Source organism: Sciurus carolinensis, unplaced genomic scaffold (assembly GCF_902686445.1).
Source record: "Sciurus carolinensis unplaced genomic scaffold, mSciCar1.2, whole genome shotgun sequence".
NCBI lineage: Eukaryota > Metazoa > Chordata > Mammalia > Rodentia > Sciuridae > Sciurus > Sciurus carolinensis.
In genome coordinates, this window is record NW_025920406.1 from 25837 (window position 1) to 97925 (window position 72089).

Below are 72089 nucleotides of genomic sequence, written 5' to 3' on the forward strand. Positions count from 1 at the left end.
TTAAGATTGACTCATCTCACTTAGCATGATATTCTCCAACTTCATCCATTTGCCTACAAGTGCCATAATTTTATTATATTTTATGGCTGAGAAATAGTCCATTGTATATATATATATATATATATATATATATATATATATATATATATATCACAGTTTCTTTATCCATTCATCAATTGGGGGGCATCTAGGTTGGTTCCACAATCTGGCCATTGTGAATTGAGCAGCTATGAACATTGATGTGGCTGTATCTCTGTAGTATGCTGATTTTAAGTCCTTTGGGTGTAGGCCAAGGAGTGGGATAGTTGGGTCAAATGGTGGTTCCATTCCAAGTTTTCTAAGGAATCTCCACACTGCTTTCCAGAGTGGCTGCACTAATTCGCAGCCCCACCAGCAACGTATAAGTGTACCTTTTTCCCCACATCCTCGCCAACATCTATTTTTGTTTGTATTCTTGATAATCACCATTCTAATGGAATCTTAGAATCTTAGGTAGTTTTGATTTGCATTTCTCTTATTACTAGAGATGTTGAACATGTTTTCATATATCTGTTGATTGCTTGTAGATCTTCTGTGAAGTGTCTGTTCATTTCCTTTGCCCATTTATTGATTGGGTTATTTGTATTCTTGGTGTAGAGTTTTGTGTAGAATATGCATTTTAACAAGTGTATTTTAAAGTGTGAGAATCACTGCTTTGACAGCTGATAACAGCATAGATCCAGATTTGATCCCTTTTCATATTCTGCACACACTCTGTAGAGAGTAAGCTTTCAGTAAACATTTGCTGAGTGAAGAGTACAGGAATACTCCTCACTACAATTCTAACAAGATATGCCACATAGGCATAGTGATGGGAAAGGCAGCCAAAGCTGGAGAACTCCAAGTCATGCAGGCCATGGTTTCTGGTGAGTGGCACTGTTTTTTGTAAAGTGTGTTCATGTATTATGAAGTTGAAAAATCTACTTAATATACAATGAACCCCCCCATTATTTGCTCTGTTTCTTTGTGAACTCATCTTCTTGCTCTTGATCATAAACAGTTTAAGGGAAGAGGTGCAATTTTACCACAACTGCTTGCTCACCCCTCCACATTCTTGACTGCCTGAGTACCTCCTTTTGGTTATTCTTACTTTTTCCCCTCTCACCTCCAATTCCTTTTTCTTTCCCCAGGGACTGCCTGGGTATTGAACCCAGGGCTTATGTGCATGTGAGGCAAGCACTCTGCCAACTGAGCTATATCGTGAGCCTTGCTTCTGTTCTCTTAGATGAAGAAAATCAGAAGCAAGTTAATTAGCTCACTGAGGAGAGGAGACAAGTATTTGAAGTTTGAACAGGTAGGAGGTGTGAAATAATCAACTAGAATAGTAGGATAAATAATTGACTGGAAAACCTAAATGTTAATGGCAGATTGTACTGAAGGTCTAGGTATGTTTGGTGGTTATAAATTTAAGACAAGTCATTTCACCATAGTGGTATTTTTGTCTTTAGCTTTTTGGGTGCAGGAATATGCAAAGGTAAAGTTTATTCAAGCAGATATGGAGAAGGGCAACAAAGGATTTGAGAGTGCATAGCAGGGTGGGATTATAATGCTGGGTGATGGATTTTAAACCTGTTGGTCTGGGAAATGAAGAGCAGATTGATGGAGGACCCAGTGGTGTCAAAGAACTGGCTGATGGCAGCAAGTACCAGAGAGGATGAGCTTAGAAGGTAAGAGATGGTTTGGAGAATAGGATGTTTGACATTGAGATTTCAGTGATGTTACATTTATTAGCACTGTCTTTTATATGACAATAGGTGTAGGTAGGTAAGGTGAGATGGATCATAAAATCATTGGAATAAGGTTACAGAACTGAAAAATGAAATGACAGAGAGTGTTAAAGGTCCAATTTAATATTCATTCCCTCTTCCTTTTCAATAACCTTGGTATGTTTCCTTTCTGTATAAAGACACATTTCTTAGCTTCCCTGGTAGCTAGATATGTGATTACATTCTACCAGTGAGATCTAAGTGGAAATTCTATATGGAACTTCTGTTAAATCTCCTTAAAAGAAAGAATATGTCCTTACATTTCTCCTCCCTTCTCTGTGACTGTTCATTGAATGGCTGAAATCCAGCAGTCACCTTTAACTGTGAGGTAGCTGAGAATAATATGGCAGAAAAAAGAACTATGGAGCTGTTATATATCAGGCCTGTATACCTCTGGACTTTTTTATATGAGAGGGAAATAAGCTTCAGTTTTGTTTACATCATTTTATGGGAATTTTGTATTATATATAGCCAAACCTAATCCTAACTAATATGTTGGATTGATGAATGTTATAACCTAGGTACTAATGTCAACTGCAGGAGTAGTTATGTTTACAGAGAAAGGCACAAAGCTAAAATATTTACAGAATGAAGGGTAGTAAATGAGTCTGAAAATAACTACGATGAGGAGAGGTGGTGGCCAGTACTTCAAAGGAGTAAGATCAACATAAAAAGCAATGTGGGGTATATGTCTTCTTCATTCCTCATGCTGCCTAGAGTTCCTCATTGCTGTTCCTCTTTACTTTATCAAATTCTCCTGCTCAGCTAGAATATGTTTTATTAGATCAAGTTAATTTCAGAGTAATCAGGTAAACGCATAGTAATAGAAATAAGTGGTATAGTTACTGTTCTTCCTCTAAGAAAATTTCACTAGACTGTAGCTCTAGGTCAAATCATGAATCAAATAATTACATTTCTTTTTTTAAAGTAATTTTTAATTTTAAAATAGTGTTTGATTTAAGAAAAGTTGTAGGGGACTTTTAGAACATCAGGCATGGCCCCTATGATCGCCCACCGCCCGCGGGGACTATTACAACGCGTACACTCTTCTCGATCACAGGAACCAAAAGGAGTTTTTTCCACAAGACTCAGACTTATATCAAGAACATCAGTCTAATAGAGAGTATACTACCAGGAAAGTCAGCCCATCAAGGAACAGTCTCCAGGCAGATACCAGGATCACCTCTTGTACAATAGCCAACCAGAGTTACTTCCTAAAACTTGTTTATGAGTGCAGCTATGTCTGGCAAGCTGCCAGGTGCCATCTTAGAGATCAGGCCATGGTGCGGCTCTGGGGTGCTGAGTCCGCCCCTGGCATCTCCCCCTTATTCTTTAAATAAAGAAAAGATGACTTGGGACCATGCCTGTCTTAGGTTGTCCATGGCAAATTACATCCTTACCTGTCATTGGAATTCTGACCTCCAGGCCTCAGAACCCTGTATTAGGTTGGTATGCATTTCTATGGATCTTACCCATCTTTGACTACTGGTCCAGCATGCTTAGCCATACTTGGGGAGATGTGCCTGTCTCAATGGCTGTCAAAGTCTGTACTATAGCCCGTTGATGACATAGGGCATATTGGCGAGCTCTGATTTAGCTCCATATAACAAAGTCTATCCCTAAGCAGATAATAATCAGAACAGCTACTGTTCCATCCCACTGTTTTGTCAACTCCAGGGATTTAGATAACAAAGAGAACATCGTGGAAACCGATGTAACTTGAACCCTGGTGGCATTGACTCTGAGTATTTCAGCTCATAGCTGACTGGTTAAATTATCAAACGTAGATGACCAATTGCCAGTAAGGTAGACAGAGAGATTTTTAGATAACATAGTCACAGAGCTAAGGTTATTATAACCAATAGGGGTGACATACACTGCTCTTAAAGGATAAACACATCCCAGTCCTGAAAGTTATTGCAAGATATCCACTTGTTCTTGTAGTTAGTTCACTCTTTGATTTACAACGATTATGCCTGCCTTTAAATGGTTGTTTAGAGCTTCTTGAGTCTGTAAGGCTGTAGCTGCATTTTCGGCCAACTGATAAACTGCTGTTGCTATAGGTATGGCAGTTGCTAGTGCTGCTGTTGCAGAAACCACTAATGCAGTGACAACAGCCACTGTAATGCCAAAATCTCTCTTGTCTCTCGATAGTAGAACTGGCAGTTCTGTATCTGTAGCAGAGACTGGAACAGTTATGAAGGTAGGAATATGCATTAAGACCACCAGGTCAAATGCAGAAGCATTTCAGCATTGAGAGAGAGAGCAATTGCTTGAGGTGCAATTGAGAAGAGAAGAAGTTGAATTTGGTTTATTAGCTAAAAAAAACATAAAAAGGGAGAACACACAAACTGGGGTAGGTGGAATGGTAATATTTCTGGTACACATAGATTGTGAGGCAGCACCAGTGAACCTAGACCTGTTTGTCCATGTAGAGGAGTTCCAAGTACATAGCCAAAATTCCCCTCCTAAGAGACTAGAAAAAGATTGTAAGTTAGTATATTCTGAAGCTGCAGTGAAAAGCATCCAATTATTAAAGGGGTTCACATGTTTCATGCCTAATTGAACATCATTATTAGTGAAGTTACCATTAACAGTGAAAGAAGTGAAATTGGGAGTGAAAAAAATCCATTTTGCACAGGAGTCACTGGTCCTGCATGTTGACAACCTGTCCATATAGGAGGTGTACTGTGTTTAGGATTACAAGGAGGAAAGATTCCAGGGGTTTTGAAAGTAGTCCCTGTAGCATTATGTCTTCAAGGTACCCATCCTGAAAGTAAAAAAGCATCTCCTGTTAAGTTTTTTATGTATTCTTGAAATGTAGAACCACTTTCACCCGGGCGAAAGAAAGCGTGGCTAAGGGGTGAAAGATTGTTAACAGCATGATCGTCAGGAGTGTCTTTGGCGTCTTCATTTTGTTGATCCAAATTACTTGTTGGTAGCATTGTCACTGGCCGAGTCAGCCATTCAGGAACCCAGATAGGTGACATTTTATCCTGTGGAAACACACAAACCAAGCCACAGCTCCAGTAAAGCACCGGGTCCAGGCCATTCCATTGTCCAGTAAGAACATCCTTCCATTTTACTGTCACTCTATCATGTTGTTTATGATTGCCATGTCTCTCAGTGGCAGAGTGAACCTCAATATCCAGAGTTAAAAAATTTAAAATAAAGAGGCAAAGAGAAAGTTTATCTTTAGGGGAACTGAAGGTCTCCCCTATTCCCCCTTTTTGTTTATAAGAGTATTTTTGAGGGTGAGATGTGCACGTTCAACAATACCTTGTCCTTGTGGGTTATAAGGTATACCTGTGGTTAGAGTTATTTCAAATTTAGTGAGAAATTGGTTAAAGGATGTTGAAGTATAAGCAGGGCCATTGTCCATTTTAAGTTGTTTAGAAAGTCCCCAGGCTGTGAAAGCCTGGAGACAGTGGGAAATGACATCTTTTACTTTTTCTCCACTGTGTAGCAATGCAAACATGATACCTGAACATGTGTCTACAAATACATGTACATATTTAAGGTTACCAAATTCAGGAATGTGAGTAACATCCATTTGCCATAGATGATTAGGTAACAGTCCTTTAGGATTAACTCCTAGAGAAGGTGGATGATGGAGGACTGTACACTGGCCACAAGATTTAACAATAGCACATGCAGTTTCTTTAATAATGGGAAACTTCAGTTTTAATGTTGTAGAAGTAACATGGAATTGTTGATGATAATTTTTTGCTGCCTCAAATGAAGAAAAAATGTGGGGATCCTTAGTTGCTATGTCTGCTGCATTATTCCCTAGAGCTAAAGGTCCAGGTAAATTGGTATGTGCTCTGATATGTCCAATAAAGAAAGGATTATAATGTTCCCAAATCATTTGTTGTAAAGTTCGTAAAGGACGAAAAATAGTAGAGTTTGTGGCAATAAGCCCTGCACATTCTAAGTTACTGAGAGCTTGAACTACATATAAACTATCTGAGTAAACATTGAATGGAATATTAGGGAACATTTTAAAAACTTCAAGAACTGTTAAGAGTTCTGTTTGTTGAGCAGAAGAGTTAGGGAAAAGGAATGTTTGGACTTTATCTTGATAACAAATAGCTCCAGGCCCTGTTTTGGATCTATCAGTGAAAATCACAGGAGCCTTAGGAATAGGTTGTTTTCTGGTAACTCTTGGGAATATTACAGAATTATTATTACAAAATTGTATATAAGGACATTTAGGATAGTGAATATCAAAGTTAGCTTGAGTGGAGCATCTAACAACAGTCCAAGAATCCATGAAATTACATAACCAAGAAAGTTGATGCTTATCATAGGGAATAATGATATTAGCTGGGTAAATTCAAAACACTATGATAGATGATTTAAGTGCCTTTAGGATTACTTGAGATACTGCTTCAGGGTAGGGTAAGAGAGTTTTATTGGGTGAACAGACTAGATGGAACCAAAACAAGGGACCCTCTTGCCAAAAGAGTCCAGTGGGTAGTTTCTTGTTAGGAATAGCAATGAATTGTAATGGCTGAGTTCAATACAATCTACCTGGGCCTCATCTAATCTTTTTTGTGTAATATTCAAAACCAAACGTGCTTCAGGAGTGAGCTCTCTGGGAGATGTGGGATGGGGATCTCCTTGTAAGATATTAAAAAGAGGAAGTAGTTCTCCTGTGGAAAGCCTCAAATACGGATGAATCCAATTTATATCTGCTAGTAGCTTTTGAAAATCATTTAATGTTTTTAGATGATCTACCCTGATGACAGTTTTTAGTGGCTTTACTACAGCCCTGTTTAATTGGGCTCCTAAGAATTCTTGTGTAGTACCAACTTAAACCTTATCAGGGGCTATAATGAGTCCCCATAATTTGAGTTGTTCTATTAATTCAGAGTAAATATCCTTTAAAATATCTTCCTCAGAGTGGCCTAATAATATATCATCCATATAATGATAGATAATAAGTTTGGAGTATTCTTGTCAAATTGGCTTTAACGCCTGATCAACATAAATTTGACACATAGTGGGGCTATTGGCCATACCTTGTGGCAAAACAACCCATTCATATCGTTGATCAGGTTGTTGGTGATTTAGAGATGGGAGAGTGAAAGCGAATCTCTCACAATCCTGAGGATGTAATGGAATAGAGAAAAAACAGTCTTTTATGTCTATAATTATTGTAGGCCAATCTTTTGGTAAACTAGTAAGGACTGGAAGCCCTGAGTTGGCCCCATAGATTGAATAGTAGCATTAATAGCTCTTAAGTCATGAAGGAGCCTCCATTTTCCTGATTTCTTTTTTATGAGAAAAACAGGGGTATTCCAAGGAGAAGTTGAAGGTCTAATATGATTTGCTTCTAATTGTTGTTGTACCAGTTCTTGGGCTGCTTTAAGTTTTTCTAATGTCAGGGGACACTGAGAGACCCACATTGCTGCATTGGATTTCCAAGTTATTTTTACATACTTTTGTTCAGTGGCCCCAAGGAAAATCCCAAGCCTTGGGGACCTTGATTGCCCTTAACACTAATTGGCTGGGTGTTTCCCTGGCCATAGTGGTCAAGCCCCTTGTCCCATTTATGACCTTGTTTTATCATTAGATTTTGAGCCTTTTGGCTATAATGGCCTTCTGTAGTGAGTACTAAATCCATTTGCATGAGAATATCTCTGCCCCATAAATTAACAGGTAAATGGTCTAAGACATAAGGTTGAAATGTTTCCTGTTGACCCTCATCGTTTTTCCATGTCAATGCAGAACTACTCCTTTGTGGACTAGTAGCTACACCCAATCCCCTCAGGGTTTGTTCCACTACTTGTAGAGGCCATTTGTCAGGGGCGGGCTCTGAGGGCCCCAGAGCCGCACCATGGTCTGATCTCTAAGATGGCACCTGGCAGCTTGCCAGACATAGCTCCACTCATAAATAAATTTTAGGAAGTAACTCTGGTTGGCTGTTTTACATGAGGCAATCCTGGTATCTGCCTGGAGACTGTTCCTTGATAGGCTGACTTTCCTGGTAATCTACTCTCTGATAGGCTGATGTTCTCAATATAAGTCTGAGACTTGTGGAATAAAGCCTTTTTCTTTTTTTTTTTGGTTTCTGTGATCAAGAGCGTAGTCCTTGTGATCGTCCCCGCGGGTGGTGGGCGATCATAAGTGGTGCCGAAACCCAGGAACCTGAGTTACAAAGAAGGAACTGATCAGGTAAATACAGGGTAAGTAAAGTACAGTCTGGCCAGGTTAAAGTTCACGGTATAAGCGACGGAGTTAAAGTTCGCAGGATAATCAAGGGAGACTAAGTGTTTGTGTGTACTTTTGCTTTTGTTTTATTAGTTAAAGTGGTCTGCCTTTTGGTTTGTTTAGCGGTAGCTAATGTGCACTGAAATGTCACGAATGTGCATGGAAGGTCCCTTAAAGGATTTGCCCTACAGACCTAAAAGGTCCCTTACCTCCTGACACTGTTGGAATTTTATCAGGTAGGAGCTGTAGTGCACTCAGGGGATTTAGTTATCCCTGGAGTTATTGACTCTGATTTTACAGGAGAAATTAAGGTTCTTGCACATTCTCCTCAAGGAATTATCTCCATATCACCTGGGGACCGCATAGGTAAGCTTTTGATTATTCCCAGCCTTCATAATAATTTTCCATCAACCACAGCAACCAGGGGAACTGCAGGTTTGGGATCTTCTGGGGTTGATTTTGCCTGTCTTACCATGGACTTAAAAAATAGGCCAATGCTTAAAATAAAGATTAAAAATAGAGAATTTTCAGGACTCCTACATACAGGAGCTGATACTAGCATTATTACCCTAAAAGATTGGACAAAAGAATGGCCTCTACAAGTTGCAGAACAAACCCTGAGGGGATTGGGTGTAGCTACTAGTCCACAAAGGAGTAGTTCTGCATTGACATGGAAAAACGATGAGGGCCAACAGGGAACATTTCAACCTTATGTCTTAGACCATTTACCTGTTAATTTATGGGGCAGAGATATTCTCATGCAAATGGATTTGGTACTCACTACAGAAGGCCATTATAGCCAAAAGGCTCAAAATCTAATGGTAAAACAAGGTCATAAATGGGACAAGGGGCTTGACCACTATGGCCAGGGAAACACCCAGCCAATTAGTGTTAAGGGCAATCAAGGTCCCCAAGGCTTGGGATTTTCCTTGGGGCCACTGAACAAAAGTATGTAAAAATAACTTGGAACTCCAGTGCACCAGTGTGGGTCTCTCAGTGTCCCCTAACATTAGAAAAACTTAAAGCAGCCCAAGAACTGGTACAACAACAATTAGAAGCAAATCATATTAGACCTTCAACTTCTCCTTGAAATACCCCTATTTTTAATACTCCCAATATAGTATTATGCCACTCTGAGGAAGATATTTTAAAGGATATTTACTCTGAATTAATCCTAAATGACTGTTACCTAATCGTCTATGGCAAATGGATGTTACTAGTCTGCATGGTGGGGAAACTGAGGAACCTTGCAGAAATAGGGCAAGGAAAAATTCAAGATCCGCCTCCGGGAATAGGTATGGCAGGAAAAGTAGGAACCTCGCAGAAGTCTCTGGCCAGAGCAGTTTAAGGGCGAGGGATAGTAAAAAGAAATAGGGTCAATCAAAAACTAAAGGTTGCAAAGGACACTACAGTTGAAGTGTAAAAATGCGTGTATGTTGTTTTTGTGTGTTTGTCAAATTCAAGAGTCTTGCTCTAAGTAGCCAGGTAAGCTGAGGACCCTGTCTCTTTCTCTGAGGCAGTTAGGTACTCAGGTAAGCTGAGGACCCTGTCTCTAGGGCAGTTAACCCCTGTCCTAGGGCAGTTAGGTACTCAGGTTAGCTGGGGGCCCTGTCTTCTAAGGCAGTTAGGCACTCAGGATAGCTGGCCAGGTGATAAAATATAAAGAGGATCATAAAGGAGCTCCGGAGTATGTGTATTGTGTGTTGTTTTTGTGTTTGTACTGCTGTTAGTGTGGCCTTTGTACAGTGAAGGATGAATTCAGAAATATCACGAAATCAGTCTGAAAGGATAATTCAAAAAGGAGGCATAAAAAATTTATTACAAGGAGAAGAAGTGCTGGGAGAGATTAAAGAGGAAGTTAGCTGGGGTAACCAAAAACAGGAAAGTTCTGGGGAGGAAAGAAACACTGGGAAAGAATTAGAAAATAAGGAAACCACTGTATGATAATATGTTCAAACTCTAGTAGAAATAAGCCCAGGTTTATAGAAGAAAGACTGCTCAGTGTGCCACAGGGGGATCTTCATAAACAGGATCTAATAGCAACAGAAAAGAACTCTTAAAGAGAACAAAGTGAGGAAGGATTGAGTGGTAGTAATCTAGAAAACAATTACTCAGAAAATTTAAGAACAAGGGAAAAAGGAGAGCTAAATCTAATACAATGAACCCCCACAAGAAATAACCAAGTGGTAGTGAAAACTTAAGAACTAGGGGAAAAGGTAGTAGAAAGCTAAATCTAATATAAAGAGCTTCAAAGTTTATAGAACCTACCCGTATTTGAGGACCAAAATAGAGATACCATCAACCATTAGAAAAACTTTAAAGAGGCAGTTAAGACTTATTGGAAACTGGTATGCAGAGCAGTGTTATCTGGAGGACAATGTCTAATTGGAGAGCTCAGTGGCAAGAAATAGCTATTGAAACTGCTTGCAGAAACGTAGTAGCAAGGTTTCCTGGTAGAAATGTTGATATGCTAATAGAAGGCTAATATGATACTCAAAACCAATATGATCCTGGAGTGTATGCACAGATATACAGGAGCAAAGAGACAATGCCCTAACAAAAGATAAGAGATAACTATAGTAAAATTTGTTACACCTTATGCCCTAGGTCTTTGTCCAAAATGTAGAAAAGGAAAACATTGGGTTAACGAGTGCAAATTACTGATGTTGAGGGCAAGATGATACCAAATAATTTAAGAAACAAAGCACAGCGCTCTTCAACTCAAGGCTCACAAAATGGAAGCAGCTGTCATAGCCCTTGTGAGTTTAAGGAGTAACAGATCTTTTTGTTGATAGTGATTGCATCACTCAGGCAATTCCCAAATTGGAATTGGTTGTACCCATAGCCCCTCATAAGCTGATTTAGCCACATAGATTATTTTCATCTTTTTCTCAGTAAAGCAAGCTGCTTATTTTCATCCTGTGTAAATTTTTAATTCTTCATGTTGGTACCTCACCTTTAAGGAGGGTTTATAAGTAAAGGGAAGTGCACTGATTAGAAGGTTAATGGAGTTAATATTGAAAAATGTAGAGAGGGTGAAATAGTTTTTTAATAATTTAATAATTTGGCACCAAATTTTGGGGATTTTTAGGTTTTGCACTAATAGGCTTGGGTGTGCTTTTATTAATTCTATTCTGCATCTACAAATGCCTCAAATCCAGTCAACAGGCTTATATTGTGATCATAAGATAAGATTTCTGAAAGTGTAGTCTCTCTCTTAAGCAAAGTCTTTCTCTCTTATGCAAAGCCTCTCTTTCTCTCTTCTCTTAAAGCAAGCAAACCTCAGTTCCTCTATCCTCTATTCCCATGCAAAGTGTTGCTGCAGGCGGTGACAAATTGCCATGGGTGGCGACAGTTACTCACATTCCTGAATTTGGTAACCTTAAACAACTTAAAATGGACAATGGCCCTGCTTATACTTCAACCTTTTTTAACCAATTTCTCACTAAATTTGAAATAACTCTAACCACAGGTATACCTTATAACCCACAAGGAAAAGATATTGTTGAACGTGCACATCTCGCCCTCAAAAATACTCTTTATAAACAAAAAGGGGGAATAGGGGAGACCTTTAGGTCCCCTAAAGATAAACTTTCTCTTTGCCTCTTTATTTTAAATTTTTTAACTCTGGATAATGAGGGTCGCTCTGCCACTGAGAGACATGGGAATCATAAACAACATGATAGAGTGACAGTAAAATGGAAGGATGTTCTTACTGGACAATGGAATGGCCCGGACCCGGTGCTTTACTGGAGGCATGGCTCGGTTTGTGTGTTTCCACAGGATAAAACTTCACCTATCTGGGTTCCTGGCTGACTCGACCAGTGGCAATGCTACCAACAAGTAATTTGGGTCAACAAAATGAAAACGCCAAAGACACTCCTGAAGATCATGCTATTGACAGTTTTTCACCCCTTAGCCACGCTTTCTTTTCGCCCAGGTGAAAATGATTCTACATTTCAAGAATACATAAAAAAATTAACAGGAGATGCTGTTTTACTTTCAGGATGGGTACCTCGCAGACATAATGCTACAGGGACTACTTTCAAAACCCCTGGAATCTTCCCTCCTTGTAATCCTAAAAACAGTACACCTCCTATATGGACAGGTTGTCAAATTGCAGGACCAGTGACTCCTGTACAAAATGGATTTATTTTTTTTTTTACTCCCAATTTCACTTCTTTCACTGCTAATGATAACTTCACTAATAATGATGTTCAATTAGTCATAAAACGTGTCAACTCCTTTGACAATTGGATGCTTTTCACTGCAGCTTCAGGATATACTAACTTAAATCTTTTTTTAGTCTCTTAGGAGGGGCATTTCAGCTATGTACTTGGAACTCCTTTACATGGACAAACAGGTCTAGGTTCACTGGCACTGCCTCACAGTCTACATGTACCAGAAATATTACCTTTCCACCTACCCCAGTTTTTGTGTCCCCCCATTTTTTAAGTTTTTAACTTCTTCTCTTCTCAATTGCACCTCAAGCAAATGTGTATTCCTACCTTCCAACCTATTCCAGTCTCTGTTACAGGTACAGAACTGCCAGTACTACTATCTAGAGACAAGAGAGATTTTGGCATCACAGCAGCTGTGGACAGTGCAATAGTGGTTTCTGCAACAGCAGCACTAGCAACTGCCATACCTATAGCAACAGCAGTTTATCAGTTGGCCGAAAATGCAGCTACAGCCTTACAGACTCAAGAAGCTCTAAACAACCATTTAAAGGCAGGCATAATCGTAAATCAAAGAGTGGACTTACTACAAGAACAAGTGGATATCTTGCAAGAACTTTCATGACTGGGATGTGTTTATCCTTTAAGAGCAGTGTATGTCACCCTATTGCTTATAATAACCTTAGCTCTGTGGCTATGTTACCTAAAAATCTGTCTGTCTACCTTACTGGCAATTGGTCATCTACATTTGATAATTTAACCAGTCAGCTATGAGCTGAAATACTCAGAGTCAATGCCACCAGGGTTCAAGTTGCATTGGTATCTAAAGCCCTGGGATTGACAAAACAGTGGGCTGGAACAGTAGCTGTTCTGATTATTATCTGCTTAGGATTAGCCTATGTTATACGCAGCCAAATCAGAGCTCGTCAAGATGCCCGATGTCATCAACAGGCTATAGTACAGGCTTTGACAGCCGTTGAGACAGGCACATCCCCCCAAGTATGGCTAAGCATGCTGGACCAGTAGTCAAAGATGGATAAGATCCATGGAAATGCATACCAACCTAATACAGGGTTCTGAGGCCTGGAGGTCAGAATTCCAATGACAGGTAAGGATGTAATTTGCCATGGACAACCTAAGACAGGCATGGTCCCAAGTCATCTTTTCTTTATTTAAAAAATAAGGGGGAGATGTCAGGGGCGGGCTCTGAGGGCCCCAGAGTCGGACCCTGGTCTAATTTCTAAGATGGCCCCTGGCAGCTTGCCAGACATAGCTGCACTCATAAACAAGTTTTAGGAAGTAACTCTGGTTGGCTGTTGTACATGAGGCAATCCTGTTATCTGCCTGGGGACTGTTCCTTGATGGGCTGACTTTCCTGGTAGTCTACTCTCTGATAGGCTGATGTTCTCAATATAAGTCTGAGACTTGTGGAATAAAGCCTTTTTTTTTGGTTCCTGTGATCAAGAATAGTGTATGCGTTGTGATTGTTCCCGTGGGTGGTGGGCGATCATAGCCATTCTTCTGGCCAATCTTTTAGGGTAATAATGCTAGTATCAGCTCCTGTACCTAGGAGTCCTGAAAATTCTCTATTTTTAATCTTTATTTTAAGCATTGGCCTGTTTTTTAAGTCCATGGTAAGACAGGCAAACTCAACTCCAGAAGATCCCAAACCTGCAGTTGCCCTGGTTGCTGTGGTTGATGGAAAATTATTATGAAGGCTGGGAATAATCAAAAGCTGAACTGTGTTGTCCCCAGGTGATATGGAGATAATTCCTTGAGGAGAATGTGCAAGAACCTTAATTTCTCCTGTAAAATCAGAGTCAATAACTCCAGGGATATCTATAAGTCCCCTGAGTGTACTAGCGCTCCTACCTAATAAAATTCCAACAATATCAGGAGGTAAGGGACCTTTTAGGTCTGTAGGGATGTAAAAAGTTTTGGGCTGTTTTAGTTTCAAGAGGAATTCCATTAGCCTGGAGCAAATCCTTTAAGGGACCTTCCATGCACATTCGTGACATTTCAGTGCCCATATTTCTCTATTAAACAAACAGAATGCAAAGCACTTTAACTAGCAAAACAAAAGTGAAAGCACTTACAAACACTCAATCTCCGTCGCTACCTGCGAACTTTAACTCGTCCCTTATTCTGTGAACTTTAACCTGGCCAGACAGTACTTTACTTACCCTGTATTTACCTGATCAGTTCCTTCTTTGTAACTCAAGTTCCTGGGTTTCAGCACCACTTATGATCGCCCACCGCCCGCGGGGACAATCACAAGGACTATGCTCTTCTTGATCACAGGAACCAAGAGAAATTTATTCCACAAGTCTCAGACTTATATCAAGAACATCAGCCTATCAGAGAGTAGACTACCAGGAAAGTCAGCCTATCAAGGAACAGTCTCCAGGCAGATACCAGGATCGCCTCATGTACAATAGACAACCAGAGTTACTTCCTAAAACTTGTTTATGAGTGGAGCTATGTCTGGCAAGCTGCCAGGTGCCATCTTAGAGATCAGGCCAGGTTGTGGCTCTGGGGCCCTCAGAGCCCGCCCCTGACAGGCCCCCTTCTTCCTGCCGGGAGAAGTCTGTATTATTACCTTTAAATAAAACCTGCTTAATATTGTTGCCTTGGTGTGCTTCTCTAGTGTTCAATCTTCAACATTAGAAGGAGCAGAACTCATCCCCGGTAAACAGCGGTATCAAATTTGGAGGTTCCACGGAGATCTATGCCAAGGTAAGTAAGCTTCTCTCTCCATGCACTCCACATCTGTTTGAGGTGCATCTTTCTCTCTCTTTATTTTTGGAGGGCAAAATGGGCACCCATTGGCTACTTAAATGCAGTTAGTGCAGCCGCCATTCTTAAGACTTGGGTGAGAGGTTTCCTGGCCCAGGCAAGTTTCCAATCACCTGCTTTGTAGGCAAGTTGGACTGTGATGAAGCAATTTAGTACTTTTCTGTCCAGGCCCGGAGCGCAATTGCCACGAGTACACAGTGTCCCTAATCCTGATCTGCCCAGAATGTGTGGAGGTGGAGGAAGGGTTGGAACAACTGCGGGGTTCTTGGCCTGGGTTACTCTCAGGTGGACCCCAAAGGTTCCTTCTCCAGACTCCCTCTCCTGACAGCCCTGAGGGGTATCCAGAGTGATCAGTAGATGAATGGCACTGAGGGAAAGCACCAATTACCTTTGACTACATATGGGCCACACATCCACTCCCTCCTGGATGCTCCCCTTCCCTTTCTGGTCAGACATTAGGAATTCAAGCTGTAGGATTATGGCCTGGGATGATTAGTATGAAAATGCCCAGGTTCCCTTTGTTTGCATAGTTAGCCTTCACTAGTCTAGACACTAGAGTCTCCCCATTACTGTTCCTGTGCTTAAATGTGCTCACAGTGTTCTCTTAAAGTTGCAAGAGGGACACATTTAAAAACCCCTCCCATGAGACCCTCCAAGCAAAGGGTGTTATACACCTAACAACCAATAGATGTCCCCCCACACTCCGGAGATTCCTTTAGTCTACAGGGCAAAAAGATAGGCAAAAGGCACATGTTTTACTTTTGTCATCATTTTCATGATTAGGAGTTTATAGTGGCAGGAGGAAAGCAGTAATGGCCTTAAGTCTGAATCCTTCAAGGGTCTCTAGCACAGGGCAAACTAGGACCCTAGCACTTTGCCGACAAAGACCAGAAATAACTTTGGCAAAGCCAGGTAGTGAGAGACGGGTTTTTCTGGACCGTAAGGAAGCTCAAAGTTAGGGAGATGTCCCTAATAACTCAGAAGGGAGCTTCTCTCTCAACAGTATTGCCAAGTTCATCACTAGCCTGCATATTGCTACATTACAAATAATCAAGAAAAGTTTCTTTCATATGTTACCATGCTTGCCAGCAATAATCTCTACCATGGGAGGAGAAAGCCTCGAGGAATCACCCACTAAGGGAGGAAAATCTAGGGGACCCTCTCAACTTAAGACACACAAAAATAAATTTAGGGAGGTTTTTGAAGGATCCTAGTAAATATTGAGATGTTTTCAAACTTATGCCAGGTTTTTGAATTCACCTGGAAAATTATGCTATTAACCATCTAGAGCACAGGCAGTTCACAGAAACCATCCTAACTGGGATTCAAATAATGAGTAGGATGCTTGAAAAACACTATTATGCAGCCTTCAGGAAAGTCCTGCTATTTTCATGGAGAGACTTAGGAAAGCAATAAGAAAACACACCACTCTGAATCCTGAATCCATAAAGGGCCACCTACTTTTAAAGTATAAATTTATCATTTAGTCAGCCCCAAATATTTAGAGAAAATCACAAAAATTGGCACGTGACCCTGATCAATCCTCAGATGATCTTCTCCAGCTTGCATCTTCTTCTTCTTTTTTTTTAATAATAGACATCAAAAAGAAAGAAAAGGGAACATGTAGGCAAGAAAAAGAACTTTATTAAAGATCATTCAAACTGATAGAAACTTTTAATGCCTTGCAATAGTCCATGCAATTTGCCCATTTTAGGAGTTAAAAAGCAAACTGCCTAGTCCAGGACCTTAGAATAATGAAGCAGTAATTACCCCCACCCTGTAGTTCTTAATCCATAAACTTTTATCTTGGATTCCAACTTCTGCTTGATTTACTAAGTTAGATTTAAAAGATGGCTTTTCCTGTTTATGCTAAAATCTGAAGAGCAATTTCTGTTTGCCTTTGAAGAACCAGATACTGTATCTCAACTAACCTAGACAGTATTGCCTCAGGATTTAGATGACCCTCACCAGTTCCGGACAAACCTTAGCTAAGGAGTTAACAAAATTCAGAGATAAAACATTCTGTGATTGTTCTCCAATAAGTAAAGTACATCCTTTATGTGCCTCCACCCAGGAGGAATATCAAAAGGCCATTGCAGAACTCCTAAACTTCTTAGCTAATAGGAATTAAAAGATCTCAAAAAATAAAACTTAATTATGTCATCAACATGTTCAATACTACAGAAAATAGCCACTATAGGACAATATTCTACCCCAGGAATATCAAGAAGTGGACTTACTTCAAGCTCCTGTCCTCAGCTTACCTATGAAGCAAGATTTAACTTGTTTGTCACAAAGGGGAAAATAAATCCTGGATAGGCAGCCATAGGCAACTCAATAACAAATAGCATATCTCAGTGTGGAACTTAGCAAAGTAGCTTCATTCTCAAAAGTAATGGAAAATAAGGTCTCATAATTTTCTTTGACATTCAACCTGTCCTGATGAGATGGCTAAAATGCCCTAGGCACAAGGTTTCCATTAAAACCTGTTAGATCCTTACAGATCTCAGTCAAGGCTTATATTGAAATGTAAATAAAGGAAGCCTAACCAAGGAAAAAAAAGGTAAAAAAAGAGCCTTACCTAAACTCCAGCAAAAGTAAATTTTATGGTGCCTTACTAAAGTAAATAATGGCTGTATCATTTTTCCAGGACTCTTGTTTTTTTAATTCCATATTTTTTTGAGCTCATGATTTTTTTGAACAGTTCTATTTTTTATTCAACTAACGTTTTTGAACATCTGTTACATTGCAATGGAGATTCACCTATAAAGTGACAAGACCATTGATTTTGTGTTATTTGTATGTCATGCTGTCTGATGTCATGTTTTGTCTGTATCAAAACTGAGTGCTCCTAAAATTAAAATTTAAAAATGGATACAGATACTCTTAATTCACATGATTTAAAAAGGTTCAATTCAAATTGGGTAAACTAAGAAAGGTAAAATGTCTTTGAAAATAACTTGCAAGTCTCTAGGTGGTCAAGCTAATAAAATATTGATGTTAAAAATGTCTAATATCAATTGTTTCTAGGACTTTTCTTCAACAGGAAAGAGACAGCAAATACTGTTCAGGACACTTGTCTGATATCTTGGTTTTTACAGAATAAGTGAATTAGAGCTAACATGTATGGGATTACTCAAATGTGTAGTGGAGACATCTGATTAATTTACAAAGTTAAAATGCTAATTGTTAAATAACATCAAGTACTCTTAACTCCTTAAATTCCTTGGGATATCATGCTTAAACATTATTGGTGTTTTCATAGGTTGGTAAATAAAAGAGTTTAAACTTGCTTTGTGTCATCACTAATCTAAAAACAAGGTTACTAAGAGTTATGTCCTAACAAGTGCAATTCTATATACAAAGTGTCACAAAAGTTTCAAGTGTGTTTCAATTAGAGTACTATAAACAACAAAATATTTAATCTTATTAAAATAATTTATCTTAATTCAGAAATTTCATAAGAGTTGTTTCAGAATGTGAACAAAAAGGGGTCAACAAATAGGAAAGAAAAAATAAAAGGTTCTGGGTATGGAAATATATTTAGTAAAAGGGAAAAGGAAATGTTTCTGGGTAAGAAAGTGCTTGTGTGAATAAATACATGAGGGCCTAAGTAAGTGCTAAGAGAGTCTGTGTGTAAGTAAAGGGCAAGTTTAAACAAGTTTGCTTGTAACTAAGTTGGTTGTATGTATGTGAGAGAGCTAAAGCTATTTAAGGTTTTTCCTAAGGTGAAATACTAATGTTCTAATATAAACCAAAGCTTAATCTATATGGTAAAATGACAAGGATTTCTTAGAAACACTAATTTACTCTTAACTTTGTGTCTATTAAGTTTTATTCTTTAGAACAATTAGTCTTAAAAATTGGGGTTTATACAATTATGGTTAAACAACTGTTAGATTATTGTACTATGTTACAGAGTCTAAATTTTTCTTTAAAAACTAAATTTGGTAAGATAAAAGTGTCAAGGTAATTGTGAAATGGTCACTAGTTGTATATTAAATGTGTTCATATTTTTCAGGTACACAAGTTTTTAAAACAAGGAATTTATTAAGCTCTGCTATTCTCCAGATTAAACTTGTCTGTAATGGTAATCTTAAACTTATAAAGAGTAAATTTTAATTGGGGATTTATTTCTATCATTTAATGTTCTATTATAGGACCTGTTATCAATAGGGTATATGTAAAATTTGTTACTTTTTACACTGAGAAAAAGAATTTCAAATATAAAAGTATTTATAAAAGTTAGAGCCGGACTTGTTTAGAGGTTAATATTATGAAACATGAAAACATTTTGCCATTTTGACACACAAAACGAAAGTTAAAATCTCTCTCAGCCTTTCTTTGATTCATGTTTTAGATACAATGTTAAATTGTGTTAATTATAAAGTTTATATAGGCTCAGGAAACAATATATGTAAACTTCTTAAAATGACATTTAAGAAAGAAGCAAAGATCAACATCAAAATTAGAACACTTAAGATCTGTAAAGAGCCACACCTTACCTGAGATAAGGCTCTACCGCCCATCTTACTGCATGTTAGAGTGACTCCAAAATAAGTCAGACTTCAGCTTATTTAAAGTTATAGTCAAAAGATTGGTTCTTGTAAAAGTAGTGTGATCTCAAATAGGGGATATAATGTGGTTCTCAGTCAAAATTCAAGATAGCGATTATACAAGCTGAATATATTTTTACTCTTGCTAATTTCATTTTTAAAACTATTACCTGTTAATGTTTTGCAGAAGTAGCTGCTTCAAGAACACACAACCTATGTAACTTGTGATAATAAGTCATCACCTATAGAACAGATAGTGGTAACTCCCAGTACTAATGCAGACTCCAGTTAGATAAAAGGGTAAATAATTGTAAAGTTATAGACATTGAAGTTAAAGGCCAGTACTCTTACTTTATGACTGGTGAGACTGGCTTGCTGTATGATTAAGATCAAACTTAGAAATTGGAATTAAATACAGAAGGCAAGATAGACCAGTATTGGATCTTTTGCCCTCAGTTAGCCTGAACCCATGAACAAGAGAACTTCTCGTAGGAGCTTTGCAACTCTGGGTCACACAACCTCCTGATCAAGATTGTTGAGACTAGAGGATGAAAAATCACTCAGTGCATCTGCTGCAGAGGAGAGTCATAGAAAAAGGGAGACATCCCTTAATGTTTCCAAAGGAAGCCACATCATCAAGGAGACCTGGTCTAACCAATGGCACTGGTGGAGCTAAGAAGCTGCTCTCAAGTTCTCTACGAGTGGCCCCTGTGGGAACTCAGCTGACTCTTTAACAAGAAAGGAAACAGGTCAATTTGACCAGCTTGATCTTAGACACCCAACAAAACAGTTAAAACCAAAATATAGCCATTCTCGGGCATTTAAAAGAAATAATAGTTAAAGGTAACTTAAGATGTACACTTGTATTAGCCCACTAGAATAAAGACTAGAAGCTACAAATGAAAGATTCTTCAGCAAATATGCCTGATAACTATCAAGAGAAACTGCCAGAGTCAGAAGTTTTTAGTCAGTTTAAGGCCTGCAGACCTTCTTAAGCTACACAGGTAGACTCAATCTATGTTTGCTCGTATGATTATCTATCCCTAAGAAACAGATGTATAGAGATCTCTACTAAACACAGATTATACCAATAAAGGGATATTTTACAAAAATCAGATGACATTAAGTAGCTTAACTATATTTTCTGGCGGTCATCTATGACATTAAGAGTTAAATGTTGTGTTTACATTCCTGATAACCTGGACAATGTTAAAGTCCCCAAATAAAGGACTTGTCCTCTCCAGGCTTTGCTAGGCCTAGTTATGGGAACAATTTTCCAGTTCTTCCACCTCCTGGTGAGAGATTGACTTCTGTCATTTTCATGATACTCAGTGGCATGTTTCAGATGCTGCATCATTTACTTTCATTTCAGTACTCATATCTTTTTGTTCTTCTATCATAGAATCACCCATCCCCAGATGACTTTACAACCTGCTCTTCCCCAACCAGACTTCTACCTTGGACCCCTCAATTGACCCAATTTTTAAAAAAGGAACTCCAAATGCTTGCCCCTCACTGCCCCCTTTCAGCTTTGAAGCAGCCAGAATGATTGGCGCCCCCTTTCTTTTCCTTACAGCAGTTAGGAGTTCCTAAAGCTAAAGGGGGGAATGAAGCCAGAATTAAAGACAGGTAGTTAGTGTAGAAATAGGGAATTCGGTCAATTCGAGGAAATGAAGCCATGAAGCCATCTGCTTCTGGAAATTGGAGACTGTCCCTGGAAGAATGGAATGTCAAGGATCTCTGGAGCCCATTGTTTTCCAAATTTACCTGTCTTTATCAAGGACTGCAAGCAAGGAGTGGCTAATTAATGCTCCCTGGGTCCTTACCTGTCTGAATCACCTTGGCCCTCCCCCTGCCCATGACTTTTCACTTAATGCAAAACCAGGCCTAGTCATGTAGGCAGGAAGGAGAGATAAGGGGGGAAAGAACTGGAGAACAAAAGAGACTTTAATCTATAAAAGATGTAGGGTGCACTCACTTCTTGGGACTTTAGAACATCAGTCATGGCCCCCTTCTTCCTGCTGGAAGAAGTCTATATAATTACCTTTAAATAAAATCTGCTTAATATGTTTTAAAAAAAAAGAAAGGTTGCAAATATATTTCAAAGTTCTTTGATATACCACACCTAATTTTTCTTATTGTTTACACATTATTATGGTACATTTGTCACAACTCATAAACCAACATTGACATATTATTAGTAATCAAAATACCTACTTTACTTATATTCACCTATTTTTAAAATTGATCCTCTCTTTATTCCAGAATACCCATTACATTTTTATGACAGATTTCCTTGGGCTCCTCTATACTGTGACAGTTGATAAAAATGTCCTTGCTTTTGATGACCTTGAAAATTTTGAGGTGGTCAGATAGTTTGTAGAATATTCCTCAATGTGAGATTATTGACACTTTTCTCATGGTTAAACTGGGTTATGGTTTAGGGGAGGAATACCACAGAAGTAAGTGACCTTCTTGTCATATCATTTCAAGGGTACATACTGTTAGTATGACTTATCACTGTTGATGTTAATCTTGATCACCTAGCTGCAGTGGTATTTTTCAAATTTTTCCACTACAGTCACTTTTTCCTCCTTTCCATACTGTAATTTTTGAAAGGAAGTCAATCTATGCAGTCCATTTAAAAAGTAAAAAATTGTGTTCCATCTTCTTGAGAAGAAACTATATAAATTCAGAATTCTTCTGTATGGCAGAGTTGTCTCTTTCATGTCATTTATTAATTTATTCATTTATTTATTGAATCATTTATTTGTATCACTATGGATTCATGTATTTTTATGTTTTATATTCTAATACTAGGTTATCTATTTTATTGTTCAAATTTTTCACTATATGATGACTCTGGTGTCCCTTTGACATATGCTTATTCAGTTTGTTTTGAGCATTTTCTTACTCTCTGGCATTAAAAGAATGCATTTTTCTTTGATAACCAGATTTAATACAATTGGAAAAATTTTACATAAATATATATGAATACATGTATATGATCTTTATAAAGAGCAAAATATACAAGTAGAATATTAATACCTATGCATCAATAACTAAGGCTTTGAATCTTGAGTTGTTCTGAGTGCAATATTCTATTCAAATCTTGCTTTCAGCTTGGTTGAGAAAATCAGTGATGATTTCATTTTTTGGTAGTCTTACATAATAGAAATCAAATTGATCTAAAAATAAACACTTTAAAGAGAAAATTGGGGTGTTATTAGTAATAATTAGGAATTATTAGAGGATTATTAATTTAATACATTTACATTCTAAAACAGAGGTAAGTTTATATTATAAAAGGAGAAAATTTAAGAAGAGAACTTCAATTTACTTTTGAACAAGAAAAATCTGCAGATCAAAGAATACTAGTTCTACTTTAATAGATGATGAATCCCTTGTATCATAAACATTAGAGAAGGTAAAAGACCTAAGAAATAATATCAACTTTCAGTACATTAGTTCTTGAAATTGTGAAATGATAGGAAACTGTCCAAATAATTATGTGAGGGATGGGGATGTAATTAAGTTGGTACAGTGCTTGCCTTGCAAGCACAAGGTCCTCGGTTCAATCCCCAGCACCACAAAAACAAAAAAACAAACAAACAAAAAACAAATAATTATGTGATTAAGAAGTTTTAGCTCTCACATTTCTAATTCTCTCATGCACATTTGTATTTGTTGGATGTCCTTTAATTGTTCAAATTTATTCTCTAGTTAAAAAATTGGCAGCAATCCAAACTTATAACCATATTGCACAACAGCTATTAATGAATATACACTTGACTGGTACTTTCAGCACCTTTGCCTATGGAGTTCATTGTGCTTGACATCTGACAATTTCTCATGAACTAGAACAAAGCAAAACTTCAACATATGAGAAAAAAAAATATAAGCAGCAACACTGGATATAAACCCAAGTTTCTGCTTTCTATTTCTTTGCTCTGTTTTTGAGAACTACACGGTATGACACAAGAAAAAGAGGCATTAGAAAAATATTCCTACATTTTAGACATAACTTCTTTGAATTCTTATTACTTAGAATCTACTTGAATGAATGGGAGAAAATTAGAGTAGGAGGAGACTACATTTGTAATTCACATTACAATAGTTGGCAGCTACTTATTTTCTAAAGTAAAACTCTGATTAGATTCAATCTGGGAATAAGAGATCAAAAAATATAGGACAGCTAATTTTAAAAAATCCCAATAGTCTAAACCCAGTAGAACCCATAGGTTGATGCTAAATTACTAAAACAACCTATGAGCCTAGAAAGTTGAAAGTAATTTCTTTATTAAGAAAATAAAGACATGTTTTTAGGGAGAGGAGCAAAATAGACCACTTATCAGGTACATTAGTAAATAGGAAGTAAAACAAAATGTCTTATCATAGACAACTATTTTAAGTCCATTATTTATCTTATCTCTCAGAAAACATATATTTAGTTATAATATTAAAAACAAACAAAAAATGAGCTTTTAATAGAAAATCAAATCATATTAGAATATGGAGTCAGACATTTTTTAGACATGCTGATTTAGGGTCCCCACCATAATATTTGATAATCAACATTCGTAAGGACATAATATAAAAATGACTAAAGAAGTCCCTGAGCCCACAGTCTAGAAATTATTGAAAGAAAAAAATGACAGATTACAAGAGCAAGGGGGGGTGAATCATCACAAATGAAAACCAAGGGTTTTATTGTAGAAAAAAGCAGAAAGAGGATCAATGCTTCTGAGAGAGAAATAAGAGTATTTTCTGGGAAATTTGAAGCTGAGAGTAATTCCATATTGTTAGGTTTGGAAGCCATCTCTAGGTTGAGCTTCCCAGTGAAAGTCAGGACATTGACAATGGGACATCTAAAAATAAATCATAATCACCACAAAGAAAATAACAGCTAGCATAAACATACCCATGTCTTTGTTGAAGCTATGGAATTACTCTTTTCAATTACTCCTGTCTTCATAGGCTTCCTAATATGATCATCTGTGGTTAAGATGGTTTTTCAAACCCTATACCACTTGCTAGGACATGTAGATGAAACTGGAGCAGAGTACAGGTTCCCAAAAATAACTATCATACTAGCTTGGGGTCAGTGAAGGCGAGAGACAGATTAGGCTTGACTCCCACCAAAACAGTAAGCCCTTCCATGCTATCCATGTAGTCTCCCTGAATGGTATGATATTGGCTCTTCACATAGCCAAAAGTAGAGAAGATAGAAGTCGTGGCCTATTAACAAGGCAATCAATTATATGATCAATCAATCAGTGATTTCCGATTGCTGGTATTGATTTTATTCTGGACTATTAGCTGTAGTAAATAGTGAAAAAATGATATTTGTCACCATCCTTAAAGATCTTGAATGGTATGATATTGGCTCTTGTACCCAAAAGTAGAGAAGATAGAAGTCATAGCCTATCAACAAGGCAATCAATTATATGATCAATCAATCAGTGATTTCTGATTGCTGGTATTGATTTTATACTGGGCTATTAGCTGTAGTAAATAATGAAAAAAAGATATTTGTCACCATCCTTAAAGATCTTACAAATCTACTAGTAAGAGATAAGATATGTATACATGTAACAGAACTCAAGGGTTTTGCTAAATATTGTGTGTTTGATAATAGAAATGTAAAAAAGGGCACTTAAGAGAAGGCTATACTAGGCCCTTGAAGGATGTGAAAGATATAGATTAGAATAAAGAAAAGTTTTAAAAATCAGGGAACAGCAGCAAAAAGAAAGAATAAAGCAGGAATGGGTCAAAGAATATTTATGATCAATGCCTAAATTAGTAGAAAACAAGAATGGGCAGCATTCCAGATTCAGAAGACTGATACAAAAGAGGGAACTCACAACAAAAATTCTCAAACATGGGATTCTCAATTATTTTATGAGGGCAATGGTGGTGGGGTGGTGGGTGTCCACAGAACAGGGCTTCCCAGGGAAAATGTTATCTTGGAATCCTGAAAGGATGAGGGAGGGTGACTTATCCTACAAAAGGAAGTGGTCCTCCAGATGGAACCAGATGAAATGATTATAGCAAGTTCTTTCGGAGAGCTAAAGAGTCTTTTAGTGGGAAAATGTGGTGAACAGTAAAATATGTGGAAGAAGTGTGACTAGGAGACTTACTTACTACTTTCTTGTTGGGGGCTATGCCATGCAGACTTGCCAAGATGGCACCTGGCAGCCAGCCAGAAGCTGTTTTGATCACATTGGAGGTATGCGTGCACAGGTGTTCCTGAGTGCTCCTGCTCACGCCTGCTCGTGATTGGGTAGCTGGCTCCTCGCCTGATTGCAGCTGGTGTGGCCCCGCCCTCCACCTCCTGGAGGGAATATAAGCAGGCATTGGGCAGGGGTGTGAGAGTAATAGCAGCAGCTAGTAGAAAGAAGTGGGGAAGCCATTAGAAGAAAGGAAGAAGAAGCGGCAAGCAGATAGAAGGCAGTGAGTAGGGGCAGCTTCGGAAGGCAGAGCGCAGAGCGGAGAACTGAGAACACATCTTTAGTTTGCAGATCACAGATAGGCAGATTGCAGTATGTGGGACACATCATTAGGAAGCACCTCAGTTAGACACACCCTTAGTCCACAGGATGCAGGATGCACCTTTAAGTAGAAGCAGCAGAAATAAGAAAGATAAGATCTCTGAAAGTATAGTCTCTCTTAAGCAAAGTCTCTTTTCTCTCTGATAAGTAAAGTCTCTCTCTCTCTCTCCTCTCAAAACAAGTAAACCTCATTTCCTCTACCATCTATAAACAAGCAAGCAAGGAAGGAAGCAGCTGAGAAATAGAGGTAGGTAGCTCAGTTTCCAGACCACCACCCATAAAGACCTACGCAAATTGTTGCTGCAGGCAGTGACAAATACCCACAGGTTTGGCACTGCAAAGAGCCAGTGACACTTTCTGTAATAGAAAGAAAGAACAACAGAACACAAAGGAAATAAGAGGAAAATCAAATTAAGCTGATTGAGGGATCCAAAACCAAGGACAGGAAAAATATGATTAAAAAATAAAGTTTAGGTAGAATTCTTGAGATGGAATTCTGAAGGAACTGATAGATGGTCAAGTAGTACTTTATCAAAATGGGGCTGAAGTTTTGAAGAGATTAAATAGGAAAGAATTTGAGAGCTTTGCTTTCTGGAGATGATGCTAACTCAGGTGTTTGTATGCATGCTTTTATTTATCTTATAGCAGTAGGTCAAGAGCTGGAGTTTTCATGAAGGTTTCACAAAAGGATTCACTAGTTCCAGCCTTGCAGGATTGTTATGAGGATTAAATAAGCTCCATGTATATGAAATGTTGAATATAACTGTCAACCCTTAATAAAGTTCAAATTATATTCTTTAAGGGAAAGAAAAACTCCAAGGGAAAAGGTTTAAAAATGCCAAACTCAGTAGTAAGAGATTGGAACCTGGTCATGGATGGCTTTCAAGGGAACAGTGTCAGGAGTAAGAAGGTGAGTTTAAAATGCAGGGACTCTGGGGAAAAAGGGGAGAGGCCTGAGAGCATAGGATGTAGAAACTTCAGATGTTTTGGCAATGAAAGAGAGGAATAAAATAGGAGAGGACATGGTAAGGATAAGAAGATTAATAAAAAATTACTTTCTCTTCCTCCAAGATAGGGAAGTTAAGCTAGTATAGTCAGTTGCAGAAAACCACCATTTTGGGGACTTCAAAGATCAATTTCCACTTTTTCTGAATAAAAATAACCCTAGGATTGAGCTCAAGTTCAGACTTCTGAATCATTGTGTTCAACAAAGCACTAAGCAGTCAGCTGATGTTATTACCTTTCAATGTCACATGGACTTTTCATGCTCCAAGCCAGTCTAACCTGCATGTGCTATTCACCTGATGCTAGCCAGCAAAGCAGTCACTTCAGATTTGTAAATCTACTTAACAGATTTGAAATTATATTAATTCAACATACTCTTTCTTCCTTTGGCAGCTCTATTACTGCTTCAAATAATTCCTCCCAAAATAACATACCTTACTTTTTTCTCCATGAGTTTTTTTCTACCTAACTTTTCTTTTAAGTCTTAAACATAGTCTTTATACCCTTTTCTTGAATTTTCTCTCCTTTCTCATTTGCATTTAAACTGTTAGTGATATTTCCCCATTCAGTTGTCACCAATATTGTTCCATTTTTAATCAGAATTCTCAAATTAACAAGAGGAAACTGAAATGTAGTAAAATATTGTTTGTATTAAGAAATATTTAGAAAGAGTTACCATACATCATCCTGGGAGAATTTATCTTTTTGCCATTTTTTTCTTGAATTTTAATTTTACCTGCCATCATTTCACTTTGTGAGGAAAATTTCTTTAACCCTAAAGAAAAAAAATTAAAATTTGAGTGTAAATTACCTTAGTAAAAACAACAATCCTATTAACAATTACTGTGTTATGAGAAATTCAAAGAAATATAGGATAATTTTCTGTACTCATAGATTATAGTTTGCTTGATTACCTGATCCTGCCACCATCAAAATATAAGTAGAGCATACCTAATTGGAAAAACTGAAATCTGAAATGTTCCAAACCCCAATATTCTTTGAACACTGACAAGATGCCACAATTAGAAAATTTAGCACTTGATCTCATGTGATAGCTCACAGTCAAAAAACAGGTACATTAAAGCTATTGTATAAAATTACATTATGGCTATGTTTATAAGGTACATAAGAAAAATAAGTGAATTTAATTTTTAGATTTGGGTTCCATCTCCAAGATAGGCCATTATACATATGCAAATATTTCAAACTCTGAAAATACATGAAGTTCAAAACACCTGTAATCCTAAGCATTTCAGATAAATAATATTCTCCTGTATCAATATGTGTAACTTACTTTATTTGGTTTTGTCTTAACATGCTTACTGTACTCTGCTTTCCAACAAATACCTGCCTCCTCCCTAACATAGTCTTTGAATTGGTAAATGAAATATGGACACATGGAAATGACAAATGGTCTTAAAAGCACATGGAAAATGTGCACAAGGTCAAAGGCAAGTTGGATGTGGTGACACAGCCTGCAATTCCAGCATGTGGGAAGTTGAAGTAGGAGGATAATTTGAGTCTGGGGGTTCAATTGGTCTGAGCAATGTAATAAAACACCATCTCATAAAAGGAGGGGACTGGAGAAATTCACCTACACAGGTATCTTAATAATAAATGTATTTTATACAATGGAGAGTAAAGGAAGGGAACATAAATTCTCAATCATATTTTATGCTAAAGTCCTATGGAAGATAAGCCTCACCTTCTATCCTCTTTTATTAGATAGGAGTTTGTGTGGGGGGTAAGACCAAGGGTAATACCCAATCTTGACAAATAAATTTAAGCATTAATGTACAAATAGTTCCTGTAGTAGGATCTAACACCAAGGATGTGGCTAGACAAAGGCAGAATCATATTTAAGTTCATTTAAACAACTCTAGCTCAAACAGTTAGCCTTTGCCAAGATATATAGCCTTATGACCAGATATGTAGGCACTATGCCATGTAGAAAATTTAAACTACAATCCTAATGTGTTACTCTATAAAATTATGGAATGTAGAATATCAGTACAGGAATGTGTCTTACTCAGTCCAATCCTTCTTTCTACAATACAATATCAAGCGATCATCTCATTTCTCCTTAAAAGTCTCTGGTTTTGGAGATCTCACTGCCATCTAAGGAGATGATATAATTGATTGCGGTAGTTGCTGGAACATTATTTTTTGTACTGATCCCCATATCTACTTCTATTCTACTTGCATCATTGGAACTAACTCTTCCTTCTGGAGCCACAGAATTGAATTTTAACACATGACCGGTCTTAAAATATATGAAAAGCACCTGTCATAACTACTTTAATCTTCTCCCTATCTGGCTCACCAGCACAGGTTCCTTATATAACAGGTTTCATGTTCTCTGACATTCTAGTTGCCCTTTTCTGGGCACACTGCATTAACTATCCTGATATGCTTCTCCTGAAACACAGAAGTCAGAAATACAATACTCAGAGTTTACTGTGTTTTTTGATATCTTTTCTCATTTTAGCTGCAGAAATTATTACTTATAAATCAATAAGAAAGAATGGGAATGTTTCCTTTTGAAATTAATCACAGGTCTTTTAGGATGGTCAAGAAATACATTTTGAGAGTTTATTTCCAATTACTTCTTACAGGGTATTCATAGAAGTGATATCAAGAAAGTTCTTGGCTGCCATGCAAGAAATTTGCATTTAATGTACGCTATAGAGAACCACTGAAGGATTTTGACTGGGAGAGAACTCAAATCAGATTTGCAATTTAGAATACATGTCAGAGGGAGTAAATAAATGCAAGTAAATCTTGCATTTATTAGCTTGAAACTTTATGGAGGAGGAGGGGATAGAGATTTCTTTGGAGACAGGCAGTCAGTTCATAAACAATAACAAAAATCTGTTAAGATTTAATGGACAAATATATTTACAACATTCTGTGATGCTGTTCTCTTTGAATTTATTAACTTTCAGTATTATCTTTTTTAGACACATATTGTATCATATTTCTTATTTCCCTCCAAATCTTTCTCCCCTTTTTATATTCCTAGTTTACAATAATGGCCACAGCAACTGGGCAGATTCTTTTCTCTCTTATCTCAAAATGTATTCTGCCACCAATTCCTTTTTAAAGTTCCTATGAAGTTTCACTCAAGTTTTTCTCCTTCTATTCATTTACATTGCCATTACTTTGGTTTAAAGGCTTCATGAGGTCTTACTTGGACTGATGTTCCCATTTTACTCCCTCTAACATGTATTCTACATTGCAAATCTGATTTGAGTTCTCCTGTCCCAGTTAAAATCTTTCAGTTGTTCTCTTTAGTGTACATTTTTAAAAAATTACTTGCATGGCAGCCAAGAACTTTGTTGATATCACCTCTATGAATACCCCTGACTTCATTTTCCTTAATTTCTATAACATTATTTCCCAACATTCTCAATTACTTGTAACACCCAGAACTCTATTTACTGTCAGTTTTCTCTAACTTTATATAAATATTGGTGACATTTCCACTCATATATCAAAATTTTCTTTTTCTTTTAGAGTATAGTCATGGAAGAATTGGGTACTTGTTGCCCATTGTTCCCATAGTAGCTTCTCTACTTTGGTACTAGAGCATCTGCTTAGGATGCAGTAAATATCTGTGAAGTGAATGGACACATTAAATGTTTCTTGCCTGTCTTCCTTCTATGACTCTGAGTTCCATGAAAATAGGGATTTGTTTTTCTGTTTTTTCTGCACCTAGCAGATCATATATACTGAGAGATCAGTAAATGTTTGCTGAACAATGTTGTTGAAGAACAGTGAAGAATTGAAGTTTATTCTCCCAGGGTCCCAAGACAATGTGGGAATGAAGAGAGCCTAAATTAAGCTCTATGATAATGGGTCTTTCAAGATATACTCTCAGGAGTAAGGCATATTGTATTTGTGTAATCCTGACTTTTTGAAATCCTGACTTGCTCTGCATATTTTGGTATAATGCTACAAGAGAAAAGAGATGTGGCTGCCATACTGGTCTTCCAGACAAGTTCAGCCTTTTAACATGAAGAGAAATTGGCCAAGGCACTTGATAACCTGAGATCTTATGAAGTTTCTACTACAGAATTCAGAACTTCATTTGCTAGAAGGCCATACTGTATTCATTAGAAGTGACATTTATTAGATACCTTCTATGTGCTAGGTATTGGTCTACCTTGGAATAGAAAGGTAAATAAACATGATTATTTAAAGAGCTTTCAATATACTAATAAAGGAGGGAGAAAATATGTATAGGTTTGTCCTGTATAAACACAAAGTAAAGGGAGGGCATACTAAGAAGAGAACATCAGAAACAAAAGCTCTGGTTACAAGGATATCTGCTATATTGTTACTTAGTAAGTCATCCAGTGCTTCTAGAAGACTTGATGTGTGGTAAAGAATACTAAAAAATGAACCTGAAAAAGCAGGTTAGACCAATCTGTGGTGGAACCTAAATGTCACCCTGTGACATTATACATTCTGGTAATACATAGAATTGGTATAACTTGATATGGTTTTCAAGGAAAGAAAGTTGCTGAATGAAAGAACCCTTGTGAGACTGGCAAAACAGGCAAAGAAGAAAGAAACTTGATTTCATTCATGGTAAGAATGTGGGTTCAGTGTTATAGAAAAGAGTGGAATATTTCCCTTGACATGAGGGCGATCATTCTAGAGAATGAAAGAAGGAAAATGGGATTTAGTAGAGGGAAGACAGACCAAAGAAGAGAAAGCTGGTCAGGCTCGAAAGACTAGGAGAGACTAGGTCAAAGATAAACTTAGTGAAGATAAAATTCAGGGATGAGAAAGACAAGAATTTGGTAGGTAGAAAGGTAAGTCATGGCTAGAATAAAAAACTCAGGGTTCCTGTTGGAAGTTTGGCAAAGTCATAGGGGTTCTTTGAAGATTTCTTTTTTGCAAAAGCTGGAAAAATATGTGCTAGGCTTCTGCTACCATAAGAACCTGAAATTTCTGTACATTTTCCTTCAGATCACCTACTCTCATACCCATAATGCAGATTCTTCCAAATACTCATGTTTCCAATTTCTCTTTGCAAGTTACTTGGGCATGGAATAAGAGTCCCATTTGCTTCAAGCATACTAAGATATTTTGCCCTATGTTAGTGAATTTTTCTCCCCTTACTTAATTGATCTAATTAAAATATTCATTTAATATGACTAGAATTAAGCCAAACATGGGACCTTGCATTTGGTGGTCCAGTGCTGTTAAGTAGTACATGATCTCCTGCATAGAGTGTAAGAAATTAGGAAATGTCAGACATTTGAAAAGATGATTTTTACCTATTAACTTTATAGCACTATATTTTTTTTCCTCTGACATCATGAGGATCTCACTAGTAAACAGTAATCTATAATTCCAATGAAAACACTAAATAGTTTTAATTAAATACTAGTAATGATAACAAATTTTATTATGATAATTATAGGATCAAAGAATTTCTTATTTAGAAAGAAAATTCAAAGTCATCTGGCTTCCCTATTCTGAGGCTTAACTCTCCTCCATTCACCTCTGTTCAAATGGCTATTTAGCCATGTGACATTCTTTGCTATTATGTTTGGATTTCTCACAATTTCAGAGGCTGCCAAAGAAAAGGTCTTGTTGATCTGGGCATTAGACTAAAAACCCTGACACTATTAGAAGAAAAAGTAGGCCCAACTCTATCATGTTGGCTCAGGAACCGACATCTTCCTTAAGACTCCTAAAGCAGAAGTAAAATAAAGTATCAATAAATGAGATGACATAAAATAAAAAGCTTCTTTGCAACAAAGGAAACAATAAAAAAGGCTCTCAGAATGGTAGAAAATCTTTACCATTTACACCTCAGAGCATTAGTCTCAAGGATATACAAAGAACTCAAAAAACTTAATACCAAAAATCCCCAAAAACTCAATAAATGGGCAAAGGAACCAAACAGGCACCTCACAGAAGAAATTCAAATGGTCAAAAAATATGAGAAAATGGTCAACATCTCTAGTAATGAGAGAAATGCAAATTAAAACTATACTAGAGTTCATATCAGTCAGAAATATATCAAGAATACAAGTCACAGTAAATGTTGGCAAGAATGTAGGGGAAAATGTTCACTCACATTGCTGGTGGACTGAAAACTGGTACAACCACTGCAGAAAGCAGTATGGAGATTCCTCAGAAAACTTGGTATGGAACCATCATTTGACCCAATTATCCAGTTATCCCACTCCTTGATTTATATCCAAAGGACTTAAAATCAGCAGACTACAGTGACACAGCAACATCAATGTTTATAGCACTCAATTCATGATAGCAAAGCTATGGAACCAACCTAGGTGCCCTTCAACAGATAAATACAAAAAGAACATGTGGTATATATACACAATGGAATATTACTCAGCCATAAAGAAGAATGAAATTGTGGCATTTGCCAGTAAATAGATGGAACTGGAGAATATCATGCTAAGTAAAATAAATCAGGAGTATGGTTGTGGCTCAATGTTTGAGTGTTTGGTTAGCATGTGCTTGGTTATAATGTGAGGTCCTGGGTTTGATCCTTAACACTGCATAAAAATGAATAATATAAAACTATTATGTCCATATACACCAAAAAATATTTAGAAAAATAAATTAACCAGTCCCAAGAAATAAAAGGCCAAAGTACTCTCTGATATGTGAATGATAACTCATAACAGGGGAGGGGAGGGAGGAAAAGTATGGATGTTCACTGGATTAGACAAAGGGGAATGAAGGGAAAGGAGGAGGGATGAGAATGGGAAAGACAGTAGAATGAATTAGACATAACATTCCTATGCTTATATATGAATACAGGACCAGTGTAACTCCACATCATGTTCAACCACAAGAATGGGATTCAAGTTGGAATGGGTTGCACTCCATGTATGTATAATATGTCAAAATACACCTTACTGTCATGTATATCTAAAAACAACAAATTAAGAAAAAACTCTATATGGACAAAAAAGGAAAAGGTCTTGTCTTTTTTATTTTTTAATGTTAGGCTGATATTATGCAACCAACAAGATTTCACTACTTGGTTCTAGTTTGACTCTTTTCCCTATTAAGTAGTTTATTCCTTCAAATATTTGAAGGGAACTCTCAGATCTCCCCCAGATCTTAACTTCTTTTGCCTAAACTTCTCCAGCAAATTTATGTGTATTTCAAATGATATGTTTTCACATTCCTTAAATCATTCTTATCTCTCTCCTTATTCAATGAATTCCAGTTTTACTTTTATAATGTTTTCAGGTGGTAGTCTGATCAGTTTAGAGAACAATTATGTGTTCTGGGGCATAATATTTTGATGATGCTAGATTTAATCATGCCTTTTAGAAGCCTTATCCTCTGCTGATTCATATTGAGCCTACTAGCCCAAACCTCAACGTTTTTTTCTAGTACTCCTAGCCAAAACTTAAAGAAGGTATGTAAAGGAAGTGTGAGGATTTGAAAGTTGAATATTCTACATTCTGACTACTCTCCTACCAGGTGTTAACTTGCTGTCTGAAGTTAAGTCACACCATTTATATATTTAACATTCTCTATAATGAAAGATGGCATTCCTTTACTTCACAAATACATGCCAGTTGTCCAAAATTTAGATGAGTGGAATCATCTGGGGAAAAATTTTGTCTAAAATCTTATGCCTGTCCCACACAGATGTACTGAATAAGCATCACCAGGGATGAGATCAAGCATCTCTTAGTTTGGAAAATATCCCAAGTGATTCTAATATATGTTTATGGTTATAAATTACTACTTTAGGGTCACTTAAAAATAAACATTCTAGTACTGACTGTATGACAGATATTATGCAATCCTCAAGATTTCAGTCACACATACTGCTATTTAAAAGCAAGTACATAAACACAATTAAACATCATCAAGTAATTAAGTAGTTAATTTGTATAGTCACTTACCTTTAATTACTTGAAAGGCCCAGTGTCCTTGGAGCTCTGCAATGGACATGTCTCCTAAGGTTTGAATCAGGCCTATTACAGCAAGATTGACTTTTCTAGATTGGGGGGAAGACCTTTTTATATGGGATATCTTGTTTTTGACCACTTTGACCAAATCTTCAAGAAAAGCAAAGGCAAACCACAGCCTGTGGCAAAGATAACAGCATCAATGTCATCCTCCCTGGAGCCATCCTCAAATATGGCAGTTGTCTCTGTGAATTCCTTCACATTTCCTTTCACTTTTACCAAGCCATAAATTATATATTTGGCAATCATCATTTACTGTTGGATGCTTGCTCAGAGCTCTATGAGTGCCAATAATGATGAAGAGGAGGAATGAGAGTGACTGAGAGAGGGAAAGAAGGGGAAAGAGAGAAATAAATCATGTAAGTAAATTTTTGCTTCAGTGGAGGTGGTTAAACAATATGTCAATGGTTTTCACTCACTCTAAATGAAATTTGGAAAAGTTCTACTTTATACAAGTTCTACTTTATATCAGCTTTTCAGGGCAAAAACTGAAACCCAGAAGTCACTGAAAGGGGAAAATACTGAAGAAGTAAAGGAAGAAGAGTTTTATTTGAGGAATGCATATGTGGTTTCTTAAATAATACTAACACTCTGTGGTATCATAAGGCCATAGGCCAATAGTTTCTGTCCACATATCATTAAGTCTGGCAGAACTTGTCTGTTAATATTCTGTTCAGTTCCATTTCTAATTCCATAGGCCCAAGAGGTAGACTTAGAATTTCATTTCCCAAACTGTGTAACAAATTACATCCATATTGCAATTTAGAATTTAAATTACATTTCCATTTATTAACTCAACAGTCACACAAACTCTAAGAAGGAGATAGAATAGGTGTCATTATCTAGGTTGTATAGATGTGGAAACTGAGGTCAAGAGAAGTGAAGTAACTTGACCAATGTTATACAGCCTAAGCCTAGAATTTTAGAATTTCTATTAAAATAGTTTTCTATAAACTCTGTTCGGATACTTTGGACCTGTTAAGTAGTGTTTTCTAGAGACAGCATGGAAAATAACTGTATCAAAATAAGTACGTTAGGTTTCCAGTATCTTGTGTCTTTAAAAAAAAGTCTTAATTCAGTTTTTTTACAGTCTTAATTTCTGAATTTTAAGTCAGTAGGCTCTGACAGTCCTCATTCCATTATCTTCCTGGCCTAGCCTCAGAAATATTATATGTTTACAACTATAGCTGATTTGTTGAATTTAATTTGCTTTGATTCCAACCTTTAGGAAGAATGTTTTCTGCATCCCAAACTCATTATTTCATTTTTCTCTCTAAACCTATTCCCTTTCACTAGCAGTACCACTATTTACATAGATGGCCAAGTCACAAAACTGTCTCATATATGTTTACCAAGTCTATGCTCTTTATCTCTTAAAAAGGAAGATTAGCCAGAATAGTTTTGTTTCCTCCCTATCTCCCCTGAACTATGACAGTTGTCTTTATGGCTCTTTTTCTATCTGCCTTCTATACCATTTGCCTTAGAATAGAAAGACAAATAAAAATGATTTTAGGATCCTCAATTTAGAAAAGAAAATAAAAAAAACTAGAAAGAATATTATTGGGTCAGGTGCTGTGGTCATTCTACAATACTTTTATTACAGATTTATTATTATATCACTCACTTGCTTAAATTCTAGACAAGTGCTCTGCCACTGAGATAAATCCCCAAACCCCCAAACTTTTTATTTAGCAGAGCATAAAAAAAGTTTCTTATCTGATAGACCTAGATATATATTCAACTACTCTTCTACCTTTGCCATATAGTCTAGATATATTAGACTATGTGTGGGTCTCAGGCTATAATGTACCTTTTGCTATTCTAAGATATTATAATTAGAATGCTACATGCTGACACTATTTGCCTACCTATTATTATTTCATAACACCTCAATTTGTTTTGCAACTACAAAAGATATTCATGCTTAAATAACAAAATGAAAATTTATTGGGAATCAGAATCCAAGTATCATCTCACTAATTAATTTCAAATTGCTGAGGCAATTTAGCAAGACCCTAATCAACTTAGTGAGACCCTATCTCAAAAAATACAAGGGGCTGGGAATGTAACTCAGTTGGAAAATGACTCTGGGCTCAATCCTAATACCCAAAGAAAAAAGAAAAGAATATTATTGGGACATCTGTGGAAATTTGAATATGCCACCAGGGACATTTGTGAGGATAATGAGATAATACATATAACTCATCACTGTGCTTGTCTTTAAAAACTCTTCACAAAAGTAAGGTACTATTTGTATTATCATGTCTTTTCTCTCTGTATTTCATGCCCAATATAATGCCTTGCTCACAAATGGTGCCCCATATTTGTTGACTGACTGAATGATGCACTGCTCTGTACTACCTTTGTTTGTTGTTGGGCACAATATAAAAAGAACTGATACCTGACAGAATAAGAAAATGGTTAATGCCAATGAGAATAAGTGACAGAAATCTTTAGACCAGCAGATCTTGGTCTTCTGTGGTTGATAAGGTAAAAATTGAATTTCAAATCTGAGTTGTCTTAGTGTATGGGTTGAGATAGCTCTGTTAGCCTGTGTGAACAATCCTTGATCTTGTATCTTAGCCATCACCAACTCCATTCCTATCCTGAGAACATACCTGTGTTTAGGCTTCAGGCCAAATTTCATGACCAAATCTTTTATTCATACTTTTTCCAAAAATTTACTTGTTAATGCTTGGCCACATATCTTTGATATAAGATGTTTAAGTTGAGAAAAGTGTAATATATTAAAAGGATATCTATGGTTCCCCTACATGATTCAGAATCCAAGCCCCACTCCTGGTGCTGAGGAATACCTAAGGCATGGAATATATTGTTTACTTTCATCATTCTGGCTCACAATCTGAAAGCACTCCCACTTTAAGATTAAGTTCAAACTCACTAGTGTGGCATTTTAGTTCTGTACCATCTTTTTAAAAAATTTCATGCCATTTTCCTTCCCAAACTATCCAAGAATATATCTCACTGTGATCCACCACTGTTTTTGTTTAAAGTTAATGTGCTTGAAAAGTTCTCCTCTTTTAAATTATCCTCAGCCCATTCATTTTTAAGATCCAGATCAAGTTGGCTTCCTCTATGAGAACACCACTGACCTTTAAGGCTGACAATTCTCTCTCCATTCTCTGAACTTCACTAGCACTTACCAACTATAGGAATCATTAGAAATAATGGAATAGGTTGGACTCAGTGACACATGCCTATAATTCCAGTGGCTCCAGAGGCTGAGGCTGGAGGATCATGAGTTCAAAGTCTGCCTCAGCAATTTAGCAAGGCCCTAATCAACTCAGTGAGACCCTATCTCTAAATAAAACATAAAAAGGGCTGGGGAAGTGGCTCAGTGGGTAAGTGCTGATATCTACATATTTTTGGAAAGTTTAGATTGCTTCTTTTTCCACTTGAGTGGCAAAAAGAAAACTCACCCACCATCCAATTAAGTAAAAATTTTAATTACCAAAATGTGCCTTCCTTTATATGAGAACATGGCATTTCTTCTAGTCAATGTATAATTCACACTCTCAATATTGCATTTACACAACCTCTTCCACCAAATACCTGGTCTTCATCAAATCCAGGGATAGGCTAACTAGGATTCTTTAAAAATTTTTTTTGTAGTTGTAGATGGACAGTATGCCTTTGTTTTATTTGTTTACTTTTCTGTGGTGCTAAGGATGGAACATAGTGCTTCACACATGCCAGGACAGCACTTTGCCACTGAGCTACAGTCCCAGCACTAACTGGGATTCTGAGTGCAGCATGAAGCAGTGAACTTATTCCTTAGTATAAAGCCAACTGAAGAGTGGAACTCTAACCAGTAATCAAGCCCCTCCATTAGCATCAATCATGATTCCAATTGAAACAATGAAAGCAAGTCTCATATTTGCCATTGCTACTGATGGACAATGTGCAGTCATCCATACTTTGTTGGGTCTACCTTCTTGATAAGACTGAAGATAGAATGAAGCAAAGTAACCCATTGACTCAAACCTGCTTGGCTTTGTAGTTAATCTCTGCAAAAAGATCTTTTCCAAAATTCCCAACAATAATACTCTTTTTCCAGTCAATGCTTCTGGGTTTTTATAGTCTCAACTATGGAAGTACTGTCCTTTGAACTTCTCAATTCCTGCAAAAGAACAGAAAATAATTTTTTTAATTATAGTTTATATGATGGATATCATTTTTTAAATCATTCTTTTGTAGAATTTAAAGTTGAAGAACATATTCTTCATATGATCTCCCTTTATTCAGCTATTCTTGTAATTCTGAATACTTTTGCTTATTTTTTTCTTCCATAGCCCCAGAATAGTAACTTGATTCCTTTATCATATGTAGTTTGTATTTTGTATTTGCAAACTCACAAAACCAAACTGCCTCAGAAAACTGCCATTCTCTTTTGTCTTTTCATTCCCTTAGATACATACTCCCATTTCAATTAGAGTATATATGTTTCTGTATACTCTAGGATATACACAAAGTGAATTAAAAAAAAAAAAGAATGTTCAGGCCCCTAACTGAAACTAAATTATTCAAGCTTTTATTTAACACTTAGAAACTCAATATTTCTTTGTTTCCTGAATCACTAAAAAAATTCATGTCTGAACCAATGCTGTGTAAGAGTTCCACAGTCTTCCTTTTTGATTCTTAAGAAGACCAAAGTCATTGTGAAACTCTACAATCATGTTCTATTTGCAGAAATACATAGACCATAACCTTCTATTTCTTAGTGTCAAAGACATGGCTTAAGGGTCAACCTCCTTTCTGGTAGGTCACTCACCTGGAAAGCGTTCCAGGGGTAAGTGAGCATTAATGTGATGACCAGTGTAAACCATGACTCCATCAAAGACATTAACTTTCTTTTTCCCTTTACACTCAGTGACCACCTCCCATTGGCCTGAACTAGAGAAATCAGGCCTCTTCTTCACACTGTACACAGTGGTCTGAAAGAAAAGTAACATACACAAGGGATGGTAACCATAGCCAGTACAGTGTATATCTTCCTAGACATGACTTATCCTGCAAAATGTTACACAAAATGCTGATACCACAGGTGCCATCACATCATTAGGGTCCTTGCAAGAATATTTGATTTTCATTCTCCATAAAGAACAGTTTAGTTTTGTTTGAGGTTGTGGTCTGAATGAGAAGACTTCTATAAAGCAGATAAAGTAAAATGGAGTTGACAGACTAATGTACTCTCCTTGCCTCTAGAAAAGTAGAATTTGTAAGAATTTTTACTCTCTGCCTTAAGGCATTGTAGCACCTGAATAAATCCTGAATTTCTCCTGTATTTCTGTGATACTCTGTGCACTAAACATCTATTCCTTCACTAACCTCAGACATCCCCAAACTCTCTGATGTCTTCTGATACCCAAATTCTGTTCTCTTTTACTAACCTCAAACATGTGACTCTGAGGTTCCCTTTCATGTTAGAACAGGAATTTATTCAAGTGGCTCTTATTTTTTAAAGTAATCTCTCTTTGCCTTTTACATATGCCCACTTTACAAGTAATTATAGAGAAAGAGGCTGTGAGATACAGAAATCAGTTGTATAACTTTTAGTTTTTCAAAAAATAAAAGCAATACATATGGGTTACTCTGCCAGCCTAAGGAAACATCAAGAATGCATTCCAGTGAGCTTCTAAGGTCTTAGCTATAATGTCTTGGTTGAATAATAGAGACAATAAGCCTTAACCATCCTGTACTATTTATAATTCCTGTCATGTGTTTTTACACAAGTTGTTGCTTCTACTTGGATCATCCTTTTATTCCTTCTTCATTTGGTAGACTTCTTTCTACTCAAGACTCAGCTTGGACATTATCTTCTCTAAAAATCTTTCCTGGTACTTGATTCCTCCTCACTGATGGGTTAAACATCCCTCTTCTGAGCTGCAATGTATAGATCTCTATAGTACTTATCACTTGGTTTATTACTTATATGTATAATAATAATTTTCTTCATTTTTCTGTGTCTTTAAACACAGTTACTTAGTTAAGTTACTTATTTCTTTTGTTTTTGCATCATCACTGCTTAGTACAGTAACAAACTTGTTAAAGCACTGTCACTTAGACAGTTCAGAGATGCACCACTGGGCTGTAAATGACTGACTTTGCAAATTGTCACCAGATATTACCATTTTATTATTGTTGACAAACAGAAAAAGGTGGAAGGTTTGGGTCAGGTGATTTATCTGTTTATGGTCAGGATTATAAATTATGTGAAAATCACAGCAGACTTTAGAGAAGGAAGGAACCAAACCAAAAACCATACAGTACAATCATCTTATTTTACATATGAAGAAAATTATGATAAATTCAAGTTGAGAAACTAACTCATCTCAGGTCACAAGTTAATTAGTGGTAAGAACAAGGGCCAGAATTCAGGGTTTTGTTTTTTTTAATTTGGTGTTCTACTCTCTCCACCGGATTTAACTTCTTTGCTTCCTCAATAACTTCCCAGTCACTAGGTACTTCACCAGGTTGTTTTGGTGATAACAAAAAATAATATATTGAAAAGTGCCTCAGAAAGTATAAAAGAATAAAGCAATAGTGGAAAAGTTGTGGAACCAGAAAGATTTAAAATTCCCATTCCTATTCATTTTCCTCATTTCCTTTATTATAAGCAGAGTGTGAAATGAAGACAATTAAAACAATAGTGGCAGGTATCTTTCTGTATCTGCAGCCAAAAGATATGAGAGACTTTCCCAGGGGTATTTTAGAGAGAGAACAAAGAGTGGAGTCTTTGTACTTGAGCATATCAAGCTTATACTTGCATGTAAGCACTGGTAAATTAAATCATCTTATTCATTTACTTGATGAAGAACTTCAAACACAAAGACACACAAAAAAATCGCCTACCTTGAACTGGATATACTTTAAAGGTTGAAGTCTTTGGTATACATCCTGAAATACTCTAGGACCTGGGAATTGTGCATGAAGTTAAGATAATGATCTGGGATGCTATAGTCACTGAAGCACATCATCTCCTCAGAAGTATTGATGATCACCAATTTGTAAATACTGACTCTCCCTTCTTCAGGACTTTCCTGCAGCAAATTAGAAGTTCATGGCAACTTGAGAACTAATTTCATGATTTACAAATAGTCAGTGAACAGTTGAAAATTTCCTGAAATAAATGCCAATTCAAACAAATGACACAAATACACCACCTCCACACATCTCCCAGTACTTGTACCTGTGTGTAGTTCCTTTCCCTTGAATCTCAATATCTTTATGACTTGCTTTTGATCAAGTGTATACAGTTGAAATGGAACTGAATGACTTTCAATACTAAGTTTTAAGTAGACTTGCAGCTTTCACCTGGGTGTCTTAGAAGATTCACTTTGTTGGAACCCAGCAGCTATGTAAGAAGTTAGCTTTTTGTAGCTGTGACCAAAATACCTGAAAATGAAAAAGAATTCTTTTGGCTCATGGATTCAGAGCTTTCAGCTCCACTGCTTTTGGCTTCAGGCAAGGTGAAAATCATGGTGGAATAGTATGGCAGAGGAAAGCTTCTATGCTCATGGTAGCCAGAAAGCAGGGGTTGGGGGAAGAGGCCCAGGACAAGATAGAGTCCCCAAGTGTAATCCGCCCTGAATACATGATCTGCTTTTCAACCATGTCCCACCTACCTACAGTTTCTACCACTGCCTAGTAATTTATTCAACTGTCAATGAATTAATCCACTGATGATGTCAGAACTCTAATGATTGAATCACTTTCCAAAAGACCCACTGCTGGACAATGCTACATTGGATACCAAGACTTGAACACCTGGACTTTATGGGGATATTCTAAATATTTGCTATAAAAACTCCAACTACATTGAGACTACAATACTGTTAGGAAGCCAAACATAAGCACATGGAAGAAAGTATCTAGGATAGAGAAATATTCAAATCTCCCCCAGAAATTCTAGCTATCCCACCTAAAGTTCTAAACATGGGGACAAAGTAGTCACATCAAATTCAGTCTTAGCACTCATTGGATGGCAATCACAAGAAATTCCAAGTGAGAACTTTCCAGCTGAAGGAATAAGTCTCAAGAATTTTCATATATATTGAGACATTGCTCTCAAGAAAATGTACTAAGTCTCTTTCCAGTACAAGTTATTTACCCCATTGTTATTATTGCTGGATAACAGTCATTTAAATGAGTTAAAATGAGTTAGATTAAAACATACTTGGGAGAGTATAAGTTAGTACAATATTTTCTGAGTAATTTTGCAATGTATATAAAAGTCCTTGAAATTTACATAGCCTTTTAAAGAAATATTCAGACTTGCAAACAAAGATTATTGTTAAAGATGTTACTGTCAGCATTATTCATGAAATAAAAAGAAAAGAAGTTAAATGCTTAAGAAAAAATAACTGAAATTTGAGAACCACTGTTCTAGATCCTTGCAACCCAAAGTATGGTATGTGGACCAGCACAAAGAGGATCACTAGGGACATTGTTAGAAATGCAGAATTTTAGGCCCCTCCCTAGACTTATTGAATCAGAACTAACATAACAAAATCCTCAACTGATAGAGATGCACATGAAAACTGAGAAGCACTGGTTCAGATGGCATTAATCCCTAATTCAGTGTCTTCCTTTCTACAACAAACTTTTTGCTTCCTCAAAAATTTCCAACTAATTACTTCATGGGATTAAGGTGGTAATCCAATAAAATAATGCAATATGAATCCAGTCTATTATTCTGTCACTGAAACATCACAAACCACAGGTTTTCAAATCTATTACATTTAAATTCTTTTTGATTATAGAAAATCACCTTAACCAATTTGGACCCTCTCCTTCCTTTGTATTACAGAAATTAATAAATATTAGGAGAGTGGGTATTACAAAACATTAAATATCCACAAATCAGAGTGTTGGATTTGTCCACATTCAGGATTATTTTCCACCCAATTCTTATTACAGAATTATTTAATCTAGGAATCCAAAATTGATCATATTCATTTGTCTGCCCCATAATTATTTCTTTTTGACTGCTAATAAACTTTTCAGGAGTCTCCTTTCAAGTCTTATTTATTTTACATATTTTAACCAAAGTATTAACTTAAGGTGTGGTTGTGACTATATCTCTGCCCTAATTAACATTTTAACTGTTCACATTTCCTATATTACCTAGCAGAGAGTTTAATTGGGACTCCAGATCAACACAACCAGAATTTCATGAATGGGCTGACATCATTTTTTGTTAATGTTCTCCCAGTGATTAATTCTTAAATATGTAGCAAAAGTGGACAACTATTGTCAGGGGTGGGCTCTGAGGGCCCCAGAGCTGCACCCTGGCCTGATCTCTAAGATGGCACCTGGCAGCTTGCCAGAATAAACCGTACTCATAAACAAGTTTCAGGAAGTAACTCTGATTGGCTGCTGTATATGAGGCGATTCTTGTAACTGCCTGGACACTGTTCCTTGATAGACTGACTTTCCTGGTAGTCTACTCTCTGATAGGCTGATGTTCTCAATATAAGTCTGAGACTTGTGGAATCAAGCAGCTTTTTGGTTCCTGTGATCAAGAGCATACGTGTTGTGATTGTCCCCGCGGGTGGTGGGCGATCATAAGTGGTGCCGAAACCCAGGAACTGAAAACTTTACAAGGATAAGTAAGAAAACAAGGTAAGATATTCTAAAAATTTAACAAGTTAAACTGGTTATAAAAAGGTCAAAAATAAACAAGTGAAAGGCAGCCTTAATGTTCACGGTATGTGACTATCCGGACTAAGTGGAAAGCGGTCCAAAAAGGAAAGTAAAACAGTGGACTAAGTGGAAAGTGGTCCAAAAACAGTGAACTAAGTGAAAGGCAGTTCAAGGACTAGATAAGCACATGGAACGCGGCTTACATTGTACAAGATGGGGTCTGAAATATCAAAAGTTCATATGCAACAACCTTTATGGGAACTGCTTAAGGCCAATGGTACACCTTTAAAAACCAAAACTGCTAGAACATTCTTAGATACAATAGAGAAGATAGCTCCTTGGTTTTTAGATGAAGGATTATTAAATATTCCACAGCGGAAACATCTTGGAGAGGATCTTCATAAACAGGATCTAATAGCAACAGAAAAGAACTCTTAAAGAGAACAAAGTAAGGAAGGATTGAGTGGGAGTAACTTCGAAAACAATTACTCAGAAAATTTAAGAACAAGGGGAAAAGTGTTGATGGCCATCTTGGACAAGATGGCGCCTGGCAATGAGCCAAAGGGCACTGGGTACCAAAATAAGGAAGTACCCATGAGAGTTGCTTGCCTACTAGTTTCTTGGAGACTTATGACATGTTGATGCCAGGCTCTAGGATTTGCTCTCTGATATCATGCCGCGCGTGGAGAGCTCATGATCCATTTAGTGCTATGCTGACATTCCTCTGCATGCTCTCCTGTGTGAGAGAAAGCTTTGCTATAATTGGTGATAAGTTAGGAGCCTGGGGGGGAGGAGAAAGGGAGAGGGTAGTGGAAGGGAGATAAGGCAGAACAAAGGAGGCAGAGAAACAGGGAGGACGCAATAAATCTGGTCAACTAAAGATTGGTGGTGTCTCCTTTCTCCGCTCTGGTTTCGCTGGATGGAACAAGTGGTGGCCCGGACGGGGAGCTTCTTCCTCCTTCTGCATCCTCCCACATAAGTAACTTAAGGTAAGCTATAGGAAAACTAAGTAACTTAAGGTAAGCAATAGGAAAATTAAGTAATTTTAGGTAAGCTACAGGAAAACTGCAGCATAACCCCGGTAAAGGGAGGCCACATAACCCCGGTAAAGGGAGGCCACATAACCCCAGTGAAGGGAGGCTACATAGCCCTGATAAGGGAGGTCTCGTAGCTCCAGGATGGGGTCACAAGTATCTAGAAATCATATGATAGGAATCATACAAGATGTACTTAAGGCTAATGGAACTGCTGTAAAACGATCTACTGTAACAGCATATGTAACTACACTGACCAAGGTTAGCCCTTGGTTTTTGGAAGAGGTAATCCTAAATATTCCACAATGGGAACATCATAAAAAGGATCTTATTAAAGCAGAAAAACAATCCCCGTTACCTAGAGGTACTTTTCCCATGTGGCAGCTCATTAAGGAATGTCTAACATCTGAGAGAAGGCAGAGTAAAAACTTTACTAGAAGAAGGAAATATATGTCTGGAAGAGATAAAGGAACAACTAAGTGTAACTTCTCCTGAAGAGAAAGAAGAGGAGGAGAGGCTTACTAGGGAGGAATTAGAAAGAGCATCAAGGACACGGTCGCCCCCATCAGTTATATCGAGAAGGAATGCCAATCCCTTCATGGAGGCAGCTGCTCCCCCTCAAGCAGCCTGTCCCATATATCCTCCAAAGTACCCTTGGGAGGAGTTATCTCATGCTGTAAATCAGATGGGTTTTTCACCATGAGGAGAAGAAACCCCCCTGAAGGAAACCTTAGCAGTCCCAAAAATCTTCCCGGTGCTAGAGGACCAAAATTCCACCAACCTCTGGATTTCAAAACAGTAAAAAACTTTAAGGAAGCAGTGGCTACGTACAGTCCACAGGCCCCTTTTACAATTAGTATGTTGGAATCAGTATCGGGGCTAAATCTAGTGCCAGAAGATTGGAAAAGGCTATGTAAAGCTGTGCTATCAGGGGGACAGTACCTAGTGTGGAAAATGGCATGGCAGGAAGCCTCATTAGAAACAGCACGTTGTAACGCTGCTGCAGGCTTTCCTGAAAGAAATGTAGAAATGTTAACAGGGGAAGGAAACTATGAAGGTGTTCAACAGCAGATTATTTATGATCCTGGAGTGTATGCACAAATTGCTGCTGCTGCCACTAAAGCCTGGAGGTTAATTCAAGGGACAGGAGATTTACAGGGGCAGTTGTCTAAGGTGATTCAGGGGAGTAATGAATCATTTGCAGATTTTGTTGACAGACTACTCCAAAGGGCTGCTAGAGTATTTGGGGATTCAGAACAAGCTATGCCCTTAATAAAACAATTAGCTTATGAGCAAGCAAATAGATGGTGTAAAGAAGCTATAAGACCATGGAAAAATAAAGATTTAAGTACATATATAAAGGTCTGCAGGGATATTAATGATGCAGTTATTACAGGACAAGTAATAACTGCTGCTCTTCATGGGCCAAATCAGTGGCAATCAAGAGCTAAAGGAATAATATGCTTTAAGTGTGGGCAAGAAGGGCACTTCAGAAGAGACTGCCCTGAAGGACCCACAGGGTTAAACCCCGGGGGGAACACCTAAGACTAGAGAAAAGCTAGGGACAAATCAACCTGCCCCAGGTATATGTCCCTGGTGCCGGAAAGGAAGGCATTGGGCAAGATTTTGTACATCAAGATTTAACATAGAGAGAAATCCTCTTCCTACCCAGTCAAAAAACGACCAGGGAGGCCCAACCCAGGGCCCTCAAATATACGGGGCCTTTCAGAATCCCATAGTCCAGATCCCCACCCACAATCCTTTCTGACTATCTCCTCGTTGTCCCGAGGAACATCAGGGAGCAGGAGATTGGACCTCTGTGCCTCCGCCCGACTCGTTCTAACCCCAGAGATGGGAGTACAAGTGGTCCCCATGGGCATACATGTACCACTCCCTGAGGGCACAGTAGGATTATTTTTGGGGCAGAGTTCCACAACTCTGTCAGGATTACAAGTATTTCCAGGAGTCATTGATTCTGATTATACTGGGGAAATAAAGATTATGTTATCCTCCCCTCGAGGGGTATCTGTTGTTTCTCCAGGAGACAAAATAGCACAAATATTGATATTACCTGGCCATCATGGGACTTTTCCCAGTTCACAAAGGGCTGGAGGAGACAACGGGTTTGGATCCGCAGGATCAGGTGTCTTTTGGGCACAGTCAACAAAAAATAGACCCATGCTTAAATTGAAAGTTAATGGTACTCCCATAGAGGGTCTAATAAACACAGGTGCTGACATCTCTATTATAAGACAGAAGGACTGGAACGAATCATGGCCTGTTACAGCATCCAGTACTACCTTACGGGGACTTGGGTTTGCCCAAACCCCATTACAAAGTTCAGCTGTGTTATCTTGGAAGGACCCTGATGGAAAAAGGGGGACATTCCAACCTTATGTATTAGCTCACCTGCCTGTCACTCTTTGGGGAAGAGACATTTTAACACAGATGGATGTGGTCATTTCTTCCTCAGTTGAACAAAATATTTCCTGTCTAAACCCAACTGTTTTGCCAGTCATGGTGGGACAAGGTTATATCCCTGGAAAAGGACTAGGCAAGAACCTATAAGGTATGACCTGCCCCATTCAAGCCGAAGGACAAACAGGGACTAAGGGGCTGGGTTTTCTGGAGCGGCCACTGAACCATTAAAGATAACATGGATGTCCAATAATGCTATCTGGGTCCCCCAGTGGCCCCTTTCTAAAGAAAAAATAGAGATGGCCCAGGAAATAGTTAATCAACAATTGAAGGAAAATCATATCATTCCTTCCACTTCCCCTTGGAATACACCCATTTTTGTCATAAAAAAGAAGTCTGGGAAATGGCGACTCTTGCAAGATCTGAGAGCCATAAATTCCAGTATGCAGGTTATGGGCCCGGTGCAACTGGGTCTCCCCTCATTAGCTGCTATTCCAAAACATTATCATATCATTTCTATAGACATAAAAGATTGTTTCTTTTCCATTCCTGTGCATCCCGAGGATAGTCCTCAATTTGCCTTTTCCATTCCCTCTTTGAATAATGAAGGACTTAATACTAGATACCAATGGGTGGTCCTTCCCCAGGGAATGGCAAATAGCCCCACTATGTGTCAAATATATGTTGGCCAGGCTATATCACAGATTAGACAAAATTGCAAAGGGCTTTATTGTCTCCATTATATGGATGATATTCTTTTGGCTCATAAGGAACAGTAGACCTTATTAGGGGTGTTTGATGATATCATCAAAACTCTAGAAAGATGGGGATTACATGTGGCACCAGAAAAGGTGCAAACCCACAGCCCTATTACCTTTCTAGGACATCAAATATTAGATACCTGTGTTAGGCCACAAAAAATTCAATTAGTCACAGGAAAGCTCAAGACTCTAAATGATTTCCAAAAATTATTAGGTGATTTAAATTGGGTAAGACCAAATTTGGGAATCACCACTGGTCAACTTAAGCCTCTGTTTGATATTCTCCAAGGAGATTCAGACCCTACATCCCCCAGAAATTTAACTCCTGAAGGTAGAAAAGCCTTGAGGTTGGTAGAACAAGCTTTAGAAAATGCTCATAGTGATAGAGTTGATCTATCCTTGCCTTTTAGCCTCATAGTGTTAGATTCTGAATATACTCCTACAGGTCTGTTGTGGCAAACTGGACCCCTGATATGAATCCATTTGCCAGTGTCCCCAAAAAATATTGTTTCCCTGTATCCTGTGATGGTAGCAAATCTAGTTACATTGGGACTTAAGACAGCCCTTCGAGTTTTTGGAGTTCATCCTCAGACAGTTATTGTCCCATACACAGCAAAACAGATTGAAATACTAGTTAACAATAATGAAGATTGGGCCATTGTCTATTGTTCCACCATGGCCACTTTTGATAATCACTTGCCGAGTTCACCTATTGTCAGCTTCTTCAAAAGACATCCTTTTATTTTCCCTCAGGTTGTTAAGGCTCAACCTACTCCAGCAGCAAATACAATCTTTACAGATGGCTCCTCCTCCAGCACAGCTACAGTAGTTTCTGATAAAGTACAGACTTTTATCATTTCTCATGAGTCTGCTCAAAAAACTGAACTGGAAGCAATTATAACTGCCTTACAAACATTTCCTGAGGAACCTTTCAATATTTATACTGACAGTCTCTATATTGTCCAGCTTGTGCCACGGCTTGAGACAGCTGGACCCATTAGTCCCAATCTACCTTACAGCAATGTTTTTATCAAGTGCAAACTCTTCTGTGGACTCACAAAGAACCCTTATATATAGGCCATATCAGAGCACATTCAGGCTTACCTGGGCCTTTAGCTCAAGGAAATTCTACTGCCGATTCAGCTACTCGAGATCCTCATGTATTTAATATTGTACAAGAAGCAATTAATTTCCATAAATATTTTCATGTCAATGCCACTACTCTCAAAATAAAATATAACATTACAAAAGAACAAGCCAGAAATATAGTAAAACAGTGTCCTGCTTGTGTGCCTCATTTATCTGTTCCTCATTTTGGAGTCAATCCTAGAGGGCTCCTTCCAAATCATCTATGGCAGATGGATGTCACCCATTTCCCCGAATTTGGTACTTTAAGATTTGTACATGTAACTGTAGATACCTACTCAGGATATGTATTTGTCACCGCCCACACAGGGGAAAAGATAAAAGATGTAATCAGTCATTGCCTTCAAGCCTTTGCTACTATGGGAAGGACAAAATCATTTAAAACAGATAATAGGCCTGCATATACTTCTTCTTCATTTCAACAGTTTTGCTCAAAGTTTAATATCTATCATTCTACCGGGTTGCCCTACAATCCACAAGGACAAGCTATCGTGGAAAGGGCTAATCAAACATTAAAAGTCTGCTTAACTAAACAAAAAGGGGGAATAGGGGCATTAGCCCCCCCCCCAAGAACAGACTTAACCTTGCTTTATTCACCCTCAATTTTTTAACTTTGGGTGCTATGGGCCATACTTCAGCTGATAGACATTTTAGTGGAAAGTCTGGTGGCCATCCACAAGCAATGTGGAAAGACAGCTTGACTGGGTCCTGGAAAGGACCTGACCCAGTATTAATTTGGGGGCGAGGATCTGTTTGTGTTTTTCCTCAGGACCAACAACAACCTATCTGGGTCCCAGATCGCCTGGTAAGGACTATCCGTAAGAGTGAAAATGGCACCGAAACACAAAGTGATGGTGATATTGGTAAGCCTACTGCTGTTGACCCTTCCTAAAACTTTTGGGGATACTTTCTGGGGATTACTATCCGCATGGCCTATTCCTTTGCCTATCACTCATGACACACAAGTTTCCCCTCAATTATTTCCTAGTATGGAACTTCTAGGTATCCCTTACCTACCAGCTGATTCCACTGTAAAACCACTTAATACTAGTCTAAACTTCAAGTTAAGGGGTAGTCTTTGCTTCCTCTGGCTAGCCACCTTAAAAACTGCCAATGGTGCCTTACCCTGTGTGCAGCTTGCTTCCAATTGGAATCTTTCTTATGGGTATTATCTAGGGAAGGAATACTATGGCCTTGCTTTAAATATAACCAAGGCCAGTGATAGTGTAAACTATACACAACAACCTAGGTGGGCTCCCACTTGTACACCTATTTCTTATGGTAATGTTGGATCTATTAAATGGGATAGGTGTCAAGGTGATGTTGCGGCTTATAAGGTGACTCCTTACTTTTCCTTTGGGCCGTTTGCCATAGATTGGGAATCTGTTAATAAGATTTTAAGAAATTCAAATGCGTCATATAGATATGCCGCTGTAGATGCTAATTTTGCTACCAATGACTATTCTCCTCTTTCCGTGTGGTCTCTTTGTAGTGCATCTGTTTGTATGGACATTAGTCCGATTAGTATGATACAGGGAGGCAGTCTTTCTATCTCTTCACAGAGGTGCAGAATTATGCAAGCCTACGTAGAGGGAGGTGACACTCCTGCTTATAGTTATACAAGGTGCGTGGCCAATCACTCCTCCTTTTATCAGTCTTTCCCCCCTACTCCTCTATGTGTCACATCTCCATTTGTGTTCATTCTAACAGTACTAAGTTTAATATTAACATTACTAATAACAATAATAATGATACAGGGGTCCTTAACTGTGCTAACCAAGAGTGTTATGTGTCTAGTTGTTGGGATGCTTCATTATTTCCTCTGGCTGTGATTGCCAGGATTCCAAAATTCATTCCAGTCCCAGTGACCTTAAATCATAGTGAGTGGAATTTTCTACCCATGAGAGCAAAAAGAGATTTTGGTATCTCAGCCATTATAGCCATCGCTGTTGCTGCGGCGGCGGCTGCGGCTGCTGCCACTGCTGCTGGACTTGCCCTAGGAACTGCTATTCCTACTGCTCATGCACTCAACAATCTGTCACGAGCCACTGCCGAAGCTTTGACAGCCCAGGAAAACATCAATGCACATCTCACCACAGGAATCCTGATCCTAAAACAAAGAGTGGACTTACTACAAGAATAAGTGGACATGTTGACTGTTACTGCACAGATGGGCTGTCTAGTGCATGCTCAAGCACTATGTGTTACCCCAATACCCTATTCTAATATTACTGCTGCTGCCAATCTGTCCAAATGGCTTGGTAGCATGCTTAATGGGACACGGACTAAAGAGTTTACTAATTTGACTACCCTATTAAGAAATTCTATATTTGTGGTAAATAGTACTCAGGTCAAGGTCCCGGGTATGCCAGAAGCCATTAGTTTCTAACAGTCAGCATTACAATTTGGTAAACAATAGATGGGAAGTTTTGCTATGATGAGTTTGTTGTTCTTGCTGTTATTATTGCTGCTCAGATATCTGTTGTCTCTAAGGAGTCATCAAAGACGGCAAGCTTTAGTGGTACGGCAAGCCCTTATGGCCATGTACCAAGGCTCTGATCCTCAGATTTGGCTCTCCCAATTACAGGACTGGTAGTCAATGACGGGTAAGCACAGGGTGGACTTTATACCAACCTAAGACAGGGATCAAAGCATGCCAACAGCTCTTTGACTCCCAATGACAGGTAAGGATAAAGTCTGACTCTGGCACCTAAGACAGGCACAGTCGCTGTTCTTTTCTTTTTATAATAAAAAGGGGGAGCCTGTGGAGGGCCGTCTTGGACAAGATGGCGCCTGGCAATGAGCCAAAGGGCACTGGGTACCAAAATAAGAAAGTACCCATGAGAGTTGCTTGCCTACTAGTTTCTTGGAGGCTTATGAAGTGTTGATGCCAGGCTCTAGGATTGGCTATCTGATATCATGCCGCGCGTGGAGAGCTCGTGATCCATATAGTGCTATGCTGACATTCCTCTGCATGCTCTCCTGCATGAGAGAAAGCTTTGCTATAATTGGCTGATAAGTTAGGAGCCTGGGGGGAGGAGAAAGGGAGAGGGTAGTGGAAGGGAGATAAGGCAGAACAAAGGAGGCAGAGAAACAGGGAGGATGCAATAAATCTGGTCAACTAAAGATTTGTGGTGTCTCCTTTCTCCGCGCTGGTTCTGCTGGACATAACAGAAAAGGAGAGCTAAATCTAATACAAAGAACCCCCAAAGAAATAAACAAGTGGTAGTGAAAACTTAAGAACTAGGGGAAAAGGTAGTAGAAAGCTAAACCTAATATAAAGAGCTTCAAAATTTGTAAAACCTGCCCGTATTTGAGGACCAAAATAGAGATACCATCAACCATTAGAAAAACTTTAAAGAGGCAGTTAAGACTTATTGGAAACAGGTATGCAGAGCAGTGTTATCTGGAGGACAATGTCTAATTGGAGAGCTCAGTGGCAAGAAATAGCTGTTGAAACTGCTTGCAAAAATGTAGTAGCAAGGTTTCCTGGTAGAAATGTTGATATGCTAATAGAAGGCTAATATGATACTCAAAATCAATATGATCCTGGAGTGTATGTACAGATACACAGCAGCAAAGAGACAATGCCCTAACAAAAGAGATAACTATAGTAAAATCTCTTACACCTTATGCCCCAGGTCTTTGTCCAAAATGTAGAAAAGGAAAACATTGTGTTAATGAGTGCAAATTACTGATGTTGAGGGTAAGATGTTACCAAATCATTTAAGAAACAAGGCACAGGGCTCTTCAACTCAAGGCTCATAAAATGGAAGCAGCTGTCATAGCCCTTGTGAGTTTAAGGAGTAACAGATCTTTTTGCTGATAGTTATTGCATCACTCGGGCAATTCCCAAATTGGAATTGGTTGGACCCATAGCCCCTCATAAGCTGATTTAGCCACATAGATGATTTCTATCTTTTCTCAGTAAAGCAATCTGCTTATTTTCATCCTGTGTAATTTTTTAATTCTTCATGTTGGTACCTCACCTTTAAGGAGGGTTTATAAGTAAAGGGAAATGCACTGATTAGAAGGTTAATGGAGTTAATATTGCAAAATGTAGAGAGGGTGAAATAGATTTTTTAGCATAATTTGGCACCAAATTTTGGGGATTTTTAGGTTTTACACTAATAGGCTTGGGTGTGCTTGTATTAATTCTATTCTGCATCTACAAATGCCTCAAAGCCAGTCAACAGGCTTATAATGTGATCATAAGATAAGATTTCTGAAAGTGTAGTCTCTCACTCTCTTAAGCAAAGTCTTTCTCTCTTATGCAAAGCCTCTCTTTCTCTCTTCTCTTAAAGCAAGCAAACCTCAGTTCCTCTATCCTCTATACCAGCACAAAATGTTGCTGCAGGCGGTGACAAATTGCCATGGGTGGCGACAGTTACTCACATTCCTGAACCAATTTCTCACTAAATTTGAAATAACTCTAACCACAGGTATACCTTATAACCCACAAGGACAAGATATTGTTGAACATGCACATCTCACCCTCAAAATGGTCTTTATAAACAAAAGGGGGGAATAGGGGAGACCTTCAGGTCCCCTAAAGATAAACTTCATCTTTGCCTCTTTATTTTAAAAATTTTTAACTCTGGATAATGAGGGTCGCTGTGCCGCTGAGAGACATGGCAATCATAAACAACATCATAGAGTGACGGTAAAATGAAAGGATGTTTTTACAAGACAATGGAACGGCCTGGACCCCGTTCTTTACTGGAGCCGTGGCTCAGTTTGTGTGTTTCCACAGGATAAAACATTGCCTGTCTGGGTTCCTGAGTGACTAACTCGACCAGTGCAAACGCTACCAACAAGTAACTCAGACCAAAAAAATGAAGATGCTGAACATACTCCTGATGACCATGATGCTCGTAGCCTTTCCCCCCTTGAACTAACTTACAACCTCTTTTCAGTCTATTAGGAGGAACAGTTCAATTATATACCTTTCCACCTACCCCAGTTTGTTTGTTTCCCCCTTTTATGTTTCTGAACTAACAAAACAACCGCTTCTCTCAATTGCACTTCAGATTTATGCTATCTCTCCCAATGTTGGAATGCTTCTAGGTTCCCGCTGGCAGTCTTAATGCGTATTCCTACATTCCTACCAGTCCGAGTCTTTGTTACAGATACAGAACTGCCAGTGCTATTATCAAGAAACAGAAGAGATTTTGGCATCACAGCAGCTGTGATCACTACCATTGCAGCCTCTGCAGCAGCAGCATTGACACACCATACAGACAGCAACAACAATCACTTGGCTGAAAATACAGCTGCAGTCTTACAGACTATAGAGACCTTAAACCAACATCTAACAGCAGGCATACTCCTTGTAAATCAAAGAGTGGACTTACTAGAAGAACAAGTGGATATCTTGCAAGAACTTTTGGGACTGGGATGTGTTTATCCTTTAAGAGCAGTGTGTGTCACCCCTATTGCTTATAATACCTTAGCTCTGCGGCTATGTTATCTAAAAATTTCTCTGTCTACCTTACTGGCAATTGGTCATCTACATTTGATAATTTAACCAGTCAGCTATGAGCTGAAATATTCAGTCAATGCCACCAGGGTTCAAGTTGCATCGGTATCCGAGATGTTCTCTTTGTTATCTAAAGCCCTGGGATTGACAAAACAGTGGGCTGGAACAGTAGCTGTTCTGATTATTATCTTCTTAGGGATAGCCTATGTTATACGCAGCCAAATCAGAGCTCGTCAAGATGCCCGATGTCATCAACAGGCTATAGTACAGACTTTGACAGCCATTGAGACAGGCACATCCCCCCAAGTATGACTAAGCATGCTGGACCAGTAGTCAAAGACGGGTAAGAAATGCATACCAACCTAAGACAGGGTTCTGATGCCTGGAGGTCAGAATTCCAATGATGGGTAAGGATATAATTTGTCATGGACAACCTAAGACAGGCATGGTCCCAAGTCATCTTTTCTTTATTTAAAGAATAAGGGAGAGATGTCAGGGGTGAGCTCATAGGGCCCCAGAGCCACACCCCGGCCTGATCTCTAAGATGGCGCCTGTCAGCTTGCCAGAATAAGCCGTACTCATAAACAAGTTTCAGGAAGTAACTCTTATTGGCTGCTGTATATGAGGCGATTCTTGTAACTGCCTGGACACTGTTCCTTGATAGGCTGACTTTCCTGGTAGTCTACTCTCTGATAGGTTAATGTTCTCAATATAAGTCTGAAACTTGTGGAATAAAGCAGCTTTTTGGTTCTTGTGATCAAGAGCGTACGTGTTGTGATTGTCCTTGCGGGCGGTGGGCGATCATAAACTCTACCCTTTTAAGTGTTTTTCAATCCATTTATTGTCTTATTCTTTTTTTTTTTTGCCTTTTTTTGAGAAAGGAGGAGTTATAAAATTTATTTTTTAAAAAAACATATTTCATTAAAGGGTGTATATTATTTAATTTTCTGATTAAACAGTAACAGTTACCTTTTATATTATATTGCACCCACATGGTGTCTATTTGTTTTTCTGTTTATACTTTAAAACTTTATTATGTGAAATAGTTATATAATCATCAGCATAAATATCACTTAGGGCTTGTCAGAAATGGAGAATTTTGGTATATGCCAAATTAATTCATGAGAATCTCCAGTAATTCATGTGTACATTAAAGTTTGAAAAGCACAATTTAGCATGCTTTAATAATTTTTAGATATGCAGTTTGACTAAAAAAATCAAGATTATTTTATAGCATCGAGTACTTATTAAATCCTTAGCATTTTGAAAGAAATTTATTAACTTTTCAAGTAATTTCATTCATAAGGTATCATCAAAATAAACTGATATATATATCATATCACAACCTACTTTCTACCATCAATCTTACTCAATGTTAATGAAGAGATCAAGAATTGATTGAAAATAATGTCTTGAGAGCTCATATAATTATTAGAAAGTTTTCAGCTGTACAAGGAAGAGCAATACCAGTTTGGTAGGTGGAACATGATCAGAAAATAGAAATGGTGGTGTCAGAGAAAACACTTGTTTGGCAGATAGAAAAATGAAAGAGGAATCATTATTGGAAAGTTCAAGTGGTACTACCTGAGAAGAAAATAAAAATATACTGAATCCCAGGAAATTGTCACAAAAAATAGAAACCCTGAATTCCTAGTGTTCTTATTGGACACCTACCAGTGGAGGTGCAATTTCAAAGGGCTTAGATAAATTCTACATATGAAACCTTAACAAATTATAAAAATGTTTTGGGGGATGAAGGGACAACTAGATTCCAAATAATGATCATGGGACTGATAGTGAAGTACATCTCAGGAAAAAGTTCTCAAGGTAACCACCAGAAGCATGCAAAATATGTTCAGTCCATTAAAGGATGTTTATAATATCTTAGTATCCATAGTTATGCAACTGAAAAATGTGAAAAGGAGGGTCTATACCTCCATAAATATTCTTAGCGGACACTCAGGACAGCTTCTGTTTCAGAAATCCATTTATTAAACCTAAATATATTGGGTAGGAAATATATGCCAGGCATCATTCTTGGTTCTAGAATAAAATAATGAACCATATTGGTATGTCTGTGTTAAGAAAAGTCAGAGAAGGCAGAGCATTATGATGAAAGTTTATTTTTTTATGGAAGCAGTTTAAAAGGTGTTGAAATTTTGCCCAGAGGATAATAAGAAAGAAATCCCCATTCTGTATATTCAGCAGATTTTAACTTCAAATCCCTTTAGAGTTTAAAAACCACAAAACTGATAATCAGCAGAATAATGGCTACACTCCCAACATCATCCCTGCCTCAATTGATTTCACAGCTGTTCAGTAATTGCCAAACCTGGAATAGCATCCTGGCTAGGATGCCTAAGGAGACTCAAAATGTGGGGGTCTCACTCTAGGCATGAATAATAACTGACATGTAACCTTATGCGGAGTTGGCACTTTTATAAGTGATTGATGTAATTATTCATTCACTTACTCCCTATGATCACTGTACAAAGTGGGTATTACTATTATTCCTTCCTAAAGATTAAAAAAACAGTGGGCAGAGAGGTTTAATGATTTGCCCAAGGCCATACATCTCATAAATGACGGTCTTTGAATCTGAAACAGTGCTTTTAACCTCTACACTAGGGTGTGACTGGATTTCAAGAGTAGAATTTTCTGTTACTAAAAACAAATTAACAGGGTTTTCAGTCCATATATGATTATAAAAAAGGTATAGGGATTTGCTAAGGGGATTCATTTTAGATCTGAATAAGACTATAGTCAGAATTAGTTCCCCAAATGGAACCAAGATACAACACATTTGTTCAACTAAGAAATGTCATAAGGCCACTTTTAAGTAGCTGGCCAACACTGTGTTAGTTTTTATCATGTGAAATATGTCTGTGACATCTCAATTCCATTCACTTGTTCATAAAATGAGTTTAAAAGTAATCCAAGTTAGAGATCAATGAAGGTGAGTGATACTTTTTGGCACTTAGTAAGCATACAATTTAAATAGATGATACTGTCAATGGTTACTAACAAGTTGCAGGGTTGCGAGTGCATATTAAAACAATTTAACTTTAAAACTGAGTATGTGTAAGAACAAGAAGTATGTGTAAGTCCATTTGCTGGTGCCCTCTACCCTCTTCTGGAAGAAAAAGGACTTTGAACTTCTCAAAGCAAGAAGTTTATAGCAAACAATACTATCAAATTTTATATATAATTCAAGAACAAGAAATGTCAGAAAAATACCTGGATTTTTTTTTTTTTTTTAATAAAAACGTAATGTTGAAGATTGGAGGAGGGTATTCCTGGAAGGAGTTATTAGCAGGCAATTCTACCTCATTTACCTTAACGACATATCAGAAGCAACCACTCTACATTCTCTAATCCCTACATTTTCTAATCCATTTGTGCTTCTAATATATGTTGTTGTGTTACTCATCCTCCCTGCTTCACCAGATTGTTTTCTTCTTCTGAAAAACAGAAAACTAATGAAATAAAAATGTTGTCTGTGGTTTTCATAGACAGTAGAAAAGGAAAAAAAAGGGACATCTGCATTGCATTTTGCAGCCAACAGAAGTAAACAGAAACCCTCATAAAATGTAGGTTGAGGGATATTAAGAAGTCAACAGGCAGAATTTTATCAGGTTTAGTTACTATCAAGCTCTCATATTACCTAACATGAGATAAAATGTTGCATTCACCCATCTACAGGGAGGGCTTCAAGTATTAAGGGACAAGGAGATTTACCTGATACCTACAAAACCCTCCAATGTCATCAGTCCTTTCAAAGCAAACAGATTCCAAATCTTCATCCAGGCAGCACTTGGCAGAAGAGAGCCCATAGGCTTCACTCCCAATCACAGCATTGTCATGGTCTCCAGAGGTCTTCACCTTGCTATGGCAATGTCACATTTCTTAAAGAAAGAATGACAAGAGACAGAAAACACAAATCTGTCAACAGTTTTTAAGAAAGACAGTTGCCATGACACTCAAATAAATGCTGTAACAAGAGGTGACTTTGTGAAAGCCAGATTTGGTTGCCCTCTTCAGAAGGAATCTCCTGCACAGGCTAGGGCAGCCTGTTGCCTGCAGGACCCAGAACTGAGAAGCTCCATAGTATTATCTTACTGTTTCCAGAAGCACCTGGCCGATTCTTCAGCTGTGATCTGGAAGTTAATCTGTGTTTCTGCTCTAATAAAAGAAATATAAACTACAGAAGTACAAACAGCAGCAATAGTTGATGGGGATGCACTGTTCTGTCCCACCTCCTTTCAGCCAATATTCATTGGCCGCAATTCTCCCTCTCTTAATGGGAAGAAAACGTGGAGCAAATCTGCATTGGCCAGAAATCAAAAACAAAAAAATATCATCTACAATTTCTGTAGTTTTTAGCTGCTGTTACAGGCAGTGCCTTTTTACTCCCTCTGGAGAAAGAATGGTCCTCTAAACTCTTTTGCTTCCCTACTCTCCACATTCACTTTTAACTTTCTGCTTTTCCCTTAAAGTGACAAACTCCTACTAAAACAAAACTGTCAACAACTCCCAAGCAAGCTTGATAGAAATGCTAAAATACAGAACACCTTCCTTTCAGGAAATCTGTTCAAACAAGAGATCCTACCCTTTTCTCTACCTCCTCCCCACCTCATGGACTTGATCTTCAGATCCACACTACTGGTAGAATTTACTTTAAAATCCCCATGCATGTTTTAAACTACTTTTAGATGAACTACAGCTGTTTTCATTTCAACTACTTTTAAATATGGTTACAAATAGATCTTTGGCTTGAAGAATTATTTTACTCCATAAGGAAGATGCCTGTCTTGTACCAACCAATATATGGTCTGAATTATATAAAAATATAGGAAGCACACAATGGGGAACACATAGTGTCCACATCACCTATTGGGAGAATGAAAGAAAAGAGGATCAAAGGTGGAGTTGTTTGTGTGTGCATAAATATTGTATATATATATATATATATATATATGTATATGTATATTTGTATATGTATATATTTATATATGTATGTATATATGTAATAAAAAGGAATGTTTTCACTTTGGTTGGGGTATGAGAGAATGAACCTGGGGCACTTATGTACTGAGCCACAACCTATTATTTTTCATTTTGAGACAGGGTCTCACTAAGTTTCTTAGGGCCTCACTACTTTTCTTAAGCTGGTTTTGAACTTGGGATCCTCCTGCTTCAACATCCTGAGACACTGGGATTACAGGTGAGTGCCACAGCACTGGGCAGAATGTTTTAACTTTTTGATGTGGTTCTGTCAAAAGTTATTCATCAAAATACACTAATCTTTCAATGGACACATCAAGATGACCTAGTAAAGTAGTTCTTATTTTAAAAGAGTTGCTATTTAATTTTGCTCTGTATTCTCTTCTCACTTTGTCCTGCAACACTTCCACTAAAACCTTTATTTAACTAGTGTCTGTCCTCACAGATTACCACCAAAATAGTGCCTTTTGTCATCAAGTACCTTTCCTTCTGTCCAATGCTACTTTCTCCTAGAAAGATAAAGCAATGTTCTTTTTTTCAGTTACCTAAATCTCCTTTGAGATTTTAGAATAATTAGTTTCCCAATCCATCCCTCCTAAGACCTATGGTAGTGGAAGGCCCAAGGGATACTTAAGAACAGGACATCTCATCTACAACCATCCAGTTTCTATTAAACTGGAATTGACAGGTGTTGGAGAACACAGATGGTATTCTTTCTGTTAATGAATCACCAGACCACAAGGAGCTACAACTGAATCTGAAAGTGACAACTGCATGTCACCTAGACATGCAATTGAAGTTGGGTGCAGTAGCCAGATGGGTTTGGAGCTGTCATCTTTGGGGTAGAAATGAGCATATCAAGAGCAGTATTAACCTTGAATTTTAGTGGCTAGACAAGAAGCAGACACTGCTAGATACTCAGTAAAATATTTTCTCCTCCTCTTACAATATCATATATCCCTTTAGAATGGGACTGTCCAAAGAAGAACTGTATTTTTCTGGTTCTCCTTTAAGCTATGTGTAAATTTATGATCAAGTTATCACCAAGGAACATAAGAAGAGCAAATGTGAGCAAATTCTACTTAACCTGTGAGGACTATACTATTTTGAAAATAATAATAGCACACAACAAACATACAAAATGTTCAGCATCTCCAGTGATTAGAGAAATACAAATTAAAATGGCATTAAGAGTTCATCTCACTTCTGCCAGAATAATAATTATCAAGAATACAAGTAAGAATAAATGTTGTCAAGGATATGGTGAAAAATGTTTACTCATACATTGCTGGGGGGACTGCAAACTGGTGCAACCACTCTGGAAAGCAAAATGGAGATTCCTCAGAAAACTTGGATTATAACCACCATTTGTCCCAGTTATCCCACTCCTAGATTTTACCCAAAGGACTTAAAATCAACATACTATGGTGACACAGTCACATCAATGTTTATAGCAGCTCAATTCACAATAGCTAAACTATGGAACCAAAGTAGATGTCCTTCAACAGATGAATGGATAAAAAAATGTTGTATATATACACAATGGAATATTACTGAGCATAAAGAAGAAGGAAATTATGGCATTTGCAAATAAATGAAAAGAAATGGAGACTACCATACTAAGTGAAATAAGTCAATCCCAAAAAACCAAAGGCTGAATATCCCTCTGATATGCAGATGCTAACACACAATAAGGTGGGGGAAGGAAAAATAGAAGAACGTTAGATAAAGGAGAATAAAGGAAAGGGAGGGAAATGAGAATAGGAAAGACAGTAAAATGAATTGAACATAACTTTCCTATGTTCACAAATGAATTCATGAGCAGTGTCACTCTGCATCATGCACAAGCACAAGGATGGAAAGTTATATTCCATATATGTATAATATGTCAAAATACATTCTAGTGTCATGTATAACTAAACATAACAAAATATTAAATTAAAAAAATAAAGAAAATATTAATAGCAGATAATTTCCCAAACAATAAGTGCAACTCTAAGTGGTGAGGGCCAAACACATGTGCAAGATAGCCATTGAATTAAAAAACAGTTACCTTTATCTTATTAGCAGAAGACCTAAGTGAAGACTTAACATGGAAAGGAGATATGGGACTCATAAAGAGGCATAATGAAGGAGAACACAGGCACAACTCTAGTTCCACCTCTACAGGTGATGATATTAAGGCACACAAACATAATCTATACACATACACTTTTTGAAATGGATGAATTAATATTTATGTGGAAGTTTAGGAAAAATTTTAATCACTATGGCACTTATTTAATTTATATAGCTTTCATAGCCGGCAGTAGGAACAATCTAAGCAGGCACATTTAAAGTTTCAACTCATACATCATGTTCATAAACATTCCAAAACAAACACATGGGTTCTGTCCATTAAGAGATACAGAAAGTCACATGACTAAGGGTCTGGATGCACAGTAATCCTATAGGGGAGAAGAGAGAGAGTTGGGAATAGGAATACAATCTAGCAAAGTTGGTTATGCATGAACTATAATTGAGTAGATAAAGTACACTCTGTGATTCTGTTTGCTTTACAAACCACATCTATGGTCATAAAAATGGGAGAAACACTATGCCTGTGGACTTCACAAGCTAATGATATTACCATGGAACCTCAACCATGAAGGATAACTCCTGATATCTTGAGTCTTTACTGGTGAAATGCAAACAGTTTGGTGATCTCCAGATTTATTTCCAGTTACAGTATTTTGGACTTTTACAATACCCTTGAAATTCAAATTTGTGTTTTTTTCTTATTTTTAAAAAAGGTGGGACTGGGGTTATGGCTCCCTGGTAGAGCACTTGCCTACCATATGTGAGGCACTGGGTTAACTTTTCAGCACTGCATATAAATAAATGAATAAAATAAAGGTCTATCAACATCTAAAAAATATTTTTTTAAAAAGTGGTCTATTTAGTGTTCTCAAAAGTGTTATAGGACAACTACTATTGTCCCCACTATGAATTACTGTGCATCATGGACATTTTGGAAGCACTCTCAGATTTTTTAAGTCCTCTGAGGTTGAAGATTATTTTACATGCCATTTTTTAGCATTTTGGGGTATCAAAATGGGAAACTTCCTTGACTAAATGTTACAATTGTACCTCAGGAATAGAGATATATGTGAAACGGGTATGCTCATTTTTCAAAACTAAGACCAAGGTGTTATGAAGTTAGGGTTTAAGATGGCTTTGGGTTCTTTTCAACCCAGAGGAAGAAGAAGGTCACAGAGTGTTCTTTGGATTTCAGTGTAGGCTGAATTGGGAGGAGCATTTGGCTTTATGCAATTTTACTGCTGAGATAATGTGCTCCTTACATGAAAATCTGTCAGAAAAGTAAACTCCAGCAGTAGTACACTCAAAGGGTTCAGGGACTAGTTAGGTGAATTGCATAAATGTTTTCCTACTGGACCAAAAAAGTGAAATTGCTTGAAACCAATTTTAAAAAAGTATTAAATTAGAAAAACAACAACAAAAAATCTGGGCACAATGGTACAGGCTTGTCATCGTAACTACTCAGGAGTCTAATGCAGGAAAACCAGTTTGAGAACAGCCTTGGCAACTTAGCCAGGTTACCCATGCCCCAAATAAAATAAAATAAAAAGGAATGTGGGTGGCTGGGGAGATAGCTTAGTCAGTAGAGTGCTTGCCTTGTAAGCACAAGGCCCTGGATTGGATCCTCAGCAACCAAAAAAAAAAAAAAAAAGGAAAGGGGATGTAGATCAGTAGTAGAGTGCTTGCCTAACACACATTAAAACTTGGATTCAATTACAGTACTTTAAACAAATAAAATAGAAAAACAAGAACTGGTCTAACAAACAAAAGACACACAGAAAATTTTCAGTGCAAAGCTATCTACAATCTCTTACCTGTGTTTTCAATGATTTTTAAAATTTTAATATATTTTTATTGTAAACAAATGGGATACATGTTGTTTCTGTTTGTACATGGAGTAACAGCACACAATTTGCATAATCATACATTTACATGGGACAATGATGTTTGATTCATTCTGCCATTTTTTCCATAACCCCCAGCCCTCCCACCCCTCTTTTCCCTCTATAGAGTCCTTCTTTCCTCCAATCTTCCCCCCTCCCACCCTCCATTATGTGTCATCATCTGCTTATCAGAGAGATAATTAATCATTTGGTTTTTTGAGATTGGCTTATCTACCTTAGCATGATATACTCCAATTTCATCCATTTGCCTGCAAATGCCATAATTTTATTATTCTTTATAGCTGAGTAATATTACATTGTATATATACCATAGTTTCTTTATCCATTCATCAACTGAAGGACATCTAGGTTGGTTGCACAATCTGGCTATTGTGAATTGAGCAGCTATGAACATTCATGTGGTTGTATCTCTGTAGTATGCTGATTTTAAGTCCTTTGGGTATAGGACAAGGAGTGGGGTAGCTGGGACAAATGGTGGGTCCATTCCAAGTTTCTAAGGAATCTCCACACTGCTTTCCAGAGTGGCTGCACTAATTTGCAGACCCACCAGCAATGTATAAGTGTACCTTTTTCCACACATCCTCTCTAACACCTATTGTTGCTTGTATTCTTGATAATCGCCATTCTATTTGGGTTGAGATATAATCTTAGGAAAGTTTTGATTTGGATTTCTCTTACTAAAGATGGTGAACAGTTTTTCAAATGTTTGTTGATTGCTTGTAGATCTTCTTCTGTGAAGTGTCTGTTCATATCCTTAGCCCATTTGTTGACTGGGTTATTTGTATTCTTCATGTAGAGTTGTTTGAGTTCTTTATATATTCTGGAAATTAGTGCTCTATCTGAAGTGTGAGTGGCAAAGATTTTTCCCCTACTCTGCAGGCTCTCTCTTCGCATTGCTGATAGTTTCCTTTGCTGAGAGGAAGCTATTTAGTTTGAATCTAGCCCAGTCATTGATTCTTGCTTTTATGTCTTGTGCTATGGGAGTCTGTTAAGGAAGACATCCTAAGCCAACAAGTTGAATTTGGACCTACTTTTATTTCTATAAGATGTAGGGTCTCTGTTCTGATTCCAAGGCTCTCGATGAATTTTGAGTTGATTTTTGAGCATGGCAAGAGTTTATTTTCATTCTGTTGCATATGTATTCCCAGTTTTACCAGCACCATTTGTTGAAGAGGCTAGCTTTTCTCCATTGCATATTTTTGGAACCTTTGTCTAGTATGAGAAAATTGTATTTATTTGGGTTTGTGTCCATGTCCCCTTTTCTGTACTATTGATCTACCTGTCTATTTTGGTCCCAATACCATGCCGTTTTTGTTGCTATTGTTTTGTAGTATAGTTGAAGTTCTGGTATTGTGATACCCCTGTTTCATTCTTCCTGCTAAGGATTGCTTTAGCTATTCTGGATTTCTAATTCTTCCAGATGAATTTCAATGATTGCTTTCTCTATTTCTATGAGTACATCATTGGGATTTTCATTGGAATTGTATTGAATCTGTATAGCACGTTGACTAGTATGGCCATTGTGATAATATTAATTCTGCCTATCCAAGTACATGGGAGATCTTTCCATTTTCTAAGGTCTTCCTCAATTTCTTTCTTTGATGTTTAGTAGTTTTCTTTATAGAGATCTTTTACCTCTTTAGTTAGATTGATTCCCAAGTATTTTATTTTTTTGAGGCTCTTGCATATGGAGTTGTTTTCCTCATTTCCCTTTCAGATGTTTCATCGCTTGCATATAAATATGAATGAGATTTATGCGTGTTGATTTTATAACCTGCTATTTTGCCAATTCATTGATGAGGTCTAGAAGTATTCAGGAGGAGGTTTTTGGATTCTCTAAATATAGAATCATGTCATCAGCAAATAGTGACAACTTAAGTTCCTCTTTTCCTATTCGCATCCCTTTAATTTCTTTAGTCTGTCTAATTGCTCTGGCTAGAGTTTCGAGGACAATATTGAATAGAAGTGTTGAAAGAGGACATCCCTGTCTTGTTCCTGTTTTTAAAGGGAATGATTTCAGTTTTTCTCCATTAAGAATGATGTTGGTCATGGGCTTAGCATAAATAGACTTTACAATGTTCAGGTATTTTCCTACTATCCCTATTTTTTTCTAGTGTTTTGAGCATGAAGGGGTGTTGTATGTTGTCAAATGCTTTTTCTGCATCAATGCAAATAACCATATGATTCTTATCTTTAAGACTAATGACATGATGGATTATGTTTATTGATTTGTGGATGTTAAACTATCCTTGCATTCCAGGGATGAACCCCACTTGATTGTGGTGCACGATTTTCTTAATATGTTTTTGGATATGGTTTGCCAATATTTTGTTAAGGATCTTTGCATCTATATTCATCAAGGATATTGGTCTAAAATTCTCTTTCCTTGATGTCTCTTTTCCTGGTTTGGGTATGAGGGTGATATTAACTTTATAGAATGAGTTTGGTACGGTACCCTCCATTTCTATTTCCTGGAACACTTTGAGAAGTATTGGAATGAGATCTTCTTTGCAGGTCTTGTAGAACTTGGCTGAGAATCTGTCTGGTCCTGGGCTTTTCTTGGATGGTAGGTTTTTTAATGGCTTCTTCTATTTCATTGCTTGATATTGATCTGTTTAAATTGTGTATGTCCTCCTGGTTCAGTTTGGGAGCAGCATAAGTCTCTAGAAATTTGTCAATGTCTTCGGTAGTTTCTATTTTGTTTGAATACAGATTTTCGAAGTAGCTTCTCATTATGTTGTGTATCTCATTGGTGTCTGTTGTGATATTACCTTTTTCATCATGAATTTTAGTAATTTGAGTTTTCTCTCTCCTCTTTGTTAGTGTGGCTTAGGGTTTGTCTATTTTGTTTACTTTTTCAAAGAACTAAATTTTTATTTGTCAATTTTTTGAATTGTTTCTTTTGTTTCAATTTCATTGATTTGAGCTCTGATTTTAATTATTTCCTGTCTTCTACTATTTTTGCTGTTATTCTGTTCTTCATTTTCTAGGGTTTTGAGCTGTAATGTTATGTCACTTAGTTGTTGACTTTTCATTCTTTTCTGGAATGTAATCCATGCAATGAATTTTCCTCTTAGTACTGCTTTCAGAGTGTCCCAGAGATTTGATATGTTGTATCATCATTCTCATTGATCACTAAGAATTATTTTGTCTCTTTCCTTATGTTCCCTGTTATCCATGTTTCATTCAAGATCATATAGTTTAGTCTCCAGGTGTTGGAGTAATTTTTCTTTTTTATTTTGTCATTGATTTCTACTCTCAGTCCATTATGATGTGATAGAACACAAGGCAGTATCTCTATTTTTTTGCATTTCCTAAGGGCTGCTTTGTGGCATAACATATGGTCTATTTTCTAGAAGGTTCCATGTGCTTCTGAGAAGAAAGTGAATCCACTCATTGATGGATGGAATATTTTATATAAGTCTAGGTTATTGATTGTGTTATGAGTTCTATGGATTCTTTGTTTGGCTTTTGTTTGGAAGATCTTTCTAGTGGTGACAGCAGTGCGTTAAAGTCACCCATAATTATTGTGTTGTGGTCTATTTGATTCCTGAAATTGAGGAGGATTTGTTTGATGTACAGGGATGCACCATTGTTTGGGGCAAAAATATTTACTATTGTTATTTCTTCCTGATTAATTGTTCCCTTGAGCAGTATGAAATGTCCTTCTTTATCACTTCTGACTAACTTTGGCTTGAAGTCCACTTTATCTGATATAAGGATGGAAACCCCCACTTTTTTACTGAGTCCATGTGTGTGGTAGGTTTTATCTCATCCTTTCACCTTTAGTCTGTGGATGTCTTTTTCTATGAGATGAGTCTCTTGCAGGCAGCATATTGTTGGGTCTTTCTTTTTAATCCATTCTGCCAATCTTTGTCTTTTGATTGATGAGTTTAGGTCATTATTGTTCAGGGATATTATTGAGCTATGATTTGTATTCTCAGTCATTTGGGATTTTTTTTTTCTGGTTTTTAAGTATGTTTGGTTTCTCCATTGAGTGATTTTTCTCTAAGGTAGTTCCTCCCTTTGCTGACCTACATTGTTGTGTTTCATTTCTTCCTCATGGAATATTTTGTTGAGCACATTCTGTAGTGCAGGCTTTCTATTTGTAAATTCTTTTAACTTTTGTTTATCATGGAAGAATTTTATTTCATCTTCAAATCTGATGGTTAGTTTTGCTGGGTATAGGATTCTTGGTTGGCAAACATGTTCTTTCAGAGCTTCCAGACCCTTCTAGCTTTTAGAGTCTGGGTTGAGAAATTGGCTGCTATCTGTATTCGTCTCCCCCTATATGTAATGTGATTGTCTTTTCTCGTGGCCTTCAAAATTCTGTCTTTATTTTGTATGTTAGGCATTTTTATTTTAATGTGCCTTGGTGTGGATCTGTTGTGATTTTGTGCTTTTGGTGTTCTGTAAGCCTCTTGTATTTGATTTTCCATTTCATTCTTCAGGCCTGGAAAATTTTCTGATATTATTTTATTGAATAGGTTTATTCCTTTGGTTTGTATCTCTGTGCCTTCCTCAATCCCAATAATTCTTAAATTTGATCTTTTCATAATGTCCCATATTTCTTGGAGATTCTGTTCATGATTTCTCACCATCTTCTCTGTTTGGGCAACTTTATTTTCAAGATTAAATACTTTGTCTTCATTGTTTGTGGTTCTCTCTTCCAAGTGGTCTATTCTTTTGGTGATGCTTTCCATTGAGTTTTTTATTTGGTTTATTGTTTTCCTCATTTCAAGGATTTCCATTTGGTTTGTTTTGAGAATCTCTATCTCCTTGTTGAAACGATCTTTTGCTTCCTGCAGTTGCTCTTTCAGCTTATTGGGATTATCATTCATTACCTAGCATTTGCTCTCTTATCTCATTCTTTGCTTCACAAATCATCTTAATCATGTATAATCTGAAGTCCTTTTCTGACATTTCTTCTAACATACTGTCATTGGATTCTATTACTATAGAATCTAGATTTGTTTGGATCATTTTAATCCCTTGTTTTTTCCTGGTGTTAATATATCTTCCTCTCTAGCAATGCAGATCTGGGATATTGCAGATTTCCCCCTATAGGCTTATAGTGGCCCTATAGGTTTCCAAAACTCTTTCTTTAAGGGGAGATCTATATTAGCAGTGCCCCATTCAGACACTATGCAATCCTAGACCAATAGCTCTATGAGGACAATAACAATATTGTCATAATAAACAGAATGAGTTCAAATATTATCTTCAGTAAAACAAACAGATTTGCAATAAGGTCTGCAGTTTCTAATGGAGGACAAAGAGGATGCCAAGGGATGTAGAATGTAGCTGTTAATGGGATAAGAAAAGAATATACAGAAGTTCTAGATAATAGAAAGAATGAGTGTGTAATCAAAAGAAATTGGATGTTATCATGCAAAAAAGGGAGAAAGAGAGTGAGGGAACAGGTAAACAAAAGGAAAAGAGAGCAAGAAAAGTAAAGAAATACAAACTTAAATTTTTCAATAAGGAGAAAAGAGAAAATCTACAGTATAACAGTCATATACTAATGAAACCTCCCAGTCTTCAGTAGCCTGACGCATGAGAAGTACCTGACAATGAGCTTCAAACCTCCAGCAGGCATCTCAGGATGGGATTTTCCCCACCTAATGATCAGAGCTACTGCTTCCAGGATTATCCAAGATGGCCGCTCTGGATTCCAAATATGTTGGTGAATTGGGAGCTGCTTCTCAGGGTGTCAATGTGGTCAGCTGGATGTCCTGGAGGTGGGATGCAGATGGTCAGGCAGGGATTCTAGAGGTCGGGTGTGTTTGCTGTGGCTGCAGGATCCTGGAGGCTGGGTGCAATCAGTTGGTCTGGGGTCCTGGAGATAGAGCACAGTCAGTTGGTCTTGGGGTACTGGCAGTAGGGAGCCTTCAGTCGATGTGTGTCCTCCAGAGGCACGGAGTAATCGGTTGGGCTGAGGGATCCTGGAGACAGGGCTCAGTCTGTCCAGCCAGGGGTCCTACGGGGCCTGGCTGTTGTCTCAAAATGGCAGCAGCCACATGTAATCAAACCTGCAGGTACTGTAACAGTGAACTTCCAGGCAACAGCAGGCAGCTGGTGCTCCACTGGTGGTCAGCGATCGGTTTGCTGACTGTTGTCAGACAATTGGGAGGTGAACCTCTTGCATTGGGTGATGGATAGGTGTAAGGCAGGTGATGGACAGACAAGAGGCAGGCAAATGGCAGATGAGAGGCACCTGACAGTGAGCAATCTGCACTCAATAAAGGCATCTATATGTGGGCAGACTGCAGGTGAGTACAGCAGACAAATGGGGAAAACAGCAGGGGATCCATAAGCAGCAAAAACTGCCTCACCAAGAAACAGATATCTTCTGCTTGAAACTGGAGTTACAGAGCGACAAGGAACGCAGCCTCCCTCTAGTCCGCCATCTTGTATCCCCTCAATGACTTTTTGATAATTTTTCAGTGTGTGTCCTTACCTTTGGTTTTGAAAGGGAGTGAGAATTCTCAGAGGTGACTGGGCAAGAGTTCTGTAAAGCACTTCCTGCTATACTTAAATTCACAATCTTGTTGGTATATATTCTCAGGTTCTTGGGCTCTCTGGATTTTACATTTATTATATAAATCTGAGCCTAAAATATATAATTACATCAAAGTCAAGTGTAGTATTTTCTTGCTTGGGAGAAAGAAAACCAAAATTGCTTCAACTCAGTGTAGGGCACTGACCTAATCCGAACCTTAGCCCAAAAGTCCAAGTTCATGAATGCAAGAAGAGGTCTGAAACATTTTCCCCTATTGTCACATCTTTTACTGAAGCTCCATATCTGACTCACTAGATGTTGCCAACTAGTATCCCATTTTAACTCAGTAGACCATGGACATAGTGGACAGCAAATATACCTGTTCACTATCCTGTGCTTTAATCATTCTTGTTTTGGTTGGGTTTGATGTTAAGATCTATCAAAGACATGAATTGGTTACTGTTAATGTTACTGGGTTGTTGTTGTCAGAGGGTATCCCTTTTGTGGAGAAATAAAACATAATTAATACAAGCATTATGACTATATATCCTGAGGAATGAATGAAAAAGGAATCTAGCTAGACTTCATTCTGGCAGTTAATACTGACTCACTAGAAAATATTGAACAAGTTTCCTAAAGTTTCTGTGCCTTAGTTTGCCCATTTGTTAAATATTCTCTCCTTTCCTCAAGATCGTAACAATCATAGGTCCTATATTTTTGAACTGCTCCAAAGGCCCCTCACTCAAGCATTTAACAATACTTTTTCTGTGCTGCCTATGGGCCAGACACCATTCTAGGTACAAATCCAATACATCCTAAAGGTGAATTTATTATCTTCCCACCCTCAAACCAGCTTTTATCTCTTATAATCCCTCAGTGGTGGCACAAACATCCATATCCCAGGTAGACACCTGTGGGAGTTCCCCTGGAATCTGTTTCTGTCACCTTCAACCATGTGCTTATCAATGGCCAAATTCCTTTATGTGCATCTTCACTATTTTTTTTTC

At 37.6% G+C, this 72089-nt stretch overlaps 2 pseudogenes; both read right to left on the minus strand.

Moving 5' to 3' along the window:
* The window catches only part of LOC124975700 (5'-AMP-activated protein kinase subunit beta-2-like), a 12090-nt pseudogene extending 8068 nt beyond the window's left edge, over nucleotides 1-4022 (minus strand).
* A 20397-nt stretch (nucleotides 4023-24419) lies between these two features.
* Nucleotides 24420-59442, minus strand: LOC124975701 (flavin-containing monooxygenase 5-like; annotated as a pseudogene).
* Nucleotides 59443-72089: the final 12647 nt, after the last annotated feature.